This window comes from Lactuca virosa, chromosome 5 (assembly GCF_052849685.1).
Source record: "Lactuca virosa cultivar CGN04683 chromosome 5, Lactuca_virosa_CGN04683_v6, whole genome shotgun sequence".
Lineage (NCBI taxonomy): Eukaryota > Viridiplantae > Streptophyta > Magnoliopsida > Asterales > Asteraceae > Lactuca > Lactuca virosa.
Window position 1 is genome coordinate 129,249,406 of NC_136430.1, and position 72,089 is coordinate 129,321,494.

The 72,089-nt window shown below is 39.0% G+C and overlaps 3 protein-coding genes and 1 non-coding gene across 4 annotated transcripts; 1 reads left to right on the top strand and 3 right to left on the bottom strand.

Annotated features, from left to right (window-relative positions):
• Window positions 1-9,271: 9,271 nt before the first annotated feature.
• Window positions 9,272-10,738, bottom strand: LOC145111737 (uncharacterized). Its single transcript, XM_079047988.1, has one exon. The coding sequence runs from the start codon at window positions 10,736-10,738 to the stop codon at window positions 9,272-9,274; it is 1,467 nt and encodes a 488-aa protein (XP_078904114.1).
• Window positions 10,739-11,335: 597 nt separating this feature from the next.
• On the bottom strand, window positions 11,336-11,818 carry LOC145111739 (uncharacterized). Its single transcript, XM_079047990.1, has one exon. It carries the CDS (start codon window positions 11,816-11,818, stop codon window positions 11,336-11,338), a length of 483 nt encoding a protein of 160 aa, XP_078904116.1.
• Window positions 11,819-31,314: 19,496 nt separating this feature from the next.
• LOC145111740 (uncharacterized) lies at window positions 31,315-31,692 on the bottom strand. Its single transcript, XM_079047992.1, has one exon. The coding sequence runs from the start codon at window positions 31,690-31,692 to the stop codon at window positions 31,315-31,317; it is 378 nt and encodes a 125-aa protein (XP_078904118.1).
• A 17,125-nt stretch (window positions 31,693-48,817) lies between these two features.
• LOC145118348 (small nucleolar RNA R71) lies at window positions 48,818-48,924 on the top strand. The gene has a single exon (XR_013713303.1). It is a non-coding gene; the product is annotated as a small nucleolar RNA R71 (small nucleolar RNA).
• The last annotated feature ends 23,165 nt before the right edge of the window (window positions 48,925-72,089 follow it).

The following is a 72,089-nucleotide window of genomic DNA, read 5'->3' on the forward strand; positions in this document are numbered from 1 at the left end:
GCAGCTAGATGACCAGACGGGGGAGTTCATCTCATCTGAGATTACGCGCAATATCCTTGAGGAGACTCCTATGATCTTTGGCACGGTCAAGGAGGGTATTCTGTATATTCTGGATGAGCGGTTAATCGCATTTCGTGCAGAGATGGTGGCCTTGGTTGGGGCGTGTTCTTTGAATTTCAGGGAATTCCAGGCATGTGGAGCACCGGATTATCATGGGATGAAGGACCCGATAGCGGACAGGAGGTGGTTAGCAGATGTTGTTAACGCCTTCCGCACCAGCCGTTGCCCTGAGGGGGACAAGGTCAGACTAGCTTCCTGCCTTTTGAAGGACAGGGCACGAGATTGGTGGGAGGAGGTAGGACGTGCAGTGGATGATGATGTTGTTGATGTGACGACATGTGATGATTTCTCAACCAGGTTCCGAGATGAGTTTGCAACGGTGATTGAGGTGCACCAGCTGGCGCGAGTGTTTCAGGATCTCAGCCAGGCTACGGAGACGGTGGCTGAGATCTCTACGATGTTCCAGGAGAGGGCACTTCTGGTTCCGCAGTATGTGGCGGACGAGGAGATAAAGAAGGCCTGGTACCATGAGATGTTGAGGAATGACATTCGGTAGTCTGTGAGCCGATCCAGCTGCAAGATGCTGGAGGATATGATAGCAAGTGCTAGAGAGAGAGAGAGAGAGAGAGAGAGAGAGAGATTGATCTTGAGATGGAGAGGAAGAGGAAACCAAATAAGGTTCAGGTATCAGGGGGTTCGGGAAAGAGGCCCAAGGTTGTTTATTCGAGAGGGAAGGGCCAGCAGGGCCGAGGCCGCTGCGGCAAGTGCGGTAGGTCGCATGAGGGGAGATGTAGGGTGGGTAGTTCTAGTTGCTTCAATTGCGGCCGGACTGTTCACCACCATTACCACCCCGCTATCTGATCTGATTTGCTTTCATTGCAACTCTTCGGATTACTGACGGCCGCCAGGGTTGGTCAGACGCACCTATGGTGAAGAGCAGGGCTTTCGAGTTGACGACCGAGGAGGCGCATGCGACTCCTGATGTGGTGACATGTATGTATCTTCTCCTTATATCATTATTTATATTGAATTGCTTGCTTATGTTTCTGTGTTTTATGTTAGGATCGTTCCTTGTGAACAAATTTCTGCTTTGGTATTGTTTGATTCGGGGGCTACCCGATCGGTTGTATCATTTGCGCTGAGTAAGAGATTTGTTAGAGCTCCGGGGAGCAGGATTGTCCTCTAGATGTCGCGATTTGTGATGATAGATCCGTTCGGGTTGCGAGGGTTCATCAGTGTTATACTCTCAAGTTATTCAGCGAGCAGTATCTGGTTGACTTGGTTCTCATTCCTCTACGTGAGAACAAGGTTATCGTAGGCATGGATTGGTTGAGCCCTAATGGGGCACTGATCAACTGTGGGCAGCAGTTGGTTCGGGTTCGGACCCCTAGTGGGGGAGAGATGGTAGTTCATGGGGAGAGATCTCAGCGTGGGCCAATTTTATGTTCACCAATGAGGGCCAGACGCTATCTTCAGCAGGGTTGTTTCGGTTATGTCGCATATGTTATGGATACCCGGGATAAGGGTAAGGCGACCGTGGATGATGTGTCGATTGTGTGGGATTACCCGGATGTATTCCCGAAGGACTTGCCTGGGGTGCCTCCGGAGAGGAAGGTGAAGTTCAGGATTGATCTAGTTCCAGGTGCGGCTCCAATAGCCAAGGCGCCGTACCGATTGGCTCCTCCCGAGATGCAGAAGTTGTCTACACAGCTGTAGGAGCTGTTAGACAAAGGATTTATTCGGCCGAGCAGTTCTCCTTGGGGAGCACCGATTCTGTTTGTGAAGAAGAAGGATGGGTCTCACCATATGTGTATCAACTACCAGGATCTGAATAAGGTAACTGTGAAGAACCGTTATCCACTCCCGAGCATTGATGATCTTTTTGACCAACTTTAAGGTGAATCTTGGTTCTCCACGATTGATTTGCGATCGAGTTAGCATCAGATGCGGGTCAGGGATGATGATGTGCAGAAGACCGCTTTTCGGACTCGTTATGGTCATTACAAGTTCGTGGTGATGCCTTTTGGGCTCACCAATGGTCTAGCCGCATTCATGGACCTCATGAACCGTGTGTACAGACCGATGTTGGATCAGTCTGTGATAGTATTCATTGATGATATCTTGGTTTATTCCAAGATTCAGGAGCAGCACGATGAGCAGTTGAGGGAAGTGCTAGAGATGTTTAGGAGGGACATACTTTTTGCAAAGTTCTCCAAGCGTGAGTTCTGGTTGCGTGAGTGCAGTTTCTGGGACACCTTGTCAACCATAATGGTATTCTGGTCGATCCGGCCAAGGTTGAGGACGTGATGCAGTGGGAGGTTCTGAGATCTCCATCTAAGATTCATAGTTTCCTTGGTTTGGCGGGTAATTATTGGAGATTTATCCAGGATTTATCCAAGATAGTTGTTCCATTGACCCGATTGACAAAGAAGGCGATTACATTTCGTTGGGGGCTTTAGCAGCAGGAAATTTTTGAGACTTTGAGGCAGCGGTTGTGTAAGGCTCCGATTCTGACCCTGCAAGAGCATGTTGATGACTTCGTGGTTTTTTGTGATGCATCGATCTCAGGGTTGAGGGTAGTGTTGATGCATAGGGGTCGCGGGATCACTTACGATTCGAGGCAGCTGAAGCCTCATGAAGTGAATTATCTAACACACGATTTGGAGTTGGGGTCCATGGTTTTCGCCCATAAGATTTGGAGGCACTACCTATATGGGGTCCGTTGTACTATTTACATCCATCACAAGAGCCTGAGGTACTTGATGGATCATCCAAATCTGAATATGAGGCAGCGACGATGGTTAGATGTAGTGAAGGATAATGATTGCGAGATCCTTTATCACCCGGGGAAGCCCAATGTAGTGGCTGATGCTCTCAGCCGTAAGGCGTTCGCGGCTCTGATCATGGATATATGTTTGAGGATGACCGTGATTACTCCATTGTTGGAGCAGATTCGTGAGGCTCAGATTGAGGCTATGAAGGAAGAACACCAATAGAGCGAGCGTATTGTGGGTCAGGTGGCTTCCTTCGATTATGATAGTCGTGGGTTGTTGACTTTGCACCGCTGATATTGGGTTCCGTATTGAGGCGGTGTATGCATGATTCTGACGGAGGAGGCCCACAAGTCTAAGTTCTCGATTCATCCCGGGGAGATGAAGATGTGTAGGGATCTTCGTCCTGACTATTGGTGGCCCTGCATGAAGCGGGATGTGGCCTGGTATGTAGAGCGGTGCTTGACTTGTAGGAAAGTCAAGGCCGAGCATCAGCATCCTCATTGAAAGATGAATTCGTTGGAGATTCCCGTATGGAAATGGGAGGACATCACTATGGATTTTATCACGAAGCTTCCCCTGACTGCGCGCGGAGTGGATTCGATTTGGGTCATAGTGGATCGTTTGACCAATAACACACATTTCATTCCGATTTAGGAGAGTATTTCCGCAAAGAAGTTGGCTGGGATTTATATCTAGGAGGTTGTGGCACGTCATGGGGTGCCGGTATCAGTGGTTTCCGATAGAGATGTTCGGTTTACTTCTAGGTTTTGGAAGAGGTTCCATGACGAGTTAGGTACTCGTCTCCATTTTAGAATAACTTTTCATCCACAGACCGATAGTCAGAATGAGCGGACTATTCAGACCCTCGAGGATATGTTGCAGACGTGTGTTTTGGATTTAGGTGGGAGTTGGGTTACGTATATTCTGTTAATGGAATTTTTGTATAACAACAGTTATCACGTGAGCATCGATCGACCTCCTTTCGAGATGCTCTATGGAAGGAAGTGCAAAACCCAGATTTGTTAGGGCAAGGTTGGTCAGCGGGTTATGGGGATTACTGAGGTGGTACTTAAGGACACTGAGCTGATTCAGCAGGTTTGGAGCAGGCTTCAGACAGCTCAGATTCGGCAGAAAAGTTATGCCGACAGACGCCGGTCAGACTTAGAGTTTCAGGTGGGAGATATGTTTCTCCTGAACATGTCACCTTGGAAAGGTGTCATCCGATTCAGGAAGTGGAGCAAGTTGGGCCCCAGGTATATTGGTCCCTTCAGGGTTTTGGATCGAGTGGGCCGGGTTGCGTATCGTTTAGATCTTCCAGTCGAGCCCAGTCAGATTCATAGCACGTTTCACGTCTCTCAGCTGCGAAAATGCTTAATGGATGATTCCACAGTAGTACCTTTGGAGGATATTTAGGTGGATGACCACCTGAATTATATTGAGAGACCGGTGACGATTCTGGAGCGGAAGACAAAAACCTTGAGGAACAAGGTTGTCGAGTTGGTGAAGGTGCAGTGGCAGCACCGCAAGGGTTCAGAGTGCACTTGGGAGCCCGAGGATGAGATGAGGGAGCATTATCCGAAGTTATTCGGGGCAGCGAACTTCGAGGACGAAGTCTAATTCAAGTGGGGGAGAATTGTAACACTTTAATCCTGCTATGTTTCTTATTTTGCCCTTGTTATTAAAAAAATTCATTTTGGTCCTTGGACAGTACGCGGGGAGTACCACTTTGTACGCTTAGCGTACAAGCTGTAAAGCGAGTACGCGGGGCGTACCACTTGGTACGCTTGGCGTACTGATGCGAGGTTGGGACGGGACTCCGGACATGTACGCGGGGCATACATGAGTTATGTTGAAACCCTAATTTAGGGTGTTGTACCCTATATAAAGGCCTTAAGTCCACATGGCTGGCCTCCTTACTAGCCTGCATTGTCATAAAAACCCTAAAATCGACCCCTAATCCTCTTTGTGGTATTCTTGAGCTATTAAGAAGTCTTTGGTGCCCATTTTTGCCTTTGTGAAGGAAGTGGAGAAGCTTGAAGTTGTCTTGCTTGGTGGGAAGGATTTGGATCCAGAATCATCATCTTGTATGAAAGCCTTGGTGGGAAGGATTTGGATCCAGAATCATCATCTTGTATGAAAGCTTTCTGAGGTATCAAGTTTGCATCTTGGCTTGTAAATGTTTAGATCTCTTCATAATTTGTTTTGTTATTCTTTTGGTCCCTTTTTGGGTTGATGGAAGAGTTAAGTCGTTTTAAGGGCTTTTTCTTTTAGATCTAAGTTTGTATTGGACTCGTTGAGCATAAAGGTGCAAGCTTTATGAGATTTTTTAGTTCCATGCACTTATTAAGTCCCTTTTAAGCTTAAGAGCTTCATTTAGCCATGCATGAACATAAAGTTAGCAACTTTACGTGATATTCCAACTCAAGGAAGTCAGTTTTATGTTTTGGAGGCTATGTCTTAATGGATTAAGGACTTAAATCAAGTTTTGGTTGAATGGGTGAGTATGTTGGGCGTACAAGCAGGTACGCTTAGCGTACAAGTACTCAAGCGAGCATGCTATGCATACGTGCTGTGTACGCCCCGCGTACTCAGTCAAGTGGACTTTGTATGTTTGGGCTTTGGAATTGGGCTTAGTGCCTTGGGGCGTTGTTGGGCCACCTAAATGTAAGAGTTTGGATTAGGAAATTAGTGGGCCTTAGGGTAAGGTCCATGTTGGGATTTTGGCCCAATTTGGAAAATTGGGTCATATATGGGCCTTGGATGGTTAATTGGTTTTTGGGCTTTTTCGATTGAAAGTTTGGGTCTTAGTCTTGGACCAAACTAGGATTAGGGGTAAAACGCTCTTTTTACCCTAACTATGCAGTGAAGGATATAGATTTGACTCCAATTGTTAATTGGGTGTTATTTGATATTGATGGCTCGGGGATTTGCTGGACCAGCAACTTGCGATTATCAGTGTGATTCAGCAGTGCGAGGTGAGTTTCCTCACCATGTTTAGTGGGTCGAAGGCACCAATGCTGACCCATGATGTGTTATGTTAGAATACTCATTGTCTGTGGGACACTAGTATGTGTATGTGCTTGTATGTTTACTCAGCGGGGCCCGATGATTATTCTGTATGCTATTACTTGTTATATAGTATGAATTGTATGTGGGTGGGGCCCTTTATACGAGTTAGTATAGGGCCCGTTATACTAATTGGGCAGGGCCCGTTATGCGAGTTAGGGCGGGGCCCGTTATACTCATTGTGCGGGGCCCCTTATGCGAGTTAAGGTGGGGTTCGTTATACTCTTTGGGCGATGCCCGTTATGTGTTATATGTTTGGTATGTGGTATATTGGGGAACTCACTAAGCTTTGTGCTTACAGTTTTCAGTTTATGTTTCAGGTACTTCCAGTTCCAAGGGGAAGGGCTCGGGATGATTGCAGAGCACACACCACCTCATTCCACTTTTTGTGTTTTACTCTAATTGTTATGATGTTTGACACATTATTTGGTTGTGCTTGTATTCATGATGTTTTGGAAATACTAGTTTTACTAAATTAAAAATGTTATTTTCGGGTCTTATTTTTTGGATGTTACAAGTTGGTCTTATTTGCTGATTGTTGTTATGTGTTACTAAGCTGCTGATAGCTCCACATCGTGCTGTTAGCCCACATGAAGTGTTGTTAGCCCATTGGGACTGTTGATAGTCCCCATGGTTGCTGATAACGCACTGGGCGTGCTGTTAGCCCTCATGAAGTGCTGTTAGCCCACATGCCGTGTTGTTAGCCAATTGGGGCTGCTGATAGTCTTAGGATTGTTGTAACTGTTTATTTATGTTGTGTTATATGTGATATTTTGGGGGAACTCACTAAGTTGTGTGCTTATAGTTGTGGATTTAAATGTTTTCACGTACTTCGAAGGATCGTGGGAAAGCGAAGGCTTTGACTGTACACTCTCCTCGACAGTTTTTCATGATTTTGCATTTAGTGATACTCTGATTTTGGGATGATTGTATTTTGATACTTATGATTTTCTTGACTTGGCTTTCATGGAAACTATTCTTTTTATATAATTTAAAAATGAACATTGTGGTTGTGATTTTGAGACGATACTCATAATTAGCCCATGAAGGGGATGCCCTAATCGTCAGCCAATCATAGAATGCCATGCATCAACTTCTTCGTTCCTGACAGAGCTTTCAACCACCGAACATCGCTTTCTTTTAACCGCGCTTTCAACTGCCAATCAAAGCTTTTTCATACTAGCAAAGCTTTCAGCCTCCCAACATAGCTTTCTCCCACCAACAGAGCTTTCAGCCGCCAAATAGAGCTTTATCTCACATCAGATCTTTCCGCCACCAATAGAGCTTTCTCTGTTAATACTACACGCCCCAACAAAACCCTCAAACACGCTTTAAAATATTAAAGATAAACTACTATCTTACCCGGAGGAGGAAAATCGATAGTGGCACCCACACCAGGAATTACAGCACCATCTTCGTCAACAAGATGATACTTCTGAGAAACCTGAACCAGTCGAACATGAGTCAGTGTGGATGGAAGAGCATTCATGGCGAATCGAGACATTTTTTCATAAGAAAATAGAGCAACAATAGAGAGAAAACAATTGATGGGACAAACATTAATAAGGGAAAAGAGGCGGAAATACATATTCCTGACGCATCAACTATCGCAACGGTTATGTGAATGGAAAAATGTATGACGCACGTCTCGTTTCCCGGGTAACTAAATGCAATTTAAAGCCCAATTATCAAAGCATGTTGAGTACCAAACTTTAAAAATTAGGCTGAGGGCTTAATGATGTATGAGGGGTTAGCCCATACACAATAATCATACGCCAACACTAAGGCAGGCTTAGTCAAGCCGGTAAGCCCATTACTAACCATGACGGTTCCTGTAACAATCCATATCAACTGCATAGCCGACAAAGCAATATCTTATACTAATAAATTATTCAAGCAAGTACCGATGTTATATCCCAAGAAACATGGGAAAAAACACTAATATTATTAGGGGTGAGCATTTTTTTTAACTGAACCATAACCAAATTAACCAATATAACCGAACCATTAAGAAAAGATATAGTACGGTTTCTAATTTTAATTAACCGAATACATATGGTTCGATTATGGTTTTCATCTAAAACTGAACCATTATAAACCGAACTGAATCAATAATATTAATAATAATTTTAATATAATATAATATTAAATATATGGTATGTAATTATATTAAGAATTTAAAATTTTAAGGATAATTATTTGGAAGACTAAACTGCAAAATTGGTCCCTGTGGTTAGCAAAAAACTGTGGATGTAATCAAAAAAATTTCCAACTTGCACCATTGGTCCAAAATCGAATTCTTTTTGTGGTTTTGGTCCCTAGAAGAGTTGAAGGACTGCTTTACCCTTTTAATTTTCTTTTTTGATTATTTATATTTAATTTAATACATCTTTAATTAAAAAATAAAAAGAATTTTACCAACCCCCACCGTACCCTTGATTCACTGTCTCCATCACCCACTTAAACACACACATTATTCTTTATCTTCCTTTATTTTTTCACACCGTCGATCAAAGGGTTTGGTGACTAACTGTTGTGACATGTTTGCAGATGGTTTGAATGCTGAACAATGGATCTAACTTGGGTGCTTGCCTGAGAACACAGTCACAAAAAAATCGTTAAAGGACGACTGGGTGTTCTCCTGGGATGTCGCTCCGACGATCAAGTTAGTTTTTCTGAGAGAGATAGTAATTCTGAGGGTGATTTTTTTGAGAGAGAAGATGGATCTCTTCCTTGAGGCAGAAGAGATCCTTTTGTACCTGTTACTAACGGATCGTGGGGATCGTGCCTCGTGAGCATGAAACGTGGACTCCTCTTACTGGGAGATCTATTCACGCTAACTAACTCTCAGGTGACGTTAGTTCTGGGCGTCACCTGGGCTATTTGTTTCCTTCTCATTGGCTGTAAGCGAATGAGAAGATCACATGGAATGTTCTTACCACGTGATGAGAGATGAGTTGCTGCCCTGGCCTAGGCTCGCTTATACAGTGCTTGGTGCATCTGTGCTGCCTCACGTTTCTCGTCGAGCATATCCAGGTCTTGGCGTTGCCCTTCCTCGTTGGCTATTTCCTCGAAACTCTCTTTTCGCAAGGAGCCATCGATTATTTCCAATGGGAGGACCACTTCTCTCCCGTAGGTTAGACTGAAAGGCATTTCTCCCGTGCTTGACCTTGATGTGGTGCGATAGGACCATAACACTGTCGGGAGCTCATCTACCTAGGAGGACTTTGATCTGAGTAGCCGTTTGTTTAAACCATTGACTATCGAGTTGTTGGATATCTCCGTCTGTCCATTGACTATGGAGTTGTTGGATACACCATTCCTTAAAGGGACTTCCTTCAAACTGAGTGTCATTGTCACTTATGAGGACCCTAGGAGTTCCAAAGCGGGCCAAGATGTTCCTTGTCATGAAATTTATCATCTGCTTGCCAGTGACAGTGGCCAGTGGTTCCGCTTTTATCCACTTGGTGAAATAGTGCACGACTACCAGTAAAAACTTTACACCTCCCGTGCGCCAGTGGGAATGGTCCCACTATATCGATCCCCTGTTGGTGGAAGGGCCAGGGGCTGGTGATGCTTGTCAGCGGCATGGCTGGTTGATTTTGGAAAGGTGTGAAGGCTTGGCACTCTTTGCATTTCTTGATTAAGGCTGTGGCATCGTTGTTCACGTCCGACCAGTATACTCCTAGGCGGAATATCTTGCCTGTGAGTGCGCAAGTGCCTTCATGAGCCGCTGTGTCCTTGGAATGGCTTTTTTCGAGAAACGCATGCCCCTCTCTCTTAGAGATGCACCTGAGCCACGAGCTTAAATATCCTCTCCGGTACAACTGATTGCCCCTTATGGCAAAATGCGGTGCTTTAATTTTGACTTTTCTCGCCTCCTGTGGATCATCCGGGAGCACACCATGGAGTAGGTAATCGATGAATGCTTTTGTCCATTCTAGAGGGGCTGATATGGTATTGACCTTCTGATTATCAATACTTCTTTCCGGGAGCACTTCGACCATTATTTTCTTGGTGAGATGATTGTATGAGGTAGAGCCCAACTTGCTAAGGGCGTCTGCCCGTGCATTTTCCCCCCGAGATATTTGCTTTATTGAGAAACTTTTGAACGTGCTGGCTAAACTACGGACGGTTTCTAGGTATTTCTGCATCCTAGGTTCCTTTGCCTTGTACACTCCGTTGATTTGGTTATTGAAAATCAACGAGTCACTGAGGGTTGTTTGTTGTTTTGCGCCTACTTCCTTGGCCAGCCTTAGTCCTGCCAAGAGGGCCTCGTACTCTGCTTCGTTGTTGGATACTTGGAAGTCGAACCGCAGTGCATAGGTGATCTCTTCGCCTTTGGGGCTTTGGAGGATCAGGCCTGCGCCTAAGCCTTCTTTACTTGCTGCGCCATCGGTGTACAAATTCCAAAGTTTTTTGCCGGCCTCGGGTTCTAGTGGGTCGACGGAGATTGTCGTCGGCACTCCCTGGATAGTGTTTGGGATTTTAACCAGGAAGTCAGCAAGCACCTGGGCCTTGATGCTGGTTCTGGGGTGGTATTGGATGTCGTGTTCGCCCAGCTCTATGGCCCACTTGGCTAGGCGTCCGGACTTTTCCGGCCTTAGCATCACTTGTTTTATTGGGTAATTGGTTAGAACCTCCACTTTGTGGGATTGAAAATACCTCCTTAAACGTCTAACTGCGTAGACCAGGGTGAGGATCAGTTTTTCCAAGGCCGGGTAATTTGCTTCTAGCCCTTGCAGGGCCCTACTAATGAAGTGAATGGAGATTTGCTTGCCTTCCCTTTCTACAGCTAACACAGAGGAGATAGCCTCCTCAGACGCTGCTAAGTACATTTGTAGCGTCTCCCCCGGGAGCGGGGAGGCAAGAGTCGTGAGTTGTTGCAGTGCGTCTTTTAATTTTTTCAAGGCCGCGACCGCTTCCACTGTCCATTTGAATTGATTTTTGTCTAAACATCCTTTGAGTGTTTGGTACAGAGGGAGCGCCTTTTCTGCAGATTTGGCAATGAATCTTCCAAGCGCCGTTAACCTACCGTTGATCTCCTGTACTCCTTTAAGGTTGTGAGGAGTTTTCGACTAGAGGAACTCTTGTATTTTGGTGGGATTGGGTAGGATCCCTTCCCTAGACACCTGATAACTAAGGAATTGTCCCTCCTCGACTCCGAAAGTACACTTAGCCGGATTTAACTTCATCTGCGCTTTGACTAGCGTTTTGAAGGTTTCTTCCACTTCTTGGAGCAGCATTTCTTCATCGCGGCTTTGATTACCATATCGTCTACATAGAACTCGATATTCCAACCAATTTGGTCTGCGAATACCTTGTCCATCAGCCTCTGGTAAGTAGCACCAGTGTTTTTGAGTCGAAATTGCATTTTCTGATATCAGAAGGTGCCCTTTCGGTATGGAAGGCTGTTTTCGCTTCGTCTTCTCGCTTCATTTGCACCTGGTGATTGCCCTTATATGCGGCGAGAAAACATTTGAATGAGAAACCTTCAAGCGATTGGACTTTCTGATTGATCTCTGGTAGGGGTAGCAATCCTTTGGACAGGCGTTGTTGAGATCTGAATAATTTATGCACATTCTCCATGAACCATTGGCTTTCCTTACCATGACTGGGTTTGCTATCCATGTTGGGAACATTACTTCAATGAGTATGCCAACACTCACCAGGTCGGCTACTTCTGCGTTAATATCCTTATTGCAGTCGGCCACCCATCCTCGCTTGTTTTGCTTCACAGGGTTACTCCCAGGTGCGATATTGAGGCTGTGTTCGATAACCTGTCGGTCGACGCCTGTTAGATCTGTTGGCTTCCTGGCAAAGACGGCAGAATGTTGCCTCAAGAGCGCCACCAGTTGTGTCTTAGTTTCTTCTATTAAGTGAGCACCAATTCGTAGGAGCTGCTCTGGATACTCCATGTTTATCTGGTGTTGCTCGGTGGAACATTCCTCGTTCGACTTCTTTGGCGCGCGGACGAGTTGTGGGGCGGCTATGATTTGGAAGCAATGTTGTGCTCTACTGCTTGTGGCGAGGACAGTCGCCGATCCTCATGGTGTGCTGAATTTAATGATGACATGTACTGTCGATGGCACGAGATGCAGTAATACAATTGTTGATCACCCAAGCAGAATGTCGTGTTCTATTGGGTATTGGATCACAAAGAATTCGACTGTCCTTGTGATTCCGTCCCTTTCTTCGTGTCTGACCAATGTTAAGGGAAGCCGAACGATACCTAGTGGCCACAAGCTATGTTCGGTGAATCCAACTAATGGTCCACCGGTTGGGGGTTGAATCCCTTCCTTCCACGTATCAGGTAACTGCCGGAAACAGTGTTCGTAGAGTATATCGGAGCAACTACCATTGTCGATGTATATTCGGTGAACCTTCGTGTTACAAATGAACCCTGATATAAGGAGTGGGTCTCGTGGACCCCAATTTGATGGTCTGGGATCGTTGCTCGAGAAACTGATGTTGAGTAGGTTTCTTGAGAGTACCTCAGTCTCGCTTTATGCGTGGAGAGGTGCGTTCCTCTTACGGGCGTTAGAGATAGTGAATAGCTCAGTGCGGTTAAATGGATTCGCCTGCAACAGGTTGGGGTTTGATATCGTCATCTGATTTTGTGAGACATCCGATGACAATTGCCGGAAACTGCTCTGGAGGCCCGATTCTACTGTTCTGATTGATGGGATCAGCGTTATCAGCACCTAGGATGGTTCATGTGTTTCGAACAGATCTTCTACTGCCATTCCAGATACTGTTGGACTTAGATCCCTCTTACACAGAGAACCGACATCGTCTATTAGCTGTATCACTCAGAGGATACGTCTGGACGGTGCCAAATGTTGTGACATGTTCGCAGATGGTTTGAATGCTGAACAATGGATCTGACTTGGGTGCTTGCCTAAGAACACAATCACAAAATAATCGTTAAAGGACGACCGGGTGTTCTCCTGGGACATCGCTCTGACGATCAACTTAGTTTTTCTGAGAGAGATAGTAATTCTGAGGGTGATTTTTTTGAGAGAGAAGATGGATCTCTTCCTTGAGGCAGAAGAGATCCTTTTGTACTTGTTGCTAACGGATCGTGGGGATCGTGCCTTGTGAGCATGAAACGTGGCCTCCTCTAACTGGGAGAGCTATTCACGCTAACTAACTCTCAGGTGACGTCAGTTCTGGGCGTCACCTGGGCTATTTGTTGCCTTCTCATTGGCTGTGAGCGAATGAAAAGATCACATGGAATGTTCTTACCACGTGATGAGAGATGAGTTGCTGCCCTGTCCTAGGCTCGCTTAGACCAAGGCCAGGCCTTAGCTAAAGTAGTAACGTTTCTGTTAAATTTTCTGTTGGATTTTGTTTCTAAGGCCATAATTATAACTGGAACGTACTTGACCCGATTGTAGCATGGTCCCTTTTGGGTTGCCTTAACCAGTGCATTTTGAAAGGATGGATTTTGAGAATAAGGTTATTTATGGTTTATTAATATATTACAAGTATAATATATTAATATGAAATCATATTATTTAATTGGTATTGATCAAGAATTAATTTGGAATTAATTTTGTGGTCAAAAGAGACTAATTAAATATATGGGGATTGATTATGTAAATCAATGATTCTTGTAGTGTGGGCCAATGATCCATGATTATGTAAATGAGCTAAACTAATCCATGGATAGCCCATGGAGGTTAAATCCATGGAGCATGAGAATGTGGATAGTCATGGGTCATTAGGGTTTACAAAGTGTGACCCTAGCATGTGCAACACTATAAATAAGCCCCTCATAGAGCCAAAATCGGTTGCCACTTACTTTCCAAGAGGGTGAAGTTGATTTTGTGCTAGTAGCCTATTCTCTCAAGCCTCCTCTTGCATATTGGTGTTTGTGAAGCAATAGAGGCATCACACTTGAGGTGCTCAAGCTTTCAAAGGTCAAGAACTACAAGTCCTTCTAAGAGGTAAGTCATCTAACTAGTTGCATCATTCAATTATTCAAATGTATGCTAGTTAGGAAAATGCTTTGGAAAAAAAATTGAAAATTTGCATGTATAATTAGAGAAAACATAGATCCAAAGCATTTACGGTTGCATGTGCACCATAGGAGTGTTATAGTGCTTAAAACCCAACAGTGGTATCAAAGCCTATGATTGTTTTCTGTTATACTTGATGCTTGTTAGTTTTCCAAGTTGAAAATATCGAATTTTTTACATCTGACTGATGGACTCGCCAAGTCCACTAGCTAACTCGCCGAGTCCACTCAGAAACAGAGCAACTCGACGAGTCAGTTCATGCGCTAGACGAGTTGCAGGCTCTGGTTGCAGAAATTTGAGGTTTTTGGCCAAAATTGGATTAGGATCATTACTACAAACTGTTTTGAATCATAAAATATGTTTTTCCTGATATGGTAGTGATCATTCTCATCCAATTACAAGATAATTGTCAAAGATTTAAGATAATTGTTGATTTATATGATAAACAAAGTTGCTTGCAAATTGTTGACTTGATATTATCTTGCTTATAAGTTTAGCTAGATCAATCTAGAATCATGTGATAGTTTTAGTTGTTGAAAATTGATCTAAATGAATTTTAATGACCAGCATAACTTGTCCTCAAGTTATGGAAAATGAAAAGTCTCATACATTTAAATGACATTAAACTCATAAGTTATGGAAAATGAAAGGGCAATTGTCAAATATTAAGATAATAGGTTAATTATTTGTATTGTTTGATATGAATTTTCTAACTATATGAGTTAGATTAGATCAATAGAATATTATATGATAATTTTCCTTGTTAGAATTGATCTAATTGTTCTTTAATGAGTTCCATAACTTGTCCACAAGTTATGGAACACGAAAAGTCTTCTCATAAATGTTTTTATGAACTCCATAACTTGTACTCAAGTTATGGAAAATCAAGAGTCTTTTCATAAAACCAACATTAACTGATAAGTTATAGATATGAAGAGTTTTGACAAGTTTCAAAACTTTCCCTCAACTTTTGGAATTTGTAAAGTCTCACTAATGAAACTTTAATTCCAAGCCCTAGAGTTTTAAAAGTTAAAATTCAACCCTTATACTTTATAATATTATAAGTTTAATAATATATATATATATATATATATATATATATATATATATATATATATATATATATATATATATATATAAGACAAGTCGGCCTTACCGTTAGTAGGCTTCATTCACGAAGCCGGTCTATAAGGGGGGTATAAGGTTATTGCCTATAAAATGGTCGTTTAATGGGTGTCCACTCTCACCCACCGCTTCCTTGACTGGTGGAGGGTCGTTAGCCGAACGGGTAGGATAGGACATTAATTCTCCCTCATTAAAAGTATAATGATAAATATAAAGTAACTAAACCTTTATTAAATTCCCAATCTTAGTTACTTTAGGAAAATGTGAAATGGTGCTAATCCATGAAATTACACTTTACACCTTGTTAAGTCGTTAGTGGAGCGTGTGTGGTTAACAGACACACTAATTTGGGACATTCAATGTGTGGTAAAGGGTAGCTTGATGTTAATCATAAATCAAAGGAGCGTGTGTGATTAACCGACACATTGATTAGGTGATTTGTAACATTGGGTGTACCAAGCTAATTTTCATTGTTATTCACACCTTGTTTGTGATCCTCCGCATCCCAGTCACAAACTTGAAGGGCACAATCGAGATTTAAACATGCCATTGAAAAGTTCAATGATCTCAAAGGATCTAGGAATTTCAATCCAATTAAAACTTAATAATCTATTTCATTTTTCATGGCAGAAATTGGTAAACGTCATTTACCTACCTTCAAATATTTTACAATTGGATTACGACATCCCTCTTCGCAATTGTAAAATATTGTGTTGGGTCCTAGACTTAATATTTCGTTTTGGGTGTTGTATTAAGGACTTAAATCAACTAACTTGAATTTCTCCCTTGTAGATGTCTAGTTCAGACAACTATTGTCTTCGTGAATCTTTTGGAAAATGCTTTCCAAATGAAGATGATATTCCACAATATCATACTTCACTTCCTCCACCTCTTCCAATTATTCTATCTGACCCACAAGTTCGAAGACTTGAAAAGTTCAAGGTTACTCAAGCCCTATTGGCTAGCAAACACCAAGATAGAAGGTCTATGTGTGCACATGTCGTGGATATGAAGTCACACATTGACAAGCTGTGAATTTTGGGTGTCGATTTCCCGAGGAAGTTGGCTGTTGGCTTGGTTCTTCAGTAACTTCCCGAGTCGTATAGTCAGTTTGTTAAAGACTACTATATGACAGTCTGCGACGTGACCCTTATTGATCTTACCTATTTGCTTATTGTTGCTGAATCAGCAATGATTTGGCGTAATGGTAAAGCAAATTTGATAGGAAGATCTACTTCCCAAGATTCCATGGATATAGGCAATGACATAGATAATCCATAAAATATCCCTTCTCCTATGGGAAGGGAATTGGCTATGGTCAAAAGATTTGACCATAAGAGAAAAGTCAGTTCTGAGATAGTTCCATGTGCAAATGCCAAAGAGTCCACTTGTTTCTACTGCCATTTAAAGGGACATTGGAAGCGATGCTGCCCTGAATACCTGAAAGATCTAAGAGAATGTAAAGTAAAAAAGGTTTGACTCTACTTCAGGTAAATCCACTATCTAACTCTATTAAGTTCTTGTTTGTAGATTCTTAATACATGATGTGATAAGATTACATTTTGATGTTTTGTAGGATCAAAGGAAGCTTAAAGGAAAGGCATGCAGAGTCTGATCGTGAAGAGATGGATTTCGATCGCATGGTTTGATGATCGGATTTTTGAGCTGATGCTAGGAGTTATGATAAATTGCTTAGAAATTTATAATAACATAGTTTTCATTGGTAATTGCATTGTGAAGGAAAACTTTTTCCGCACCTTTTATAAATAAATAAAATTTTGGATTTTATCTTATCTTATATCTCCTTACAATGGCATTTGTGGAAAATTGATGTTTGTCTTTTTAGAAATATGGACTTGATTCTTTCGTTTGTGATAGTGTCTAAATTTACCAAATATGAAAGAAGACTGTCATGAGTTAGCTTGTAGATTGTCTAAGGCGTTAGACATAGCAAAAGTGTGCTACACCATTCATGAGTGCTCCTGAAATAAGATTTGAGTATTGGATTCAACCCGCGCTCACCTGAATTACTTCATGGAATTTATCACGAGTAATTGTGAGACGATAATATCATATAATCTTCAAACTAATATATATGAGTTGTTGAATACAAGTTGGTTGTGCATTGATGATACGAAAATGCATCAGTAAGTTGATGTTATAAAACGTATCGTTGTGCATGACTTAATGAGTAGTTAGTACAAGCATATAATGTCGAAGTTTATCTGTTCCTTTTATCCTAAGAGGATTAAAAGCGATATTTGGGCCCCTCGATGATTCTGTTTTGACTATGTGTCGGGACGGTCATAACTAAATTTATATGTTTAGTTATGTTCTATGTTAGACGAATCGGAAATCGAGAAACAAATTGAAGGACAATAAGGACAATAAGAATTACCAGCTATAGTAATTAGACTTATCCAAGCGGGAGACTGTTGGATTTGGTGTCTAAGCCCATAACTATAACCGGGATGCACTTGACCCAATTGTAGCATGGTCCTTTTTGGGTTGCCTTCACCAGTGCAATTTGATAGGATGGATTTTGAGAATAAGGTTATTTATGGCTTATTAATATATTACAAGTATAATATATTAATATGAAATCATATTATTTAATTGGTATTGATCAAGAATTAAATTGGAATTAATTTTGTGGTCAAAAGAGACTAATTAAATATATGGGGATTGATTATGTAAATCAATGATTCTTGTAGTGTGGGCCAATGATCCATGATTATGTAGATGGGCTAAACTAATCCATGGATAGTCCATGGAGGTTAAATCAATGGAGCATGAGAATGTGGAAAGTCATGGGTCATTAGGGTTTACAAAGTGTGACCCTAGCATGTGAAACACTATAAATAAGCCCCTCTTAGAGCCAAAATCGGTTGCCACTTACTTTCCAAGAGGGTGAAGTTGATTTTGTGCTAGTAGCCTATTCTCTCAAGCCTCCTCTTGCATATTGGTGTTTGTGAACCAATAGAGGCATCACACTTGAGGTTCTCAAGCTTTCAAAGGTCAAGAACTACAAGTCCTTCTAAGAGGTAAGTCATCTAACTAGTTGTATCATTCAATTGTTCAAATGTATGCTAGTTAGGACAATGCTTTGGAAAAAATTGAAAATATGCATGTATAATTAGAGAAAACATAGATCCAAAGCATTTAGGGTTGCATGTGCACCATAGGAGTGTTATAGTGCTCAAAACCCAACATTTTCCGTTACACTTAACGTGCCCGTTAGCTAACGTTAACACTAACCCTTTGTCCCTATCTAGATCTGACGCCTCTCATCAGCCATCATCTCCATCGTTTCTCCAACGTTAATCAGAGTCACTTCATCATCGTGCTACACTTAATCTCACATTAAGTCTGGATACCTCCATGGAAACGACGAAATGCCTACTAAAAACTCAACAATGCATCATCCGGTGATGATGATACTTCTATAGAAATCAAGCATCCTCCCCACTTCTAACCCCAAAGATATCGATGGATATTAAGAGGTCAATACATCAGCACAAAATCTTTAATTCTCGTTGCCTCCGCAAACTTAAACCCAAATCGTTGATTCAACGTTGGGTATCTACTCCAAAGCGGTTCTCACAGTCATCGAAATTTGAAGTTTCTTCATCAAGATTTCTATGAAATTAGGTAATCAAAGATGATTTTGGTGTCTGTTTCTGTTTCTTGTATTGATTTGAGGGTGGGTGGCTAAGATTCAAGGAAATGGATAAAATGGTGCCAATGTCAACTGGGCAGTTCCCGGGTTGATGGTGTTGTTCCCCGAGGCAGTTTGCAATGGATGTTGGAAAAGGGGGTGGTTCGAGTAATTAATAAGGTTATGGAGAGCACGGAATTTGCCAGTGGGATCCAAGGCGTTCGAAAGGCGTGTGAAGCCCTTGGGCTTGAAAAGGGGAAACAGTTAGGTGATTGTTCCACAATTTCTGGTGAACCTGAAGCCCTGGATCCTAGCCGTGTCTCGAGCAGAGCCGAAGAGGTGGATATTGATCTTTCATCCCTTGCTGAGACGGATTTTGCGAGCCACTTTCATCTGGGGGAGCTGGATTATGACACCTTCCACCAGTTTTTTCGTAGGCCGGGTCCAGGAAGCTCTTCCTCGGACTCTAGGGACTGACTTTTGTTTGTCCCTTCTGTAATATATTTGCATTCCCACGTACTATATGTGTAGTGAAAGACATTGGTTGTTAATGACCAGGGACTGTGTATCTTGCTTTGTACTTGGTATGGAAATGCTTTTTTTTATACATTTTGAATTGACCTGCAGCATCTAGGATTATTCGACATTTTTACTGTAATTCTTATTTGCACACTCCCTTGTTCTAGGGTTCGTGTTGATCGGTTAATGTGCGTTTCAGACGTCGGATAACCGCTACTATTGAGCTATATTTCACTGACTTGTATGTTTAATCAGGCTTTTTTATGCTAAGCCGCGAAATGTTAGCCAATGCTTTTGACTATACTTTGGGTTTTAGCTACATGTATGTTGGCCGGGATCGTCACCTCAAAGCCTTTTACTATCTAATTTTTAGGGGAAAGGTTATGAATCTTTTTAGAACCCCTTTCGTTATGCAATTAAATTAAGATTTATACATTCTCAGTTCTGAGATGTTATTGGCAAATTATAGGTAAAGATTATGATCCATTGAGACCTACGGTTGCATCCTTGCATAGATTTTGCTCAAGTAGCGTAGGTGATCATGTTCCTACTTGGAAAATATGCACAACCCCTTTACATTGTGTTTTTGCAATTGGTTAAACAGAATTCTAGAAAGCTCTTTCAAAATGAAAATTATATTAACTCTTAAAAAAGAAAGACATGAAACAATAGACTCGGAATGTCTAAGTATCAGGGCGTATGCCCGGTCTTTGTGTCGGCACCTATAGTATGGTTATCCTGTGCGGAGTTTGACCATACTCATTTTTTTCGGCCTCTTCTTTATTTTTGGTCGAGTGCTCTGCTATGACTACCTCATTGTGGTTGTGCATCTTTTCCTCATCACCTTCAAGTGTTTCTAGATAGGTTGGGGTTCCCTCTTGTTTCCACTACCTCATTGTGGAAGAGCTGAATTTCGCCCTTCATGCTCATCAGGCGCTCTCACGTTCCCTTCTTTTTGGCCCAACGTGTGCTGCGACCGTGGGAAGCACCCCCCTTTGGCCGAGTGAGAATGCCACCCCGCGCTTTTCTGTGCGCCTATCAATCTTGCTTTTTACAAGATTATTTGGGGTGTCACTTTGTTCATCAGAGGCCCTGGTTGGTTTTCCTCTATAGGAAAGCTTGCGTGCTAGATTGAGTGACACTCTGCCACTCCCTTTGTTGTTCCTGGCACTTAGCTCCTTTGTACCAAGGGGGTTTGGTTCATCTTTGACACTGGCGAAAGTCTGGTTTGAGTCCCGAATCGCTCTTTGTCTGGGCATGGCTTGGCCATCGATTGTGGGCCAGACTGGTGCCCTTGCCCGAAGGTAGGCATTTCCTTGCTTCACGATTTTTGCTCTATGCTCTGGCTAGGCCATCTTTGGGTCAACGCTTGTTTCTTTCCGTGGAAGAGATGTTGTGAGCCATCTGAACACGTCTCTTTGACTTTTCCTAGACTCGTGGAACAACACTTGTGCCATTGCTGACCTCCGCTGCGTATTCTCCACCTTCTGGCGATTGTCGCTTAGACACGATTTGGTTTCTTGCTTTGTCTCTTGTTGGGCACTGTGTTGATTATCTGGTCTGGTTGCTACGACCGTTGCCGACCCGTCACTTGTGCAAAATTTGAGAATACCGTGGAGAGTGGACGGAATCGCTTGTAGCTGAAAGAGTGCAGGCCGTCCCATTAGAATATTGTGTTCGGCTAGACAATCAACAACCGAGAACTCAAGTAACCTTGTTATTTGTGCTGCCCCATCATGACTGATTAGCATAAATGGGAGCATGATTGTGCCTGCTAGCCAGATGCCATGACCAGTAAACCCAATGAGCGGGCCCTGGTGTGGTGGCTAGAGGTATTTTTTCCATTCGATTGGTAACCGTCGGAGGCAGTGTTCAAAAATCACATTGACCCTACTTCCGTTATCAATGTATACATGCTTAACACAGTTTTGGCTAATGAAACCGATGATGTGAAATGGGTCATTTGGATCCCAATTTTCTAGCCTAAGATCACTCATTGAAAAGGCTACGTTAAGCATGTTTTGATGGTATACCGTCGCACTTACGTGTTGGCTCTGGCGATCACTGCATGGGCGGGGCCCGATGATGGTAAGTATCTCTTCCCTCCTTTCGTGGTCCTTTCCCCCATCCTTTTGATTTTTAGGCTGTTGTTTATCCTCATCAAATTTTTCTCTGAGCTCTTTTGCAATGTCAACTATGCTCCCAACTAGTTGTTTCTTGTCTATCTCCCTTTTCAATACCGTGCATTCGGTTGTATCATGAGTTTTTGTAACAACCCGATTCTCAGGTATGAATTTAAAGCTTAATATATGTTCTTTTTCAGGGAAACTCGACGATTTGGGAGTCTCCAACTCGTCGTGTAGGGTATTGAATGGCCGTGTATCTTTAAGGTCTACTCGACGAGTTGGGAGGCCCCAACTCGACGAGTTGAGGGATGAACATGAAACCCTAATTTTTAGGTTTTTGCACCCTATTTAAAGACATTATGACCCATTGTTAGCCGCCCATATTGTCCCCTTAGTCCAGAGAAAACTCTAATCATGCCTCTGTCCCCATTTTGAGTGTGTGTGTGTCAGCTTAAAGAGTGTTCTTTGGTGCTTTTCTTGAAGGAGTGTGAAGTTGGTGCAACCATTTGGAGGTATAAAGTCGTTATCTTGATCATCCTTTTTGTTAGATCTCTTCTTTGTAAGTTTATGGCCATTATTAGCTTATTTTAGGACCATTCTTGGATTTGAGCATGTTATGAAGCCTTGGTTTCAGATCTGGACATCTCATGACCTTTGTGGAATTAAAGTTGCCAACTTTATAAATTCTTGTCCCTCCTTCATGCTCTAAGTCCCTTGATAAGCCTTGTTTGAGTGATTTAGCCCTCTTAATGCCATTAATGGACGTAAATCCAAAAACTTTACATGGTATTTCAGTCCTAAAGGACCAGATCTATAGTTTGGGGCTTGGGTTTAGCTTGGAAGTGTCTGAATGCATTAAGGCTAGGAAAACTCGACGCGTTACCCTGCCAACTCGATGAGTTGGATCGGGTTTTCCTGCTTTCTGGATGTTGTAGGAACTCGACGAGTTGTCCTGTCGACTCAGCGAGTTGATTAGGGTTTCCCAGTATATTGAACACTGAAGGAACTCGACGAGTTGATAACTGCACTCGACGAGTTGGGTCAACATGGACTGTTGACCTTGACTATTGACCTTGACCGTTGACTTTGACTTTGACCATGGTTGACCAAGTTTGACCTTGAGGCTATTTCGGATTTTGATGAGGTTAGTTACTTGGTGATTGTAGGCAGTTGAGTTAAAGCTGTGAGTTGGGGTTGATATTATCGGTTCAGCACTACTTGTGAGGTGAGTTCTTCTCACTATGCTAACAGGGTCTAAGGCACCAAGGCCGACCCTTTTTGGATTGTATCTTGGTTTATCGTATGATGATATGTTTAAGTGATCTGTTAGATCTGTATCCTGGTATATAGGATGATGCTATGTTTAGTGATCTGTTAGATCTGTATCCTGGTATATATGATGATGATGTGATTAGTGATCTGTTAGATTCGTATGACTGTCTGTACATGCTAGCTAGCGTTTGATATTTATGTCTTGATTGTGTAATTGCGGGTGGGTTAAGGCGGTCCTGCTTTGTACTCAAGGACAACAGACCCAGGGTAGCCCAGATAGACTGAAGGCCCATCGGGGCGTACCTGTCAGGCCGAAGGCCTGGAGAACGGTCCAGACAGGCTGAAGGCCCGGTGACGCGGTTCAGACATGCTGAAGGTTCTAAGAATGGGCCAGATAGACTGAAGGCCCAGTAAGGCGATTCATTCATACTGAAGACTCTATATGCATATTGTTTGATTATGATATTGTTCTGTTATATGGCGTTGGTATTTCGGGGGAACTCACTAAGCTTCGGGCTTACATTTATAGATTTTTTTAGGTACTACGGATGATCGTGGGAAGGTGAAGGCTTGATCGTGCACCTCCTCACATTTTATGATTTTGATTTCTGGGATTTATCTGATGTGAAACTATTTGAAAACAATTTGTAATGAATGATGGTTTTTGGGATGTTTAAAAAGTTTAAATTTTTCATGAATTTTATGGATGTTACAAGTTGGTATCAAAGCCAGGTTTGAGTGAATTGGAGGAAGACTCGTGTGAATCCAGTTTCAAACTAAGGATAGGTGTTAAAAAAATGATTTTCAAATGGTTTTCAAAATACTAAAGGAGGAAGCGAAGTGTACGATCTGTTGGATTAATGTCTAAGTCCATAACTATATTTGGTATGTACTTGACCCGATCCGGCATGGTCCATTTGGGTTGCACTTCACCGGCACAATTTATATGGATAGTCTTTTGAGAATAGTATATTTATGATTTATATTAATATATTATAAGTTCTAATATATTAATACGGAATCATATTATTTAATTAGTATTGATCAAGAATTAATTTAGAATTAATTAAGTGATCAAAAAGAACTAATTAAATATGGACTCTTATATATATGGAATGGGCCAAGTTCATTTAGGTTGGGCTAAGCTTTCATGGATGGTCCATGGAGCTTTTAACCCATGGATCCTATGTAAATGAAAGGTCATGGGTATTAGGGTTTACATGGATGTAACCCTAATCCTCCATAATATATAAAGGGGTCCTTGGCTCACAAAATTGACACAAGTGTGTGAAAATAAGAGTGGGCCGATTTTAGTGTGCATACATATTCTCTCAAGTTCTTCCAAGGTGTTTTGGTGATTTGTGATTCCATTTGAGGCTTCCACACTATTGGGGCTAAGCTCTTAAAGCTTGAAGACATCAAGCTACATCAAAAGGTATGTCATCTAACTAGAACTTTGTAGTATAGGTGCTTCATAATATGCTAGTTAGGATGAAACCTTGGAATAGTTAATATTTGCATGTATAATAGAGAAAACATAGATCCAAAGGTTTATAGGGTTGCATGTACACCATAGGAGTGTTAGAATGCTCAAAACCCAACACGATCAGCCGGAGCCAGTAAGTAGACCCCAAAATACCATGTTATTATTTGATATTATGATACGTTAGAACAGTATGCTAGTGAGAGGCTAGGGATCTTCAGGAATTGCATGATAGAATTGTCTGATTATATGATGCCTGATAGCCTTGGGTTTTCCTTATATGAAATTGACATCATTACTATAGTTGCTTAGTGTAGGCATCACAGTTGTATATAACTAAGATCTTATAGCCTGAGAATGTTTGGTTTGACCTTATTTCCTGTTCTTTTATGATGAAGGGCTTAGGGTAGGATCTAATATTCGACTGTCTATAGGGTCCAGTGTTATGTATGGCTAGCATACATGAGTGTTGCAGGTTGGTGCAAGTTTCATGGATGATTTGTGCGGGGTCAGTCGGCTAGTTGTGAGATGTTTAGCCTTCCTCTAAGAGTGAGTATTGAGCGCTTGCCTATGCTTATGTATATTGTTAGGGTGTTGTGATAATCCTGGAAACAAATATGGGTAGGTGTGGAAGGTAGTATGGGCCCGTACTACTGAAAGCACAGGACCCATACGCGTAGCAAGGAGGTCACAACCCATAGGGCGCGTTGGGAGTTGGTTCCGAGACAATTCGAGACCGGATCCGGGTCAAGATCAGGTACTGGCGGTCAAGGTGGACCAGCATTGTCAGGGACCATTGGTCAGATGAGATCAGATGAGTTGGTGATGCATGCAATTAGCTACACCTAATTTTTAATTTATAACCTAACTAACTTAACTAACTAAAATGCACCTAGGAAGTGTACCTAGTCGAATTATAGGATAGTTTAGGTTAGTCGGGTGTCAATTACAAGGAACGGTTTTAATTAATTAATTTACCTACTATTAAATTAACCTAAGTTCTAACTAAGTAATGGTTTTTATCTAATTTTGCAAGTTTAGATGAACTTAACTTCTTGAAGCAATTCAATCAAATAACATAAACACTTCTGTTAGTTTGAATCCACTTTCCCTCAATGGTTTAACTATTAATTATGAAAATTTCTGTTGGTTACCAATTAATGTATTATTAGTAATTCACTTCCAAATTAACTAATGTTGAATTAATTCATGTAGATCTATGCATAGTCACACATATTTTAACACAAAATCAATTATTAAATAGAATTGGAGCTATGTAAGATTGAGTTGACAAACACAATTATGTTCATAATATGAGTTTTCTAGCACAGCCAAATTCAATAGTTCAGTTACTTTTCTAATATTGGTTCTCTCTTAGCTCTAATAATATAATGTTTAATAAATTACTAGGTAATCGAATTCATGCAGATTAATGGTCACTAACTACACAGAATAAGAATCTAAAGCAATCTAGTACCAAATTAAGCATGCTAGGTATAATCAGTCAAACACAAGACATTAACCAACAAGAAAAGTCTAAGGCCCCGTTTGATATGCGTCTGACCGAGTCAAGTCAGACGTTTTTGGCTGACTCGGTCAGCAAAATGTGTTTGATAATCCAACTTTGGCCATCTGACTCGGTAAGAAATGTTTGACCCAGAAAGGAGTTGGCAGAAGGCTGACTGAGAAAGAAAGCAAGGCTTTCCAATAATACCCTTGGGCCTTTGAATAAAAATTGCAGCTCAACAAGTGAAATGGGAGGTTACGGGAATTGAACTCGGGTCTCCCCTGTACACACAATGGCGTTTACCTGCAAGCTAAAGGGTTTTTTGTGTTTTAATCTCTAAAATAGTATATTTAATGTCATTTATGCTGAAAGTTTTGTATACATTATTATTATTATTATTATTATTATTATTATTATTATTATTATTATTATTATTACTAATTTTACTATTATTATTATTATTATTATTATTATTATTATTATTATTATTATTATTATTATTATAAAGAGCACCAGGGTAAAATTGTCATTTTGCATCAGTCAGCACATTCAGTCAGGTGTATAATCAAACAACATGATTTCTTAGTCAGTCAGAATTTATTACTCAGACAGACCTTTCTCAATCAGCACTTTCTCAGTCAGCAACTATCAAACGACCCCTAAGTTATTATAATCAAACCATGAGTTCCAGCTTCATCTAGCTAACAGAAGCAGCCAGATTTAGCTACTCATACTAACAAATAAACTCAAACAAGTCATAGTTGAAAGCATTGTAAAAGTACCAAACTAGAAATTAAATTATGTAGCTCTCCTTCTTCCTTGGTATTAAAACCAGATTCCTAGCCTTCTAAACCTCTGAATTCGACTTCTGGAAACCTTTTTTCAACTAGCCAACCTCCCAAAGTCGTAGGGATCAAGGATTTATATAGTTTTCGAAATATCCCTACTCACGTTGTGAGAATAGATGTCTCACATCGTGAGTCCAGTAATAATCCGTATCCAACGCGGATTCTTGCTTCGCGATGTTTATCTTCTAGAAAGTCCACACTCACGTCGTGAGCCTTTACTTCTCATGACGTGAATACGTGTTTTGTTGCATTTTTTATCTTTTAAGCCATAATCGTCCAAAGTTTCGATCTTTAACGCTTTCAGTCCCTTTTCTTACAAATGTCTTCTTTTGGCTGCAAAATATAATTTAACTTTATAAGGATCATTTATCTAAGCAAATAACCAAAATATTAATCAAAATGTAATTAAATATTGCCTAAAATATGTATAAATATGGCAATATCCAAATACCCCACACTTATCATTTCCTTGCCCTCAATCAAATCTAATTATTTTTAATTTCAAACCTTCATCACTAGCGTCACATAGAACAATCCATTTTGAACTCAGCCATTATACCAAGACCTCAATGCACATATTTATGTTTGAAATCCTAACAACCTCCCAATCCTAAATACTCATAATACTTATGAACCTTCACCCCTTAGCTTATACGACACTCATTTCTGCAACCCTCCGAATCAATCCTCATAAATCTTTCTTAACCTCAAGGTATTTTTGGTTAAGCTACCCAAGCATACATAATCTAGAAAAATTACAACTTTTGATACCACATTGGAGCTCTTTGAATTCTTCACTTCTTTGAATAATTGGTCTTTGATTTCTTTGAATTCACCACCTTTTTGTTTGATTTTTGGTATCTTCAATTTTTTGATTCTTCAGAATTTTTGATCTTTTGATCTTCATACTTGATAGCTCCAAAAATTCTTCCACTTTTCGGTAATTTCTCTCTCTTTTTTTTCACATGTATCTCATTTTTTTTCTTTTCACTCGAATCCTACATGCTTAAGCAATGGTGCTTAACTTCAACCTTTATTGGCTAAACGTATTAGTCTATGTGCAATGACTACATAAGCTTTCCTGGATAGATTTCAGGTTTTGACTGCAAAACATATTATGTCATATAAACTACCAGATTACCTTTCATATCTCATAGTTTTTCACTAGGAATGGGAAGCCACAAATATACTATAACATGTATTGGCTCAATTAAACATTTGAGCTCTCATTGGATCATCCCACGCAACACTAGCAACTCAAGTTCAAATTATTACTAGATTCAATTTTAAGATTATTATTGCAAATCTATTAAAAATTTTCTAATTTTCTAATTTTTCTAGCAATTTACTTTTTCTACCCCCTACCCCACACTTATTACATACAATGCCCTCATTGTATGCATAAAATAAAGTAAAAGCAATAAAAGGGAGAAAAAGGAACAGACTCCCCTGGGATAGTCGTGGCGTGATCGATCTCCAAATGTGTGGATAAGTTGTGCATCTTGATTACGGACTTCTTGCAATATGGAACTTGGATCTTCAATACTTGAGATATGTAAATGTGCCAACAAAAATTTGGAATCGAACCTTCAATCTTCAACAAATGTGGTGCAGAAAAATCTCCAAAGCATAAAGAACAATGTAGGAAAGCATACGCCACATTCCATGGTTGAAAAAATAAGTCATAAAAAGCTTCATAATATGTCCAAGAAGGATGGTGGTGACCCATGTAATAAATATTGAACAATGGTCTTCATATTTTGTGGAAATTAGAGATTCACGACGTGAGGTATGAAAATTCACAACGTGAAGTCGCATAAATGCGCATTTTGGAAAACAATCGATTTATGATTCACTACGTGAGTATTAAGCATTCACGTCGTGAGGACTGGATACACAAAAATAATAATTTCCTCCAATTCTTCTTTCAATATGTGCACTCCAACCAATTGTCTTAATGAATTAAGACACTTCTAAAACTCTATTTTTTCATGACTCTCTTCTCGAACTCTCTCCTCTCTCGAGTAACCCCACACTTATTTTTGATTGTGGGTCTCGATTCTCGACTCTAAACACCCGGCTAAATGTGTATACTCTCATATCTCTATCATCTCTCTCCCGCGTTTTCTCTAATGAAATATGAAAATAACAACCAAAGGAAGTTAAAAAAAAAGAACATAACAACTTCAAAGTTCTACAATCCCAAATAAACTTTAATCAAACAAACAAACTAAAAATAAACTAAAAAGAAACTAAATAAACTAAAAAGACTAAAAAGTATAAGCTAATCATCTTCTTTAGCTTCATTCGCTCCACTCGTCCCGGTTCCATTGCCTCTCGTCATCCACAGTTCCACCCAAGTCGGAATGTAAGGGCCTTGGGAAAGCATCGTAGGAGGTCTCATCACATTCATGTGGGAAAACATAGGATCGAGAAGTTGGGTGTTATAAGTCACACCCCCGCGAAGATTATCCAAGTATGTACCGACCCGACTTTGAAACGGGTCGGTAGGTATTCCACCCTCAAATTGTTGAGGTTGTTGTTGTACTCGACCCATGTGTCCTCGAGCTCTAACATTTCTTATCCGAGGCCGAGGTTGTTGTTCGGGTTCCCCGGGTGGTTGTTCAATGCCCTCATCATCACTGTTCGGGATTCCCCAATGCGACCCATAATTGACCACCACCCGCATGGTCTCAAGATAGCCTAAAGAAAATTCATTCCCCTCCTTACAAGTAAGTGTCCTTGTAATTTCGGGAATGATAATGTCGTATGATCGTGCTAGGCGGGTGACAAAGTGGCCACCACAAATCGGGCTCCCGGTTCAGGAACTCACCGCATACTCCACTAAATAACGGGCCAAGAAATAAGGGATATTGCAACAAACCCCCGACTGTAAAATATTCCACTAGAAAAATAAGTTGATCTTTGTGACCTTATCTCCATGTTTTTTGTGATGGATGGAGAAAGTGACGATTCTATGGATCAACTGGTGGATTGGTGACTTGATGTTACTTTCCGAAGACACGCCCGAGTTGAAGATTCTCGAAGCAATATGGCTCAAAAACTCGTGTCCCGAGTTGAAGATTCTCGAAGCAGAAAACACGGGAGACATGGCTTCATGGGCCTCATATAAGCCCATCCTCCAAGCAAACTCCACCAAGCTACACTCCCGGTACTTTCCTCCCAACCGGAAAACCAATGCATGCGGGAAGTTTGGGTCTTGAATATTCTCTTGAAACAACAGTTTGGAAAAGAATTCAACACAAAGCTCCTTATACACTTTTTCTTGAATCGCTAATAAGTTACTCCACCCCTTACATGTGAATGAAATCCCGTTTTCCGCAAAAGTTTTAATAAGAAATGGGTTTAACCGGTCAAGGAGTCCGACTTCCCTAAGCTTGTGCCAGTTGACTGTTGGTGCTACTGCAAACTCCCGGCTATGAAGCCAACCCAATCTGTTGTTATATATAGTAAGCACATCTCGAGATATGTTGGTTGGAAACGTATAAAACAGGTGTAAATTAGCAACCCCCCTTGAGCATCTTGAACATCTCGCCTTGGTGCCATTTTTCTGCAAGAGAATAACCAAAGAAACAAAACCAAAAACATACAGCCATTAAATACATAACAGAATCGAAATTATGCTGGAAACCAGAATTCACATCGTGAGCCTTGCGAACTCACGTCGTGAACTGGGTGCGAAGGCAGGCTGCGTCAATACTCAAAATCGAACCCTATTTAAACAAATCAAGGGAAGTAATTGCTAAGGGTTTTGTCTAACAAAAATTGCAAGCACATTACAGGGGCATGCATGATAAAATGCATGAGAAATCATAGGTAATTTGTAATTTTCAACTTATAACACAAACCCTAGCCCCTAAATGCAATATACTAGAAAAAATAGAGAATTAGCACATGAATGTTACCTTAAACAATTATTAAATAAGCAAGTAATGTAGAAAATTGGAAGAAGTAGCCAAAATCAGTAGTAGGGGGACCAAGAGTTTGGATTCACTTCGTGAGTTTTGGTAAAATGGTGGTCAAAGGGTTTCTGATTTGTTTAATCAGTGGTCCCGTGAATTTAATGTTCACGTCGTGAGATATTATGGCTCACGTCGTGAGTTCGTCTGGGCTTAATAGTTGGGCTTATTCAATTTGAACACAAGTTGGGCCATAAAAATAATGAGATCACATAAATCAGGCCCGCCCCCATAAAAATAAGTCTAATTAACAATTCTATTTTATATTAAAAACCCTTATTTGTTTTACCACTTAAATTTAAAATAACCCACATTTGATTTTTTACCATTCATAAAATTTTTAGATGATTAGATGACTAGTTATCCTAAAAACCAACTAAAATGCAAAAACTAATCGAAATGCAAAAACGAAAAGAAATTCAAACTGAGCTCAGGTTGCCTCCCGATAAGCGCTTCTTTTTCTTGAAGTTATGAGCCAGACTCCGTTCCGCCTCACGTTGAATTGGTCGGAGTGTCCATCACCAACTGTATCTTTTGCTCCTTCCATCTCCTTTTGTACGCTTGAACTCGTCGGATATACGCCTTTTTAGAGTTCTCTTTTTTAGCTTTCACCTTGTTTACTTCAAGCTTGTGTTTAATCCCCTTATTCTCCAATTTTTCTTCAGTTTTTAGCTCTACGAGAACCATCTTTTCTTCCACAGCTGAACTCGTTTCCTTAGAAGTAACCTCGCCCTCGTCACTTGATAAGTCGTCACTTTCCTCACTTACCCAAGAAGTTGGATTTTTATAAGTAATTACTTCAAAAACAAGTGGAACAGATGCTATTGGTTTGGTGTCTTTAACTTGTTGAATCATCTTAATTTATTCTTCCATTAGTTTCTCCATTCCTCAAGGTCATCCTCTTCATCAATGTTGAAGACTTCATCTTGAACATCATTTCCTTGAAAACCATCTTCTACTCCAAATGTAGCTTCTTCATCTCCAACTCTCAAAGTAAGCTTGGACTCGTGTATGCCAACCAAGGATCGAGCAGTATTTAGTAAAGGGCGACCAAGAATAATTGGAACATTGTTATCTTCTTTCATGTCCATAACCACAAAGTCAATTGGAAAAACGAATTTCCCAATTTTTACCAAGATGTCTTCCACAATTCCTTTAGGATGTGTCACTGAACGGTTAGCCATGTGATTGGTCATTCTTGTAGCCTTCAACTTTGGAATATTGAGCTTCTGATAAAATGAATAAGGCATTAAGTTTATGCTAGCCTAGAATCAACTAAAGCATAAGTCTTCAAATTATTCCCAAATTCACACGGAAGAGTGAGGCGTCTAGGATCTCCCATCTTCTTTGGCTACTCTCCCAATACAACCTTAGAACTTTGCTCACTAAGAATCACCTTGGAATTCTTCTTTAATTGATGGCGAGTATCTACTAAATCTTGTAAGAACTTCGCGTATTCAGGAACCTTAGATAACGACTCAATAAAAGGAGTATTTATTGGGATACCCTTTACTTGCTTCATAAATTCCAAATGCTCCTATTCCAGTGGATGAATATCAACTCGGGACGGAAACGGTAACGGAGGACGATAAGCCGGAACATTTGCTGAATTTTTCTGTTCAGACCCGGCCCACGTCGTGATCTTTGAAGGCTCACGTCGTGAGTTCGGTGTTTTAGCAGAATTTTTTCTTCAAGCTTCGACTTTTTCGGCCTTGCTTCGGACTGCTTTGGCTCCACTTCTAATGCTTCTAAGAACTTAGAAATAGCATCATCTTCAGTTTCAATCACCATTACATGTGATTGAGTATTCTTTTCGGGAAATTGTGGAGATAATTTTTCGTTCACCAACGTCGTTAGTTGACCAAGTTAGGATTTGAGGTTGTGGATCGATGCTTGATGATTTCTTAATAATGTCTGCTGGTCAATCATCATAGTGTTGGATTAGTGTCTAAGTCCATAACTATAATTGGTATATACTTGACCCGACCCGGCATGGTCCATTTGGGTTGCATGGCATCGTGCATTTGGATAGACTAAAATGAGAGAAATAACACTTAAGGTTTATTAGTATATTATAAGTTCTAATATATTAATAAGATTATTTAATTAGTATTGATCAAGAATTAATTTAGAATTAATTAAGTGATCAAAAGAAGACTAATTAAATATATGGGTTGATTGTGTAAATCATCCATCCTTGTATAGTGGGCTAATGCTCCATGGATTATCAAGTTGGGCTAAAACCAATTAGGATGCTCCATGGATGCTCCATGGTGTATTTGAACCCATGGATCCAAGGAAATGGAAAGTCATGACAATTAGGGTTTACCCTAATTGTAACAACTATATAAGCATCTTATTTTGTGCAAAATCGGCCACTAGAGAAAACAAGTGAGGGCAAGCCGATTTCATGAAGTGATGATTTCTCTCTTAAGTTATTCCAAGTGCATATGATGTTGTGTGAACCATTTGAGGTGTCATATTTGGGGCACTAGGCTCTTGAGCTCCATGGAATCAAGCACCAACAAAGAGGTATGTATTTCTACTAGTTTCTATATTACTTGTACTTCATAATATGCAAGTTAGAACATAACCTTTGAAATTGATATTTGCATGTATAATAGAGAAAACATAGATCCAAGGTATCTAGGGTTGCATGTACACCATAAGAGTGTTAGAATGCTCAAAACCCAACAGTGGTATCAAAGCCTAGGCTTGTTTTCACTTATACTTGATGCAAACTGCTTAAAATCAAAGTTTTTTTTGCTGCTGGGACAGTGGACTCGCCGAGTTCACTGATGGACTCGACGAGTCCAAGGCAAAATGCATCCAACTCGCCGAGTTGGTTCGTGCACTCGACGAGTTGGACCCCCAAACAGCATATCTTCGAGTTTTGGTGCTGGAATTGGTCTAGAATCATTACCTTTGACTGTTTTGGACTTATAAAACCTGTTTTTGATGTGGTAATGATTGTGTTTAACCAATTTCAATGCTATAATCGAAGTTTCAAGTTTATATATGTTTATGTAATTCTTGAAAATTGTTGATTGTGAATGTTCATGGTTATGAGTTTTGGTAGATCATAGGAATTATGTGCAAATTGTTTGTTATTATAATTCTTGATCTCAATGAAATTGTAAGGAGTCCATAACTTGTCCTCAAATTATGGATTACCAAAAGTTTTTATGTTTCCTTGATTTATGAGTTAGTTTAGATTAATGAAAAAAAATTGTGTTTTAGTTGTTTTTGATCCAAATTAATCTAAAAGGAGTTCATAAAATATGTTTTTGTAACTTGTCTTCAAGTCACATGAAAAGTCATATTTATGAATCTTAAAACTCATAAAAGTGTCATAGGTTACATAAAAGTGAAGAGTCTTTTTCATTAAGTAGTATTATGACTCCATAACTTGTCCTCAAGTTATGGATGTTAAAGAGTCACTTCTTTAAAAGATGTCATTAAAAGATAAGGAGTTACATAAAAATGAAGAGTCTTCATTTTAATGTACATTAAACTCATAAGTTATGAAATGAAAAGTCTTGAATAGTTTCAAAACTTTCCCTCAAGTTTTGGAATTTGTAAAGTTACTCTTCATGTATACTTTAATTCCAAATTGAACCCTTAGAATTTTAAAAGCTAAAATTCAAACTTTATGGACTTCATTAAATTAATTAAAATGTTTAATTAAAAGAGTTAATAATTCATAAAGACATGGTTTAAGTTTAATTAAATTAAGAGTATAGTTTAATTAATAGATTAAACCACCAAGTATTTTAAATGTTTAAAATACACCCTTATACTATTATTATAATTTTAATTATATAGATATGTATAAGATAATGTCAATCTTACCATTAGTAGGTCTCATTCACGAAGCCGGTCTATAAGGGGGGTATAAGGTTACTGCCTATAAAATGGCAGTTTAATGGGTGTCCACTCTCACCCACCGCTTCCTTGACTGGTGGAGGGTCGTTAGCCGAACGGGTAGGAAAGGACTATAATTCTCCCTTCATTAAAAGTATAATGATAAATACTAAGTAACTAAACACTTATAAATTCCCAATCTTAGTTACTTAGGAAAATGTGAAATAGGTGCTAACCCATGAAATTACACTTTATACCTTACCAAGTCGTTAGTGGAGCGTGTGTGGTTAACCGGCACACTAATAAGGACTAGTAAGAGTGGCAAAGGGTAACTTGACTTTATTATAGATCGGTGGAGCGTGTGTGGTTAACCGACACATCGATTAGGTGATAAAATTAAGGGTACCAAGTCAATTTACATGGTTATTCACACCTTGTTTGTGATCCTCGGCATCCCAGTCACAAACTTGAGAGGGCACAATCGAGATTCAAACATGCCATTGAAAGTTCAATGTATCTCAAAAGATCTAGGAGTTTCAAATCCAATTAAAACTTAATTATATTTCGTTTTTCATGGTGGAAATTGGTAAATCGTCATTTACCTACCTTCAACTATTTTATAACTCGGATTACGGCATCCCTCTTCCAGTTATAAATAGGTTGTTGGATCCTAGCCTTAATATTTCATATTGGGTGTTATATTAAGGACTTTAAATCAACTAACTTGAATTTCTCCCTTAGAGATGTCTAGTTTAGACAACTATGGTCTTCCCAAATCTTTAGGAACGAGCTTCCTAATGAAGATGATATCCCAAAAGGCGATCAAGGTGAAAGACTAATCCCTTTATTGAGCACTAATGGGACTGGAAATCATACTTCATTTCCTCCACCTCCTCCAATAAATCTCCCTATCCCACAAGTTTCAAGACTTGATAAGTTCTAAGTCACTCAATCCCTATTGGCAAACAAAGTCTATATGTGCTTAGGTCTTGGAGATTAAGTCACATATTGACAAGCTGGGAGAGTCGGGTGTCGAAGTCTCGAGGTAGCTGGCTGTTGACTTGGTTCTTCAGTCACTCCCTGATGACAGATCGCGACATGACCCTTTAATGATCTTATTTATTTGCTTGGTGCTACTGAATCAGAAATGATTTGGAACACTGGTAAAGCAAATTTGATTAGAAGATTGACTTCCCAAAACTTCATGGACATTGACAACGGTCAACTCAGTTGACCAAATGGTAAAGAGAAAGGCTAAGTCTGAGATAGTCCCATGTACCATTCGCAAAGAGTCCATATGTGCCTATTGCTAAAGGAAAGGGGCATTGGTTGTGAAGCTGTCGAATTTACCTGAAACCTCATAAAGGATGGTAAAGTCAAAAGTTTGACTCTACTTCAGGTAAAGTCCGTTATCTAACTCTGTTAAGTCTCTTTTGGAGATTCTTAATACATGATGTAATGTAATTACATTTTGATGTTTTTGAAGAATCAAAGGAAGCTTAAAGAAAAGGTGTGCTGATTCTGATCGCATGGTTCGATGACCAGAATTTTGAGCCACTGCATAAGAGTAATGAGATATTGCTTCGGAATAGATAACAACAAAGTTTTCATATGAATTTGCATTGTAAGGATAAGTTTTTCCGCTCGTTTTAAAATAAAAGAAAAGTTTTGATTTTATTTATTTTAAGTATCCTTACAAAGGCATTTGTGATAAACTGTTGTTTATATGTTTCCATTGATAAGCAATATTGGAAAATGAATTTGATTCTTTCGTTTGTGGTAGTGTCATAATTTATCAAATAAGGAAAGATTCTCATCACCTAAGTTTCAGTTGGATAGAAACTTGGAATCATGCAAGTTGTATTGTGTGATGAATGAGATTTTTTCATCTTTGGTAAATTAAGACTAATTCGTTGTTCACATTCGCATGTGAGTCAAGCGAAGGACTAAAGGATCGGGTACATTAGGTTGTGCACTAGTCAGGTCCACCACAAAGGTTGATAAGATTATTCGTTATGATTTACCAAAGTTTAGTAAATATGATTATGCTTACAAGTTTAAGTGTAATGCTGAAACATTGGAAAATTTTCAATATATGGCAGAATGAATAAGAAGAATCAAATAAGGCATAAAGATAGAAGTTTCTCCAATCTGAAGATATGGGAGAGTACTTGTGTATCTTGTTTTATGATTATCTTAGTGATTATGGAACCATATCACAATTGATCCTCTAAGGACACCTTAGTGCATTTGTTGGCTAAGGAGAGGAATCATGAATTGTTGAAATGGTTAAATCAAAATATAAATCATACTTCGTTCCAAAATCAAATCTTGGAGTTATACTCCAAGATTGTAACTTGAGTGACATAGTCTTTAGAAGGTTTAAAACACTTGTCAAATGTAGAGTAAAATGTTTTCTTACTCTTGTACATTTGAAAATGGTAAGTTGTGATGTTTTGGTTAAAACAAAGACCAACTAAGGCCAATTGTGTGAAGTTTTTGTAAAAGAATCCGCACTATCTCTTGAATATTTGGCAAGAGAGTCTTATATGTCAAGAGGATAGTGGGAGTCTAAAAGATCTTAAGATAGGTTCAAGAACTAATCAAGATATTTGTTAATCACTAGCCCACGGCTTGAGGTTTGTAACCTATCGTGTTGACATATTCTTATTTCTGTGTCTATTCCAGTTAAAAGTTGACTATGCTTGTGAGTTCTATGAGTTCTCAATTGTTTGCATAACAACCTGGAAGCAATGGTAGGCCCTTGTGCTGTCGAGTGGCAAGAAATTAAGATTGAACAAGTTTAGTCCATATGTGTTTGGATTTGCCACTAACCTTGTCTTGTGATTATGGTTATGACAAATTCACATGGATAGGAACACTTACACCATAAAATCTAAGTGTCATAAGGTTTCTCTCCGATTCATGAAAATGATGGTGAGGAAACTCTTTCACTAAGTAGATTTTAAGTAGATAGCAATAGTGAGAATGACAAAAGGTCTAAACATTATGATTACGGCATCCCTCTTCATAATTGTTTAGACACACAAGTGAGCTATCTAAGGAAAGGTGTATGATTTTGATAAAGTCTTATCAAAACATCTCGTATCAGAAATCTGAACTTTGGTAAGAAAGTCAATAAAGTATTGTTTTTCTAGAAGTCCAGCTGATTTCTGAGTACATGTCAAAGCTAGTGGGAGCATAAGTGTTATGCTAGTAAGATAATAATCATTATGCTAGTGGGAGCATGATGATTATGTTGCAAGTTAGCAATGTTAATTATAGAAAACAAAAGTTTCAATTCGCTTTGAAAAGTTGTTTCCCTATAATTAAGGGAGAGGATTTTATACTTCATTCCAATTCTACAAGCTTAAATTGAGATTTTAATCAACTTTAGTCAAGGATATATATGAATGTTATGTTGGAATGGTTCAACATAAGGAAATTCTGTATATGTTGCGTTCTCAAAATTTCGATTATGATTACGGCATACCTCTTCATAGTTCGAATTGTGAGAATACGGCAAATAAAATTTTTATAGCATGAATCATGTCCCATATGCTTAAGATATAGGATCGATTGCATGTGCTATAATATTCATCTATTCTAAATTTTCCTAATACTTAGGGCATTAAGAAGGGAAAAGGGATTAGAACTGGACATGACTAAAATGATTAAGCAATTGTCGAGAACAATTTGAGGTTTGCCAAAGATTGGTTACTCATGGACAATTGGAAGTATAGAGTAAGGACCATATTGACATATTTTGAAAAGAGGCAACTCTTGTTCAAAAGTGATGGTCAAAATGGGAATGTGGAATTGTTTCCATAGGTGGAAGTTATTCTTTGAATATGTGTAAGATTAGAAAACTTAATGCAAAGAAGGATGTTCAAAGGAATGTACTTTGAATTTGAGATTTCATTTCCATGGGATTGCTTTCCATTGGAATGCTTTGTAATGTCTGTTGCCAAGTCTTTGTGACTTGTGTGCATATTCATTACAAGAGGATCATTGCATATAAGTTTAGAATCTAACAACATTATGGTAAATGAAAAGAATTTGGTGTTCTTACATTTACTGTAAAGAATTTGGGATTGTGAAATGAGCATCATTGAAATGTTGTCAATCGATCTGTTTCACAAAGAGAGGACTACATGTAAACATAGTGTGCATGCTTGGAGCATGGCATGACTATTGTTTTAATTCAAGTATTAAGTTGATATATCGAAACATTGGATAATGAGTAATCAATATGGTGCTTAGATAAAAGATGTTTTTTTTATTTACACTCAAAGTGTTGGGGCCATATAGGATTAGTATTATTCTTGTGTTTCACTTTGCATGTTTTGACTTCCATGATAACTAGGTCATTCTTCCCGAATGACTAAGTTATTCAAACCGTCCACAGTCGGTCATATGTTGGAAGTAGATATGAATCAAGACTGTCATGAATTTGCCTTGTATGATTTGTCTAATGTGCATTAGACATAGCAGTGGTTGCTACAACATTCATGAGTGCTCATAAGTTCTGAGTATTGGATTCAACCCACACTCATTTGGATTCACTTCATGGATTCTATCACGAGTGAATCGTGAGACGATAATATCTTATATTCTTCAAACCTAGAGATATGAGTTGTTGACTATGAGTTGGTTATACATTGATTGCACGAAAACGCATTGGTAACTCGATGTTATAAAATGTGCCTTTGTGTATGATTCAACAAGTAGTCCGTACAAGCATATGAGTCGAAGTTTATCCATTCCTTTTACCCTTAAAGGGATAAAAGCGATATCTGTGGGCCCCTCGATGATTTAGTGATGACAAAATGTAAGTGCTCGGCCGGGCCTGGACTGATTTGATTTGTTCAATTAGTCAGTCGTCATAAATCGGAAATCGGGAAACAACAGATGGACAGAGAGAATGATTATAATCCATGTCTCAGTCCATATGATATCTAGAATGGAGGAATATATGATCACTTATCTAATGGACGCATTATTGATTTGTTCAGAGTTCGACAGCAGCTTTTAATAGCTACGATCGCTGGTTGGGTTGTGAAGGCATACTTGCAATAATAGTTATTAGACTTATCCAAGTGGGAGACTGTTGGATTAGTGTCTAAGTCCATAACTATAATTGGTATATACTTGACCCGACCTGGCATGGTCCATTTGGGTTGCATGGCATCGTGCATTTGGATAGATTAAAATGAGAGAAATAACACTTAAGGTTTATTAGTATATTATAAGTTCTAATATATTAATAAGATTATTTAATTAGTATTGATCAAGAATTAATTTAGAATTAATTAAGTGATCAAAAGAAGACTAATTAAATATATGGGTTGATTGTGTAAATCATTCATACTTGTATAGTGGGCTAATGCTCCATGGATTATCAAGTTGGGCTAAAACCCATTAGGATGCTCCATGGATGCTCCATGGTGTATTTGAACCCATGGATCCAAGGAAATGGAAAGTCATGACAATTAGGGTTTACCCTAATTGTAACAACTATATAAGCATCTTATTTTGTGCAAAATCGGCCACTAGAGAAAACAAGTGAGGGCAAGCCGATTTCATGAAGTGATGATTTCTCTCTAAGTTATTCCAAGTGCATATGATGTTGTGTGAACCATTTGAGGTGTCATATTTGGGGCACTAGGCTCTTGAGCTCCATGGAATCAAGCACCAACAAAGAGGTATGTATTTCTACTAGTTTCTATATTACTTGTACTTCATAATATGCTAGTTAGAACAATACCTTGGAAATTGATATTTGCATGTATAATAGAGAAAACATAGATCCAAGGTATCTAGGGTTGCATGTACACCATAAGAGTGTTAGAATGCTCAAAAACCAACACATAGCCTGTTGATCTTTAATCATGGCTTGTTGATCCTTCATCATCAATATTTAATCTTTTATAGTTGCATCTGTCTCATCATGGCGTTTTTCTGAAGCCTCCATAAAACGAGTAAGCATGGTGTCTAAGTCAACTTTCTTTTCAGCTGGTGGTTGCTCTTTTTGGTAGAAGCCTCGGCCATTCTGCCTATATTTTTCTTCTTTTTGCCTCTTGTATTCATCATATGGAAACCACTCCTTCTTGGATTTTCTCTAATCTTCATCATATTTATCCCCACTAGAATAGAAAACTTGAGCCTTTTTATTTCCATGTTCATCCAAGTGGCATTCTTTTGTTAAGTGTGGACCATTGCATCTTTCACATCCAACTCTAATAGCATGAATTGATTAGTCCATCTTTGTCATTCTTTTGTCCATGGTGTCAAGCATTTCTAGCACAGCAGCCATGTATTCTGAATTTCCACTACCAAATTCCTTTGTTCCATAATGCCTCGGATTATGATATTCACGAGAATGCTTTGAGAATTCTTCAATTAACTCCTTTACTTCACCCAGATTTTTCTTAGTTAGTGGTCCTTGAGAATCAAGAAGTTGCCTCTTCATGACATTTACCCCATCATAAAATATAGACACTTCTTGTTGTATGTTGAGGTCATTTTGAGGGCAATTTCTGATGGGTTTTGAGCATTCTAACACTCCTATGGTGTACATGCAACCCTAGAAACCTTGGATCTATGTTTTCTGTAATATACATACAAATAAGAATTTTTCCAAGGTTCTCATCCTAACTAGCATAGCATGGGGTACTTGTAATATAAAAACTAGTAGAATGACATACCTTTGTTGTTGCTTGGATTCCTTAAGACCTTATGAGCCTAGCAACCCAAATATGATGCCTGAAATGTTTCACACAACACCACAACACTTGGAATAACTTGAGAATAGAACACTTTGATCACAAAATCGGCTAGCCCTCCTTGTCTTGTAATAGTGGCCGATTTTTCTCCATATGAGGTTCCTTTTATAGTGTGCCACATATAGGGTTACACCATGTAAACCCTAATGTGCATGGCTTTTCATTTCCCCCATGATCCATGGGTTTTAACCTCCATGGAGTATCCATGGAGCACCCAATGGGTCCTAGCCCAATCTAGTGAAACATGAACCATAAGCCCACTACATAAGAATGAATGATTTACACAATTAATCCTCATATATTTAATTAGTCTCTTTTTTATCACAAAATTAATTCCAAATTAATTCTTGATCAACACTACTTAAATAATATAATTTCATATTAATATATTAGTACTTATTGTCTATCCAAATTTTGAGATGTCGAGCAACCCAAATGGACCATGCCAAGCCGGGTCAAGTACATACCAAATATAGTTATGGACTTAGACACCTTATCCAACAGTCTCCAACTTGGATAAGTCTAATAACTATAGTTGCAAGTATGACTTCAGGAACCGACCAGCAATCTTAGCTCTTTCAAAGTCTCGCGAAACTGAGATGATGATGTGTCATTTAAGATAAGTGATCATATAATCCTCTGTTCTAGATATCAGCCAGACAAATACATGGAACAATGTCGTACTTATTGTCTAGCAGTTTGTTTCCTAATTTCCGATTTGTTTGACATAGAACTAAACTGAACACATCAATTTGGTTCTGACCGGGCCCTGTACATAGGTCAAAACAAAATCATCGAGGGGCCCATATATTGCTTTTAATCCTCCAAGGACTAAAAGGAACAGATAAACTTCGACTCATATGCTTGTACTAACTACTTGTTGAATCATACACAAAAGCACGTTTTATAACATCGAGTTACCGATGCGTTTTCGTACAATCAATGCACAACCAACTCATAATCAATAACTCATATCTCTAGGTTTGAAGACTTATATGATATTACCGTCTCACGATCACTCGAGATAAATTCCGTGAAGTAATACAAGTGAGCGTGGGTTGAATCCAATACTCAGAACTTCTGAGCACTCATGAATTTTTTAGCAACTTTTGCTATGTCTAACATCCTAGACATCCACAAACCTAATTCATGACAGTCTTGATTCATATCTACTTCCAACATATGACTGACTGTGGAGAGTTTGAATAAAGTAATTATTCTGGAAGTCAAAACATGCAAAATTGAAACAATAGTAAACAATTGACACAAGATAGCAACACTTTACTTATAAATAAACAACAACTTTTATTTAATCATCAAATGTCAATTACATTTTACAAGTTTCAGAAATAGGTATCTAATCTGTAAAACTAATATCATCCTTCAGCCCGATGCCCCTCGCATGCTGCAAATGCTTATCCCTACACAGTCCCTTCGTGAGGGGATCTGCTGGGTTCTCATCCGATTATACCCTCTTAACTACGAGAGTCCTTCTTCTATCCGATGTCTAATGAAATAGTATTTTCTATCGATGTGCCTGGATCTACCATGATCCCTTGGTTCCTTAGTTAAGGCAATTGCACCCTCGTTATCACAGAAAATCTCCATAGGCTCCTTAATAGCTGGTACAACTCCAAGGTTTCCAATGAAGTTCTTTAGCCATATTGCCTCCTTTGTTGCCTCGCTTGCTGCTATGTACTCTGATTCGCAAGTTGAATCAGCTACTGTTTTCTGCTTGGAACTTTTCCAAGTAATTGCTCCTCCATTTAGGGTAAAGACCCAGCCCGACTGAGAGCAGAAATTATCCCTATCAGTCTGGAAATCAACATCACTATACCCTACTACTCTCAAGTCATCACTCCCACCAAGGGTAAGGACCCAGTCCCTAGTCCTTCGTAGGTACTTGACAATATTCTTCACCGCAGTCCAGTGAGCCTTGCCTGGATTCCCTTGATATCTGCTGACCATGCTCAAAGCAAAGGCCACATCAGGGCGAGTACAAGTCATAGCATACATGATTGAGCCCACAGCGGAAACATATGGTACATGACTCATCTCAGCTATCTCAGCCTCTGTACTCGGACTCTGAGTCTTACTCAGTTTGGCGTTGCTCTGGATTGGTAAATCACCTTTCTTGGAATCCTGCATGTTGAACCTTTTCAGCACCTTATCCAAGTAGGTACTTTGACTAAGTCCAATTAGTTTCTTACTCCTTTCTCTTAATATCCTTATCCCTAGGATATAGGCAGCTTCTCCAAGGTCCTTCATAGCGAAACACTTCCCAAGCCAGGATTTAACTTCCTGCAGGGTTGGGATGTCATTTCCTATGAGTAGTATGTCATCCACATACAATACCAAAAAGCTAACTATACTCCCACTAGCCTTAACATATACACAGGACTCATCTTCACTCCTCGAAAAGCGAAACTCTTTCACTTTCTCATCGAAACAAAGATTCCATCTACGAGACGCTTGTTTCAATCCATAGATGGATTTTTCAAGCTTACACACTCTATTAGGGTGTTTTGCATCGACAAAACCCTCTGGCTGACTCATGTAAACATCCTCAGCCAACTTTCCATTAACGAAAGCGGTTTTGACATCCATTTGCCATATTTCATAATCATGAAATGCATCTATGGCTAGCAATACCCTAATAGACTTAATCTTCACTACTGGTGAGAAGGTCTCATCATAGTCAACTCCCGGAGTTTGAGTAAAGCCCTTTACAACCAGTCGCGCTTTATAAGGGTGCACATTCCCATCCATGTCGGTCTTCTTCTTGAAGATCCATTTGCACCCGACCGTCTTACGACCCGGTACATTGTCAACCAAGTTCGAAACTTGATTGTCATACATGGACTGAATCTCGCTATCCATGGCCTCTTTCCATTTGGCTGATTCAGGGCCTGCCATGGCTTCCTTAAAGTTGTTAGGTTCATCCAGATTTACCAGTGTCCTATCATTGATAAAGTCATCACCTTCCTCAGTAATATGAAAACCATAGTAATGCTCAGGTGGATTCCTAACTCTTGTGGAACGCCTTAGAGGTACAGATTCATCAACAGGAGTTTCCTCCTCAGGTTGATTGCTAGGGTTTGAGGTTCCTTCACCGCTTGACTCTTGAAGTTCTTCATGGTCAATTTGCCTCCTACTGTTTCCTTGGCTTATAAACTCTCTCTCTCTCTCTCTCGAAAGACCCCTCTCCTTGCCATAAATACCGCATTCTCACTGGGTCTGTAGAAGAGGTAACAAAAAGAATTTTGTGGGTAGCCAATGAAAATACACCGCTCACTACGAGGTTCGAGCTTGTCCTGAGTCTCACGTCTCACAAAAGCCTCGCAACCCCAAATCTTGATGTGGTCTAAATTGGGAACTTTCCCTGTCCACATCTTGTGAGGTGTTTTGGCAACCTTCTTGGTAGGGACTAGATTAACGATATGGGCGGCAGTCTCTAAGGCATACCCCCAGAATGAGATTGGTAACGAAGCTCGACTCATCATGGAACGACCCATGTCTAACAAGGTTCGATTGCGCCTCTCAGCCACACCACTAAGTTGTGGTGTTCTGGGAGGTGACAATCGTGAAACAATTCCACATTCTTTAAGATAGTCAAGGAACTCCGTACGAAGATACTCTCCTTCTCGATCGGATCGGAGCATCTTAATGTTCCTGCCCAACTAATTCTCCACTTCTTGTTTAAACTCTTTGAACTTGTCAAAAGTTTCTGACTTATGCTTGATTAAGTAGACATAAGCATATCTACTGTAATCATCAGTAAAATTCACATAGAAGCGGTTAGCATCCCTTGTGGCGGTTCTGAAGGGTCCACACACATCTGTATGTATGAGATCCAACAAACCTTCACCCCTAGCACAAGTACCAGTGAAGGATGACTTTGTCATTTTTCCAAGCAAACAAGATTCGCAACTATCATCCGACTTTAAGTCAAATGACTCCAAGACTCCAGCCTTCTGGAGTTGGCCTATGCGCATCTTGTTAACATGTCCAAGACAACAATGCCACAAGGATGCTTTATCAAAACTAGTGGAAGAATCGATATGTAATACATTATTTCCTAAGTTATCTACAACCGACATAGTTTCATATACACCATCACAAGGTAACGCTTTAAAATAAAGAACATTATTATAAAAAGCATTAATACCACCACATTCATTATCAAATGAAAAAGTAAACCCTTGCTTGTACAAACTGTGAAAAGAAATAATATTTCTTACCAATTCATACGAGTAACAACACTTATTCAAATCTAACACTAACCCACTACTTAGCAACAAAGAATAAACTCCAATCTTGGTGACATGTGAAACTTTCCTATTCCCCATGATCAAGTTTATCTTTCCGTGCTCCACATCCTCACTTCTTCTTAGGCCCTGCAAATCAGAACATATATGAATACCGCAACCTGTATCAAGAACCCAAGAAGTAGTATGTGGTGAGTTATTAGACAATATAGTGTAAATACCTGCATGGGTAGGCTTGACCTTCCCATTCTTAACATCTTGCAGGTACTTGGGGCAGTTTCGTTTCTAGTGCCCCTTTTCCTGACAATAGAAGCATTGAGCTTCTTTTGGGTTGGAAGAAGGAGTGATAGAACCACCTTTGGTTCCACTTGAAGAGGAGCCATCAAGAGACTTTCCCTTGGTACACTTCGATGGGGGTTTTCCTCTTCTTCCCTCTAGTTTGCTCGATTTCCAGAACAGGGGCAGCGGTAGGAGTAGGAGTAGTAACAACCGATTTTCCCTTAAGACTAGATTTAGCGGTCTTCAAGAGCCCTTGAAGCTTGCTAAGTGTGACCTCCTCCTTGTTCGTGTGATATGTCATTCAGAATTGATCATAACAAGTAGGTATGGAGTGTAGTATGATATCAATAGCCAACTCCTCCGGGAAGTTCACATTCAACTTGAGCAAACGGTCCACATAGCTTTTCATTTTCTGCATGTGGCCCGTGATGGGTTCACCATCCTTCATTCGGGTTGTTATCATGGAAGAGATGATTTTTACCTCTCTTGACGAGCACTTTGATGGTAGCGGTCCATCAGGTCCATGTACATCTCAAAAGGGTAAAAGTCCTCATTGGACTTCTGGATTTCAACTTTCATTGTGGCCAACACGATACATGCCACCTTGGTAGCATCTCTCTCATGTGCCCTAAAGTCAGCGATCTCCTCTAGAATAGCAGTAGACTCATCAATTTCCTTCAGCTCCTTATCGAGGACATATTCCTTGTCCTCATAACGTGTGACCATCCTGGTGTTCCTGATCCAATCATTAAAGTTTGAACCATCAAAGATGACTCTCCCACAAAGGTTCATGAGAGAGAAGGAGCCGGTAGGGTTTGAGCCAGAAGCAGCATTGTTGGAAGACATCTGAAAAGAAGAAAGACAAGTTTAGATTAGATATTGAATCCTTAATAAGACACCCAAATGTAATATTAAGTCTAGGACCCAACATTATACTTTATAACTTTGAAGAGGGATGTCGTAATCCAAGCTATAAAATATTTGAAGGTAGGCGAATGACGATTCACCAATTTCCACCATGAAAAATGAAATAAATTATTAGGTTTTAATTGGATTGAAACTCCTAGATCTTTTGAGATTCATTGAACTTTTCAATGGCATGTTTAAATCTCGATTGTGCCCTCTCAAGTTTGTGACTGGGATGCCGAGGATCACAAACAAGGTGTGAATAACCATGCAAATTAACTTGGTACCCTTAATCTTTATCACCTAATCGATGTGACGGTTACCCACACGCGCTCCATCGATCTATGATAAATATTAAGTCACCCTTTGCCATTCTTACTAGTCTATGTTAGTGTGCCGGTTACCCACACACGCTCCACCAATGACTTGGTAAGGTATAAAGTGTAATTTCATGGGTTAGCACCAATTTCACATTTTCCTAAAGTAACTAAGATTGGGAATTTATAAAAGGTTTAGTTACTTTATATTTATCATTATACTTTTAATGAGAATTATAGTCATCGTCCTACCCGTTCGGCTAACGACCCTCCACCAGTCAAGGAAGCAGTGGGTGAGAGTGAACACTCATTAAGCTGCCATTTTATAGGCAACAACCTTATACCCCCCTTATAGACCGGCTTCGTGAATGAGGCCTACTAACGATAAGACTGACTTGATCTTATATATATATATATATATATATATATATATATATATATATATATATATATATATATATATATATATATATATATATATATATATATATATATATATATATATATATATATAAACTTATAATACTATGAAGTATAAGGGTTGAACTTTAACTTTTAAAACTCTAGGGTTTGGAATTAAAGTTTTCTAAAGTGACTTTGTAAATTCCAAAACTTGAGGGCAAGTTTTGAAACTATTCAAAACCTTTCATATTCATAACTTATGAGTTTAATGGTTTATTAAAAATGAAGACTCTTCAGTTTATGTGACCTATGGTTCTTTAATGACAGTTTAAAGAAGTAAATTTTGGTAATTCATAACTTGAGGACAAATTATGGACTCCATCAATAACATTTAGATCAAGAATTATATCATCAAACAATTTGCAAATAATTCCTATGATCTTACTAAAACTCATAAGCATGAACATTCATATCAACAATTTCAAGAATCATATAAACACATATAAAACTTAAAATTTTGATAATAACCATTGTAAACGGATTAACATAATCATTACACCATCAAAAACAGGTTGTATAAGTCCAAAACAGTTTAGGGTAATGATCCTAGTCCATTTCCAGCAGCAAAACTCGAAATTCTGCACACAGGTGCATCACCATGTCGTGGTAAATACTGCCACATCGTGGTGAGTAGTTAGAAGCAAAAATGGCAGAATTTCTACTTTAGAAAAACATGTAGCATCAAGTATAATTGAAAACAAGCCTAGGCTCTGATACCACTGATGGGTTTTGAGCATTCTAACACTCCTATGGTGTACATGCAACCCTAGAAACCTTGGATCTATGTTTTATCTAATATACATGCAAATAAGAATTTTTTCAAGGTTCTCATCCTAACTAGCATAGCATGGGGTACTTGTAATATAAAAAACTAGTAGAATGACATACCTTTGTTGTTGCTTGGATTCCTTAAGACCTTGTGAGCCTAGCACCCCAAATGTGATGCCTCGGATGTTTCACACAACACCACAACACTTGGAATAACTTGAGAATAGAAAACTTTGATCACAAAAATAGCTAGCCCTCCTTGTCTTGTAATAGTGGCCGATTTTGCTCCATATCAGGTTCCTTTTATAGTGTGCCACATGTAGGGTTTCACCATGTAAACCCTAATGTGCATGGCTTTTCATTTCCCCCGTGATCCATGGGTTTTAACCTCCATGGAGTATCCATGAAGCACCTAATGGGTCCTAGCCCAATCTAGTGAATCATGAACCATAAGCCCACTACATAAGAATGAATGATTTACATAATCAATCCTCATATATTTAATTAGTCTCTTTTTGATCACAAAATTAATTCTAAATTAATTCTTGATCAACACTAATTAAATAATATGATTTCATATTAATACATTAAAACTTATAATATATTAATAAATCAAAATTGTCCTTTTTCTTATTTTGTGTATCCAAATGTTGAGATGTCGAGCAACCCAAATGGACCATGACATTTACCCCATCATAAAATATAGACACTTCTTGTTGTATGTTGAGGTCATTTTGAGGGCAATTTCTTAGTAATCCTTTATAGCGCTCCCATGCCTCATAAAGCGACTCACCCAGTTGTTGCTCAAAATTGGCTATTGCCTTCTTGAGTTTAGCTATCTTGGATGGTGGGTAGAATTGTTCTAGAAATTGCTCGCGCATATTTGCCCAAGTAGTGATTGCACCAGGTGGTAGTGCCTTCAGCCAGTCTTTTGCAGCTCCTTAAAAAGTGACCGACATCATCCTTAGCAAGACTGTCTCTCTAGGAACATTTGGGACATTGAAATAGTCTGCAATGTCATTGACCTCATCTAGATGCTTGTAAGCATCCTCGTGATCCTTTCTAGAAAATGGTACATCCTTAAGTGCAGTAAGGATGTGTGCTTTCAGCTCAAATGTGGCAGTTGCAGGAATTGTATGTTGTACTAAACTAGGACCAGCATCGTCTCTTATCCGCTTTTTGTATGCTCCCATGGACATATCCGCAATGTTTTCCATCTCGTTTTTTGGCTCATCTTCAGGTTCACTCTTTTCTATTTCGAATTCAGGCTCGGATTCGTATTCAGATTCTTGTGGGTTAGATATTTGATCAAAGCTTTCAACCTTGCTTTTTTCCTTCAATGATGTACTTGACTCTCCCACTTTCTTTCCTGTATTCTTTCCAAAAACTGATTTGAGGTCCTTGAAAGGTGACTTCTTTGGTGTTTAGTTCACTCCTACGTTCTTATCCGCCTTTTTGTGAAGGGCCGACTCTGGATCTTCAAGTGGTGGAACCAAAGTCATGTTGGAACCTCTGGTCATAAACTACTACAATAAAACAAAAATAAAAACGTAAAACTGAACAAAAACTAACTAGAAATAGCCTACTGACTGGTCACCACGACGTGGTCAAAGTCACCACCTCGTGTTGTCGCAGAAAGTTCAAACAAAAAAGAAAAACAAAGTAAAATGAAAAATTACTGAACTCACGTCGTGAGTTTCGTACTGAAACAAAAACTAGGCTGAAAAATTAACTTTTTGCAGGTTTTACCCCACAAAAAGGATCGATTAACCTACTAGCAAAGAAATTAACAACTAAAATAGTTGTTCCCCGGCAACGGCGCCAAAAACTTGATGCGTGCAATTAGCTACACCTAATTTTTAATTTATAACCTAACTAACTTAACTAACTAAAATGCACCTAGGCAGTGTACCTAGTCGAATTATAGGATAGTTTAGGTAAGTCGGGTGTCGATCACAGGGAACGTTTTTAATTAATTAATTTAACTACTATTAAATTAACCTATGTTCTAACTAAGTAATGGTTTTTATCTAATTTTGTAAGTTTAGATGAACTTAACTTCTTCATGCAATTCAATCAAAAAACAAAATCACTTCTGTTAGTTTGAATCCACTTTCTCTCAATGGTCTAACTATTGATTATGATAATTTCTGTTGGTTACCAATTAATGTATTATTAGTAATTCACTTCCAGATTAACTAATGTTGAATTAATTCATGTAGATCTATGCATAGTCACACATATTTTAACACAGAATCAATGATTAAATAAAATTGGAGCTATGTAAGATTGAGTTGACAAACACAATTATGTTCATAATATGAGTTTTCTAGCACAACCAAATTCAATAGTTCAGTTACTTTTCTAAGATTGGTTCTATCTTAGCTCTAATAATCTAATGTTTACTAAATTACTAGGTAATCGAATTCATGCAGATTAATGGTCACTAACTACACTGAATAAGAATCTAAAGCAATCTAGTACCAAATTAAGCATGCTAGGTATAATCAATCAAACACAAGACATTAACCAACAAGAAAAGTCGAAGTTATTATAATCAAACCATGAGTTCCAGCTTCAACTAGCTAACAGAAGCAGCCAGATTTAGCTACTCATACTAACAAATAAACATCAAACAAGTCATAGTTGAAAGCATTGTAAAAGTACCAAACTAGAAAGTAAATTATGTAGCTCTCCTTCTTCCTTGGTATTAAAACCATATTCCTAGCCTTCTAAACCTCTAAATTCGACTTCTGGAAACCTTTTTTCAGCTAGCCAACCTCCCAAAGTCGTAGGGATCAAGGATTTATATAGTTTTCGAAATATCCCTACTCACGTCGTGAGAATAGATGTCTCACATCGTGAGTCTAGTAATAATCTGTATCCAACGCGGATTCTTGCTTTGCGATGTTTATCTTCTAGAAAGTCCACACTCTCGTCGTGAGCCTTTACTTCTCATGACGTGAATACCTTTTTTGTTGGATTTTTTATCTTTTAAGCCATAATCGTCCAAAGTTTCGATCTTTAACGCTTTCAATCCCTTTTCTTACAAATGTCTTCTTTTGGCTGGAAAATATAATTTAACCTTATAAGTATCATTTTTCTATGCAAATAACCAAAATATTAATCAAATTGTAATTAAATATTGCCTAAAAATATGTATAAATATGGCAATATCAGTAGGATACCTGGATTCGGGAGATCTTGCACAATGAGGTTGCTGCATTTTTTCGGGCTGAGTTGCCAGATATGTTTGGGTCTATTAAGACCGCTATGGTTGAGTACTTTGATGAGTGTTATGCAGCCATTGCTGAGATGGCTGCCGCTGCAGCCTCCGCAACCATAGCAGCTGCGGGTATGGGGAAAGGTCGAGCTTTTCAGTATCGGGACTTCGATAATACGAAGCCCCTGAGCTATAATGGAGCTCAGGATCCAATCATAGCCATGAGGTGGCTATCAGACGTGGAGGGATGCTTTTTCACTTGTTCATGCCCTACTGACCAGAAGGTCAGATGCGCTCTGAACCTCCTGAGGTCCGGAGCAAAGGACTGGTGGAGACTTGTTACAGTATCATGATGGGTTTTGAGCATTCTAACACTCCTATGGTGAACATGCAACCCTAGAAACCTTGGATCTATGTTTTCTCTAATATACATGCAAATAAGAATTTTCCAAGGTTCTCATCCTAACTAGCATGGCATGGGGTACTTGTAATATAAAAAACTAGTATAATGGCATACCTTTTCTTGTAGCTTGGATTACTTAAGACCTTGTGAGCCTATCACCCCAAATGTGATGCCTCAAATGTTTGACACAACACCAGAACTCTTGGAATAACTTGAGAGAAGAACATATTCACTCAAAATCCGCTAGCCCAACTTGTTCTTGTCTTAGTGGCCGATTTTGCTTACCATGAGGTTCTTTATATAGTGTGTCACATGTAGGCCTACACCATGCAAACCCTACTGTGCATGACTTTTTATTTCCTCCACGATCCATGGGTTTTAACCTCCATGGAGCATCCATGGAGCACCCTATGAGTTTTAGCCCAATCCAATGAACCATGGATCTGTTGGGTTTTGAGCATTCTAACACTCCTAAGGTGTTCATGCAACCCTAAATACCTTGGATCTATGTTTTCACTAATTATACATGCAATGGTGTTTCCAAGGTATAATCTTGAGGACAAGTTACAAAAACACATTTTATGAACTACTTCTAGATCAATTTAGATTGAAAAAAACTAACACATTACTTTTTCATTAATCTAAATTAACTCATAAAACAAGGTAACACAAAAACTTTTGGTGTTCCATAACTTGAGGACAAGTTATGGAGTCCATTCAATGTCACTGAGATCAGAAATTACACTAACAAACAATTTGCACATAATTCCTATGATCTACCAAAACTCATAAGCATGACCAATCCATAACAACAATTTTCAAGAATCATATAAACATATATAACTTTGAAATTGGTTTACCATAATCATTACCACATCAAAAACAGGTTTTATAAGTCCAAAACAGTTTAAGGTAATGATTCTAGACCAATTCCAGCCTTAAAAGTCGAAAATATGCTGTCAGGGGCTTCTACTCGTCGAGTGTATGAACCTACTCGACGAGTATGATGAATTTCTTCATGGACACGGCGAGTCCATCAGTGGACTCGGCGAGTCCAGTGCCCAGGAAGCCAAAATTTTCGATTTTTAAGCTATTTCAGCATGTATAACTTGAAAACAAGCCTAGGCTCTGATACCACTGTTGGGTTTTGAGCATTCTAACACTCCTAAGGTGTTCATGAAACCCTAAATACCTTGGATCTATGTTTTCACTAATTATACATGCAATGTTGTTTCCAAGGTATTAAACCTATAACTAGCATACACTTGTCATATAACACACAAGAAGCTAGTTAAGATAACACACCTTATGGTGGAGATTGAAGTATTGATGTATCTAGACTTAAGAGCTTAGCCCCAATAGTGTGGAAGCCTCAAGTGGAATCATAACACATCATGGACAAAGGAGGAACTTGAGAGAAAATCTCCAAGCACCCAAAACCACCATGAACTCCAAGAATACACTTGTATCGCTTTTGGGCAATGAAGTATGTATTTATATGTGGGATTTATAGGGTCATGGATATAACCCAAATCCATACCCATGGGTCTTATGATCCATGGTTCATGTGGCCCAACTCTTTATGTATCCATACATAAACTTGGTCTAACATGGATCATAAGCCCAACACACATAAATATAACTAATTAACATAATTAGTCCCCATAGATTTAATTAGTCTCCTTTTGATCACTAAATAAATTCTAAATTAATTCTTGATCAATACTAATCAAAACCATATGATTTCGTATTAATATATTAGTACTTATAATATATTAATAAATCATATATAACCTTCTCTCAAGACTCCATCCTAACAAATTGTCCTGATGATATGCAACCCAAATGGACCATGCTACTCTTGGGTCAAGTACATACCAATAAATAGTTATGGGCTTAGACATCTAATCCAACAGTCTCCCACTTGGATAAGTCTAAAACTATTATTGCAAGTACGACTTCATAACCCGACTAGCAATCGTAGCTCTTAAAGTTGTTGTCGAACTCTGAACAAATCGATGACGCGTCCATTAGACAAGTGATCATATATTCCTCCATTCTAGATATCATATGGACTGAGACATGGATTATAATCATTCTCTATGTCTATTTGTTGTTTCCCGATTTTCGATTTATGACAATTGACTAATTGAACAAATCAAATTAGTCCAGGCTTGGCCAAACACTTAGGGGTGTCATCAGTAAACCATCGAGGGGCCCATAGATATCGCTTTTATCCTTATGAGGTGAAAGGAATGGATAAACTTCGACTCATATGCTTGTACTAACTACTTGTTGAATCATACACAAAGACACGTTTTATAACATCAAGTTAATGATGCGTTTTCATACAATCAATGTATAACCAACTCATAGTCAACAACTCATATCTCTAGGTTTGAAGAATATAAGATATTATCGTCTCATGATTCACTCGTGATAAAATCCATGAAGTGATTCAAATGAGCGTGGATTTAATCCAATACTCGAATATTATTCCAGGAGCACTCATGAATACTACAACTAAGTCTAGCCACCTAGACAGACTACAGACCCATTCATGACAGTTTTGTCTCAGTACCTACTTCCAAAGTATGATTGAATGTGGACGGTTTGAATAACCTAGTTATTCGGGAAGTCAAAACATGCAAAGTGAAACACAAGAATAATACTAATCCTATATGGCCCCAACACTTTGAGAGTAAATAAAAAACACCTTTTATCTAAGCACCATATTGATTACTCATTATTCATGTAATGTTTCGAATTATCAACTTAATACTTGTATTAAAACAATAGTCATGCCATGCTCCAAGAATGCACACTATGTTTACCTATGGTCCTTTCTTTTGTGAAATAGATCAATTGAACACGACTCCAATGATGCTCATTTCACAATCCCAATCCCTTTTGTAAATGTAAGAATACCAAACTCTTGCCATTTACTGTAATCTGTTAGATTCTAAACTTATATGCAATGATTCTCTTGTAATGACTATGCACAAAAGTCACAAAGACTTGGCAATAGACATTACAAAGTATTCCAATGGAGATCAATTCCATGGAAACGAAGTCTCATATTAAAAGTACAGTACTTTGAACATCCTTCTTTGCATTAAGTTTTCTAATCTTACACAGATTCAGAGAATAACTTCCACCTATGGAAACAATTCCATATTACCATTTTGACTATCACTTCTGAACAAGATTTGCCTCTTTTCAGAATATGTCAATATGGTCCTTTCCAAAGTTTACACTATACTTCCAATTGTCCACGAGCAACCAATCTTTGGTAAACCTCAGATTGTCCTCGACAATTGCTTAATCATTTTAGTCATATCCGGTTCTATTCCTTTTTCCCTTCTTAATGCCCTAAGCGTTTGGAAATTTTAGAATGGATGTAATCGATCCTATACCCGAAGCATATGGGACACGATTCATGCTATAAAAAATTTATTTGCCATGTTCTCGCAATTCGAACTATGAAGAGGGATGTCGTAATCATAATCGAATTTTGAGAACGCCACATATATAGAATTTCCTTATGTTGAACCATTCCAACATAACATTCATATATATCCTTGACTAAAGTTGATTAAAATCTCAATCTAAGCTTGTAGAATTGGAATGAAGTATAAAATCCTCTCCCTTAATTATAGCATAACAACTTTTCAAAGCGAATTGAAACTTTTGTTTTCTATAATTAACATTGCTAACTCGCAACACTTATCATAATTATCATGCTCCCACTAACATGATGATTATTAGCATAAAACTTATGCTCCCACTAGCTTTGACATGTACTTAGAAATCAGCTGGACTTCTAGAAATCAATACTTTATTGACTTTCTTACTAAAGTTCAGTTTTCTGATACGAGATGCTTTGATAAGTCTTTATCAAAATCATACACCTTTTCTTAGACAGCTCACATGTGTGTCTAAACAATTTTAGAACTATGAAAAGGGATGTCGTAATCATAGTCTCAATTGTTTAGACCTTTGCCATTTCTCACAAGTCTATGTTAGTGTGTCGGTTACCCACACGCGCTCCACTAATGACTTTGAGAATGCAAATATCACAATTGCTATCTACTTAAAATCTACTTAGTGAAAGAGTTTCCTCACCATCATTTTCATGAATCGGAGAGAAACCTTATGACACTTAGATTTTTTATGGTGTAAGTGTTCCTATCCATGCAAATTTGTCAAAACCATAATCATAAGACAAGGTTAGTGACAAATCCAAATTCATATGGACTGAACTTTCCCGATCTCATTTTCTTGCCACTTAGTAGCGTAGGGCCTACCATTGCTTCCAGGTTGTTATGCAAACAATTGAGAACTCATAGAACTCACAAGCATAGTCAACTTTTAACTGGAATAGACACAAAAATAAGAATATGTCAACACGATAGGTTACAAATCTCAAGTCGTGGGCTAGTGATTAACAATACTCTTGATTAGTTCTTGAAACTATCTCAAGATCTTTTAAGACTCCCACTGACCTCTTGACATATACGATTCTCTTGTCAAGAACCATTCCTTGACAAAACAAATATTCAAGAGTTAGTGTGGATTCTTTTCAAGATAAACACTTCTCACAATTGGTCTTAGATGGTCTCAGTTTTATCCAAAACATCACAACTTACCAATTTCAAATGTACAGGAGTAAGAAACACGTTACTCTACATTTGATAAGTGTTATAAAAATTTCTTAGAATTATGTAACTCAAGTTACAATCTTAGAGTATGACTCTCAGACTTGATTTTTTTTTTGGAACGAAGTATGATTTATCTTTTGATTTAACCATTTCAATAGTTCATGATTCCTCTCCTTAGCCATACAAATGCACTAAGGTGTCTTTAGAGGATCAATTGTTATATGGTTTTATAATCACTAAGATAATCATAAAACAAGACTCAAGTACGCTCCCATCTCTTCAGATTGGAGAAACTTTTATCTTTCTGCCTTATTTGATTCTTCTTATCCGTCCTGCCATATATTGAAACTTTTCCAATGTTTCAGAATTACACTTAAACTTGTAAATATAACCATATTTACTAAACTTTAGTAAAACATAACGAATAATCTTATCGATCTTTGTGGTGGACCTGACCAGCGTACAACCAAGTGTACCCAATCCTTTAGTCCCTCACTTGACTCACACTTGCATGTGAGCAAGGAGTTAGTCTTAATTTCCCAAAGATGAAAAAAAAAATTCTTATTCATCATACAACACAAGTTGCATGAATCCAAGTTTCTATACAACTGAAACTTGGGTGATGAGAATCTTTCCTTATTTGGAAAATTGTAACACTACCACAAACGAAAGAATCAAATCCATTTTACAATATTTCTATCAATGAAATCATATAAACAACAAATTTTTCACAAATGTCATCGTAAGGATACTTAAAATAAATAAAATCAAAACTTTTCTTTTATTTTAAAACTTGCGGAAAAACTTATCCTTACAATGAAAATACATATGAAAACTTGTTGTTATCTATTCCTAAGCAATATATCATAACTCTTAAGTAGCAGCTCAAAATTCTGATCACCGAACCATGCGATTGAAATCCATCTTCGCGATCAAAATCAGCATACCCTTTTTTTTAGGTTTCCTTTGATTCTTCTAAAACATCAAAAATGTAATTACATTACATCATGTATTTAGAATCTCCAAAAGAGACTTCATATAGTTAGATAATGGATTTTACCTGAAGTACAGTCAAGCTTTTTGACTTTACCATCCTTATGATCTTTCAGGTAAATTGGGCAGCTGCGCAACCAATGTCCCTTCTCTTGGCAATGGAAACATATGGACTCTTTGGAAATGGTGCATGAGACTATCTCAGAATTAGCCTTTCTCTTTACCATTATGTCAAATGACTTGACCATGGCCGATCCCTTTCCATTGGGAAGAGAAACCTTTTCTCGACTTTCAATGTTACCATTACCAATGTCCATGGAAGCATGGGAAGTAGATCTTCCAATAAAATTTGCTTTACCATTGCTACAAATCATTGCCGATTCAGTAGCATCGAGCAAATATGTAAGATCATTAAGGGTCATGTCATGGTCTGTCACATAACAGTCCTTAAAGAACTCACTATATGACTTGGGAAGTAACTGAAGAACCCAGTCAACAGTCAACTTCCTAAAGACTTTGACACCCAACTCTCCCGGCTTCCCAAAAGGATGAGGAAGACCATAGTTGTCTGAACTTAGACATCTATGAGGGAGAAATTCAAGTTTTAGTTGATTTAAGTCCTTAACATAACACCCAATATGAAATATTAAGGCTAGGACCCAACAAACTATTTTATAACTTGGAAGAGGGATGCCGTAATCCAAGCTACAAAATATTTGAAGGTAGGTAAATGAAGATTTCCCAATTTCCACCATGAAAAACAAAAATAAATTATTAACTTTTAATTGTATTGAAACTCCTAGATCTTTTGAGATTCATTGAACTTTCAATGGCATGTTTAAATCTCGATTGTGCCCTCTCAAGTTTGTGACTGGGATGCCGAGGATCACAAACAAGGTGTGAATAACCATGCAAATTGACTTGGTACCCTTAATTTTATCACCTAATCGATGTGTCGGTTAACCACACGCGCTCCACTGATCTATGATAAAACTTAATTCACCCTTTGCCACACATTTTCAGTCCCATGTTAGTGTGCCGGTTAACCACACACGCTCCACTAACGACTTAACAAGGGTGCAAAGTGTAATTTCATGGGTTAGCACCATTTCACATTTTACTAAGTAACTAAGATTGAGAATTTATAAGTGTTTAGTTACTTAGTATTTATCATTATACTTTTAGTGAAAGGAGAATTAGAGTCCTATCCTACCCGTTCGGCTAACGACCCTCCACCAGTCAAGGAAGCGGTGGGTGAGAGTGGACACCCATTAAACTGCCATTTTATAGGCAGTAACCTTATACCCCCTTAGAGATCGGCTTCGTGAATGAGGCCTACTAACGGTAAGATTGACTTTATCTTATACATATATATAACCATTAACTTTTAATATTAAAATAGTATAAGGTTGAATTTTAAACTTTTAAAATTCTAAGGTTTAATTTGGAATTAAAGTATACATGGGGAGGTAACTTTGCAAATTCTAAAAACTTGAGGGCAAGTTTTGAAACTTTTCAAAACTCTTAGATTTTCATAACTTATGAGTTTAATTAAGGTTTTGAAAATATTTTAATGAAGAGACTCTTGAACATCCATAACTTGAGGACAAGTTATGGAGTTCATAAAACTATTTATGACAAAAAGACTCTTCATTTTGTAACCTATGGAAATTTTATGAGTTTTAAGAGTCATAAATGTGACTTTTCATATAATCTTGAGGACAAGTTACAAAAACACATTTTATGAACTACTTCTAGATCAATTTAGATTGAAAACAACTAACACATTACTTTTTCATTAATCTAAATTAACTCATAAAACAAGGTAACACAAAAACTTTTGGTATTCCATAACTTGAGGACAAGTTATGGAGTCCATTCAATGTCATTCAGATCAGAAATTACACTAACAAACAATTTTCACATAATTCCTATGATCTACCAAAACTCATAAGCATGACCAATCCATGACAACAATTTTCAAGAATCATATAAACATATATAAAACTTGAGACTTTGATAATAACTTTGAAATTGGTTTACCATAATCATTACCACATCAAAAACAGGTTTTATAAGTCCAAAATAGTTTAAGGTAATGATTCTAGACCAATTCCAGCCTTAAAAGTCGAAAATATGTTGTCAGGGGCTTCTACTCGTCGAGTGTATGAACCTACTCGACGAGTATGATGAATTTCTTCATGGACTCGGCGAGTCCAGTGCCCAGGAAGCCAGAATTTTCGATTTTTAAGCTATTTCAGCATGTATAACTTGAAAACAATCCTAGGCTCTGATACCACTGTTGGGTTTTGAGCATTCTAACACTCCTAAGGTGTTCATGAAACCCTAAATACCTTGGATCTATGTTTTCACTAATTATACATGCAATGTTGTTTCCAAGGTATTAAACCTATAACTAGTATACACTTGTCATATAACACACAAGAAGCTAGTTAAGATAACATACCTTATGGTGGAGATTGAAGTCTTGATGTATCTAGCCTTAAGAGCTTAGCCCCAATAGTGTGGAAGCCTCAAGTGGAATCACAACACATCATGGACAAAGGAGGAACTTGAGAGAGAGAATCTCCAAGCACCCAAAACCACCATGAACTCCAAGAATACACTTGTGTCGATTTTGGGCAATGAAGTATGTATTTATATATGGGATTTCTTGGGTCATGGATATAACCCAAATCCATACCCATGGGTCTTATGATCCATGGTTCATGTGGCCCAACTCTTTATGTATCCATACATAAACTTGGTCCAACATGGAACATAAGCCCAACACACATAAATATAACTAATTAACATAATTAGTCCCCATAGATTTAATTAGTCTCCTTTTGTTCACTAAATAAATTCTAAAATAATTCTTGATCAATACTAATCAAAACCATATGATTTCGTATTAATATATTAGTACTTATAATATATTAATAAATCATATATAACCTTCTCTCAAGACTCAATCCTAACAAATTGTCCTGATGATATGCAACCCAAATGGACCATGCTACTCTCGGGTCAAGTACAACTCCAAGGTCTCCAATGAAGTTCTTCAGCCATATCGCCTCCTTCGCTGCCTCGCTTGTTGCTATGTACTCTGATTTGCACGTTGAATCAGCTACTGTCTCATGCTTGGTACTTTTCCAAGTAATTGCTCCTCCATTCAGGGTAAAGACCTAGCCTGACTGAGAGTGGAAATTATCCCTATCAGTCTGAAAGCTAGCATCGATGTACCCCACTACTCTCAAGTCATCACTCCCACCGAGGGTAAGAACCCAGTCCTTAGTCCTCCGCGGGTACTTGAGAATGTTCTTTACCGCAGTCCAGTGAGCCTTGCCAGGGTTCCCCTGATATCTGCTGACCATGCTCAAAGCAAAAGCCACATCAGGTCAAGTACAAGTCATATCATACATGATCGAGCCTACAGCGGAAGCATACGATACTCGACTCATCTCAGCTATCTCAGCCTCTGTACTCGGGCTCTGAGTCTTACTCACTTTGGAATTACTCTAGATTGGTAAATCCCCTTTCTTGGAATCCTGCATGCTGAACCTATTCAGCACCTTATCCGAGTAGGTACTTTGACTAAGTCCAATTAGTCTCTAACTCTAGTTTCTCAATATCCTTATCCCTAGGATATAGGCAGCTTCTCCAAGGTCCTTCATAGCGAAACACTTCCCAAGCCAGGACTTAACCTCCTACAGGGTTAGGATGTCATTTCCTATGAGTAGTATGTCATCCACATACAATACCAAAAAGCTAACTACACTCCCACTAGCCTTAACATACACACAAGACTCATCTTTACTCCTCGAAAAACCAAACTCTTTGACTTTCTCATCGAAACAAAGATTCCACCTGCGAGATGCTTGTTTTAGCCCATAGATGGATTTCTCAAGCTTACACACCCTATTAGGGTACTTTGCATCGACAAAACCCTGTGGTTGACTCATGTAGACATCCTCAGCCAACTTTCCATTAAGGAAAGCGATTTTGACATCTATTTGCCATATTTCATAATCATGAAATGCAGCAATGGCTAACATAACCCTACTAGACTTAATCTTCGCTACTGGTGAGAAGGTCTCATCATAGTCAACTCCCGGAGTTTGAGTAAAGCCCTTCGCAACCAGTCGCTCCTTATAAGTGTGTACCTTCCCATCCATGTCGGTCTTCTTCTTGAAGATCAATTTTCACCCGAATGTCTTACGACCTGGTACATTGTCAACCAAGTTCCAAACTTGATTGCCATACATGGACTGAATCTCGTTGTCCATAGCCTATTTCCATTTGGCTGACTCAGGGCCTGCCATGGCTTCCTTGAAGTTGTTAGGCTCATCCAAATTTACCAGTGTACTATCACTGATAAACGCATCACCTTCTGTAGTAATATGGAAACCATAATAAAACTCAGGTGTGCTCCTAACTCTTGTGGAACGACTCAGAGGTATAGACTCATCTATCGGCTCAACAGGAGTTTCCTCCTCATGTTGATTGCTAATGTTTGAGGTTCCTTCACCGCTTGTGTCACACCCCCGAAACCAGACGGCGGAAACGTTCGGGGGCTCGCGTGACTTAAATTGAATACCATCACAATGAATATACATGAATCATAACATAAACATCACCATGCATCAATACATTACAACTGATATTGTTTACATCCCGTACATTGTTTCAAATATTACACATTCATAACACAAATTGTTTCAGAGTTTTCAAAACAAAACATTCTAACATACTTGGTATTACCCTTCCGCTTATCTGTTACCTGAGAATACAAGTTATTTTGGAAAAACGTCAACATATGAAATGTTGGTGAGTTCATAAGCAAGGTTGTGAATAAAATGATTTGTATAGTTTGTAAAACCCAGAAAATCTGATATTTTCTGAAAAGACAATAGTTTAACAAAGTGTGAAGATCCATAAGTTGATGCATGAATGATTTCAAAACATATATATATATATATATATATATATAAAGGATGTTTTGTATTATAGTTATAGAAATCCCGAGCGAGTAGTATTGATTTCCCCGGAAAACCCGATGTTTTCCGATGTCGAAAAATAAACGTGATTACAAATTGTTATACCGCCACAACGAATGGCTTTTGATTACTCATCCTTGAATACTCGGATGGTGTCGGATAAACCAAGTGAGTCGTCGTAACGATGTCCGGTGAAGACAAGTTATAACAGCCAACTGCGAACGTCCCATAGAGGTGTCGTCCGTTGTTACTCACTTAATCCAAACCACCTTGATTACTGTGAATAACGTCCTAATTCCGTCTACTTTGATTACTCATGAGCCTTAGCGAACGAAGAGAAGAGGAGTACGAAGTCCTGCTACTATCGTAAGTACCTTAGGCTGTCGGGGATGCGAAAGACACGTTGGCCCAACTCGCATTTGATTACTCTGACCTTACTAGCAATACTAATGGACCACTAGGGCCCAATAGCACATAAAAGCCATTGAAAGTCCTTTTATATGGAATTGAGTTATAGGAGGCCCAATAACATATAAGCGTTATCCCTTTGGGCCCAAAGATCATGTTATTGGACTTGCAAGGTCCAACAAGCATGATTTGAAACTTTCAAGCCCAAAGTTTGAATATTTACTCGTCTTAGGTATCGCGTATCTATTGAAGGGTTCGATTGAATGATCATTGTTTTTATATCGATTCGAGACCGATCGATTCATTTATAACGATATTTGGAGTTAAACGTGTATTCATCTTTCGATTTTTCATAAGTCGTGGTTTTGTATTTTGACTCAATGAAATGATTTGCTTAAAAATAGTGGTTTGACCTTTTCAACACCTTTCTTTTTATAAAAATAACAGTTTTAGTCCTTTATATAAAAGAAAAGACATTTTTAGTCCTTAAAACATTTTCTTGGCATTTTTGCATCATAAATTTGTTGAAATGATAGTTTTAACTCAAAACTTATTTTGTTAACAGTTTCAGCCCTTTTATAATAGTATTTTCCGGTTGGAACCCAATTTTTCGCAATTTTTACAGTTTTGGCCCAAAATCCAAAAACTTTACATTTTTTATCCTTTTTGGAAACGAAAAGCATTATTAACCCTTGAAATAGTTTTGTTACACTTTTTATCCCCTGTTTTGAAGAAAGTATCATTTTAGCCCCTTTAAATGTCATTTTTCGCAATTTCGGGCTTATTGGGCCGAAAAGCCCAAAATTAGCCCATTAAGCTAAAAATTTACATTTCAAGTCCTTTGAAAATTTTAATATTCAGAAAAACAATTATTGTAACTGTTTTGACTCTTTTGACCATTAAGAAACCGTGAATTGGCAACCTTTAACCCAAATTTTGTATATTTGACAATTTAAGCCCAAAAATGGGTTTTATGTAGAAATATGTTTATCATAATCTTATAAGTTATTATTCTTGACTTGTTTAGTGTAAAATAACTTAGATCATGTTTGTTTCCTTCTCATGCCATAGATCTCGAGTTATCATCCCTTTTTGGTTACATGTTCATCACAAAAACACATAAAATCATACATAAATGCATAAAATTACACATAGCATACACATACACATAGATCTACACATTTTTCTTGTATTCTCCCCCATAAAACATATAAAAACCGAAAAGAGAGGGGTATGAAGCTCACCTTGAGTTGTGGGTTCGGTTTTTGAAGAGAGAAATAAAGAAGATTCGATCCTAGCAAGTCTTCTTGGGGAATCTCGAACTTAGATGTTTCTAAGAGGATGATCATGATTTTGAATAGATTAGGAAGAGATTTTTGATAAAACAAAGAATCTAGATCATAGATCCAAGCATGAACTTACCTTAGATGATGAATTTGTGGAATAATCTCCTTGAAAAGCCTCCTAAATCTCGAAAATTTGATGAAGGATGAAGAGAGTTTCTTTGAGAGAGTTTGAGTGAAATGTGTGTGTGTTTGTGTTGTTTCGGCCGAGAGAAAAAGAGAGAGGAGAAGAGAGAGACTTAGGAGTTGACATGCATGGAAACATGGGAAATTTGCATGGAGAACCAAGAGGTATTAGTGAGGTGGCAACTTAAAGTCAACTCCTTCTCTTTTGGGTTGTTGGGCCGAGAAAAGGAGAGGGGAAAGAAAGAATATTGGGCTTTTTGCTCTTAAGCCCATCTTATGATTCACTTAGATGATTTTCGGCCCAATTAAATCAAAGAATGATTTTTATGACCCATTAGGGCTATTTAAATTTGTTGTGATCCAATAAGGCCCATTAAGGTTAACCTAGTTTATTTTGGGCTTATAAGGCCAAAAATATTAAGTTTCATGTATATGGGTCCAATTAGGGCCCATTTGAGAGTTCTATGTTCAAGATAGTTAAATTGGAAGCTTATTGGTTCATTAGGCCCAATAAGGAAATCCTAGTCCAAAATGGACTTAAACCGGGATTTCTAGGGCTTCCAACCCTTTGTTGACTATTTGTAGTGCTTGAATGAAGCGTTTGATGAAAGTTTTGTTGTTATTGAATAAGCATCATACTTGCTTTCACATTGTTGACTCATAATTGATATAATTGTTGTAGTTACAAAGCATTAAAATTCCTAGTTGTGACAGCTTGACTCTGGAATTTCTTCAAGGTCAATTTGCCTCCCACTGTTTCCTTGGCTTATGAATTCTCTCTCACTAAAGACTCCTCTTCTTGCCACAAAGACCACATTTTCACTGGGTCTGTAAAAGAGGTAACCAAAGGATTTATGTGGGTAGCCGATGAAAATACACCACTCACTTCGAGGTCCGAGCTTATCGTGAGTCTCGTGCCTCACGAAAGCCTCGCAACCCCAAACGTTGATGTGGTCTATATTGGGAACTTTCCCAGTCCACATCTCGTGAGGTGTTTTGGAAACCTTCTTGGTAGGGACTAGATTAAGGATATGGGCGGAAGTCTCTAAGGCATACCCCTAGAATGAGATTGGTAACGAAGCTCGACTCATCATGGAACGAACAATGTCCAACAAGGTTCGATTACGCCTCTCAGCCACACCATTCAGCTGTGGTGTCCTAGGAGGTGTCAACTATGAAACAATTCCACATTCCTTAAGATAGTCAAGGAACTCTGTACTAAGATACTCTCCTCCTCGATCAGAACGAAGCATCTTAATGTTCCTGCCCAGCTGATTCTCCACTTCCTGTTTAAACTCTTTGAATTTCTCAAAGGTTTCTGACTTATGCTTGATTAAGTAGAGATAACCATATCTACTGTAATCATCAGTAAAAGTCACATAGATGTGGTTAGCATCCCTTGTGGCAGTTCTGAAGGGTCCACACACATTTGTGTGTACGAGGTCCAACAAACCTTCACCCCTAGCACAAGTACCAGTGAAGGGTGACTTTGTCATTTTTCCAAGTAAACAAGATTCGCAACTATCATCTGATTTTAACTTAAATGACTCTAAGACTCCAGCCTTTTGGAGTTGGCCTATGCGCTTCTTGTTGACATGTCCAAGACGACAATGCCACAAGGATGCTTTATCCAAAATAGTGGAAGAATCGATATGAAAAACATTATTTCCTAAGTTGTCTACAACCGACACAATTTCATATACACCATCACAAGGTAATGCTTTAAAATAAAAATACCATTATGAAAAGCATTAATACCACCACATTCATTATCAAATGAAAAAGTAAATCCTTGTTTGTACAAACCATGAAAGGAAATAATATTTCTCGCCATTTCAGACAAGTAATAACATTTATTCAAATCTAACATTAACCCACTACTAAGAAACAAAGAATAAACTCCAATCTTGGTGACAGGTGAAGCTTTCCTATTCCCCATGACTAAGTTTATCTTCCCATGCTCCACGTCCTCACTTCTTTTTAGGCCCTGCAAATCATAACAAATGTCAATTCCACACCATGTATCAAGGACCCAAGAATTAGTATGTGGTGAGTTATTAGACAATATAGTGTAAATACCTGCATGGGTGGGTTTCACTTTCCCATCTTTAACATCCTGCAAGTACTTGGGGCAGCTTCGCTTCCAGAGCCCCTTTTCCTGACAGTAGAAGCATTGTGCATCCTTTGGGTTGGAAGAGGGAGTGGCAGAACCACCTTTGGTTCCACTCGATGAGGAGCCTTCAAGAGACTTTCCCTTGGTACCCTTCGAAGGGGTCTTCCTCTTTTTCCCTTTACCATGCCCGATTGCCAAAACAGGGGCGGCGGTAGGAGTAGGAGTGGTAACAACCGATATGCATTTAAGACCAGATTCAACGGTCTTCAAAAGCCCTTGAAGTTTGCTAAGTGTGACCTCCTCCTTGTACATATGATAGGTCATGTGGAACTGATCATAACAGGGAGGTAAGGAGTGCAGTATGATATCAATAGCCAGCTCCTCAGGGAAGTTCACATTTAACTTCAGCAAACGGTCCACAAACCTTTGTATTTTCTACATGTGGCCCGTGATGGGTTCACCATCCTTCATTCGGGTTGTTATCATGGAAGAGATGATTTCATACTGCTCTTGACGAGCACTCTGATGGTATCTTTCCATCAGGTCCTGGTGCATCTCAAAAGGGTAAAAGTCCTCATAGGACTTTTGGAGTTCAGCTGTTATTGTGGCCATCATGATGCATGCCACCTTGGTGACATCTCTCTCATGAGTCCTAAAGTCAGTGATCTCCTGTGGAGTAGCAGAAGACTCATCAAGTTCCTTCAGCTCCTTGTCGAGGACATATTCTTTGTCCTCATAGCGAGTGACCATCCTTATGTTCCTAATCCAATCATTGAAATCAGTCCCATCAAAGATGACTCTCCCACAAAGGTTCATGAGAGAGAAGGAGTCGGTAGGGTTCGAGCCAGAAGCATTGTTGGAAGACATCAGAAAAGGAAGAAAAACAAGTTTAGATTAGATAAAGAGTCCTTAATAAGACACTTAAATGTAATATTAAGGCTAGAACCCAACACAATATTTTATTACTTAGAAGAGGGATGTCGTAATCCAAGCCATAAACTATTTGAAGGTAGGGGAATGACGATTCACCAATTTCCACCACGAAAAACGAAATAAGTATTAGGTTTTAATTGGAATGAAACTCCTAGATCTTTTGAGATTCATTGAACAATTCAATGGCATGTTTAAATCTCGATTGTGCCCTTCAAGTTTGTGACTGGGATGCCGAGGATCACAAAACAAAGTGTGAATAACCACGCAAATTAACTTGGTACTCTTAATTTTATCACCTAATCGATGTGCCAGTTAACCACACGCGCTCCACCGATCTATAATAAACCTTAAGCCACCCTTTGCCAACCTTGTCAAGTCCAAGTTAGTATGCCGGTTAACCACATACGGTCCACTAACGACTTAAGGAAGGTGCAAAGTGTAATTTCATGGGTTAGCACCAAAATCACATTTTCCTAAAGTAACTAAGATTGGGAATTTCTAAAACATTTAGGTACTTTATATTTATCATTATACTTTTAATGAGAATTATAGTCTTTGTCCTACCCGTTCGGCTAACGACCCTCCACCAGTCAAGGAAGCAGTGGGTGAGAGTGGACACCTATTAGGCTGTCATTTTATAAGCAACAACCTACTACCCCCGTTATAGACCGGCTTCGTGAATGAGGCCTACTAACGGTAAGACTGACTTGATCTTATACATATATATATATATATATATATATATATATATATATATATATATATATATATATATCATTAACTTATAATACTATAAAGTATCAGGGTTGAATTTTAACTTTTAAAATTCTAGGGGTTGGAACTAAAGTTTTCTAAAGTGACTTTACAAGTTCCTAAACTTGAGGGCAAGTTTTGAAACTCATCAAAACTTTTCAACTTCATAACTTATGATTTTAATGGTATATTAAAAATGAAGACTCTTCATTTTATGTAACCTATGAGTTCTTTAATGACTCTTTTAGAGAAATGACTTTTGGTAATCCATAACTTGAGGACAAATTATGGACTCCATTAATAGCATTTAGATCAAGAATTACATCATGAAACAATTTGCAAATAATTTCTATGATCTACCAAAACTCATAAGCATGAACATTCATATCAACAATTTTCAAGAATCATATAAACATATATAAAACTTGAAACTTTGATAATAACCTTTGAAAATGGATTAGCATAATATTACCACATCAAAAACAGATTTTATAAGTCTAAAACAGTTCAGGGTAATGATTCTAGTCCATTTCCAGCAACAAAACTCGAAATTCTGCACACAGGGCCTCCTACTCAACGAGTGCAAGAACCTAGTCGACGAGTAGGATGAATTAACACATGGACTCGTCGAGTCCCCCCATGGACTCGGCGAGTTCACTGAACAGTGAGCAGATTTTCGACTTTTTTCAGCAATTTGCATCAAGTATAATGAAAACAATCCTAGGCTTTGATACCACTGATGGGTTTGGAGCATTCTAACACTCCTATGGTGTACATGCAACCCTAGAAACCTTGGATCTATGTTTTCTCTAATATACATGCAAATAAGAATTTTCCAAGGTTCTCATCCTAACTAGCATGGCATGGGGTACTTGTAATATAAAAAACTAGTAGAATGACATACCTTTTCTTGTAGCTTGGATTCCTTAAGACCTTGTGAGCCTAGCACCCCAAATGTGAAGCCTCAAATGTTTCACACAACACCAGAACTCTTGGAATAACTTGAGAGAAGAACATTTTCACTCAAAATTGGCTAGCCCTCCTTGCTCTTGTCTTAGTGGCCGATTTTGCTTACCATGAGGTTCTTTATATAGTGTGTCACATGTAGGGTTACACCATGCAAACCCTAATGTGCATGACTTTTCATTTTCTCCATGATCCATGGTTTTTAACCTCCATGGAGCATCCATGGAGCACCCTATGGGTTTTAGCCCAATCCAATGAACCATGGATCATAAGCCCACTATATAAGAATGAATTATTTAAAAATCAATCCCCATATATTTAATTAGTCCCTTTTGATCACAAAATTAATTCCAAATTAATTCTTGATCAATACTAATTAAATAATATGATTTCATATTAATATATTAGAACTTATAATATTTTAACAAACCATAAGTGTCCTTCTCTCATTTTGTCTATCCAATTGTTATGATACCGTGCAACCCAAATGGACCATGCCAAATCGGGTCAAGTACATACCAGATATAGTTATGGACTTCGACACTTTATCCAACAGATCATACTCGAATGAGCAGAGGGCTACAGTATCTTGGGATCAGTTCAGGGATATGTTTCGCACTCGCTACATTCCACGGGTCGAGCGGGAGAGGTTATATGAGCAGTTTCTGGATTTGAGACAGGGATCGGAGATGGTGACGGAGATCACTCGGATGTTTACCGAGAGGGCGATGTTTTTCCCGGAGTTTGCTTCGGAGCAGGCTCAAATGACTCGTTATCTGAGCATGCTCAAGACTGACATCAGACAGTTTGTTGCTATCCAGCGTTGTGATACTTTACTGGAGTTACAGGAGGCCGATACGCGGTGTGAGCTTGAGATTAAGTTACAGTTGAGAGAGCAGAGGCCGGCCCTGGCGCAGTAGCAGCTGGCGCCGAAGTGGCTCAAGGACGCTGGTTCTAGGTCTGGAGGTCAGTGTGGCCGCACTTGTGGAAAGTGCAGGAAGGCTCATACCGGAGCCTGTCAATCCAGTGGTGTGTGACGCAAGTGTGGCAGGGAGGGGCACTTTGCGAGGGATTGCCGCTAGTTAGCCCCGGTTCAGGATATGAGGATTTGTTACCACTGTGATCAGATCGATCATGTGAAGACCAAATGTCCATTGGTCACCGCTAAGCTGGCGCAGGCTCCAGCGCCGGCTACCTTGAGGATTACTGGCGGGAGGCAGGGTAGAGCAGAGCCCCCGAGGCCTCGGGGACGTGCGTTCCAGCTCACTGCCGAGGAGGCCAAGACAGCACCAAATGTGGTAGCTGGTATGTTTCTATTCCTTATCTCATTGATTATGTTTATTGTATATTCATATGTGTGTACCTATGTTAGGTACGTTTTTAGTGAACTCCTTGCCTGCTCTTGTATTGTTTGACTCGGGAGCGAGTCGTTCTTTTGTCTCTCGATCTTTTAGTAGGGAGTTTGGTTTTCCCTTAGGAGAGCTAGAGTGTCCATTGCGAGTTTCCATCGCCAATGAACACGGGGTTTCTACTTCACGAGTTTATCGAGGTTGCGTTCTAGAGATATTCGGGGTGTCATTTCCGATTGACTTGATTCCGATTGCCATGGGGGATGTTTGTGTTATAGTGGGTATGGATTGGCTGAGTCGTTTCGGTGCCATGATCGACTGTGAGGGACAGCATGTAGTAGTTCGAACCCCAAGTGGGGGAGAGTTGGTTATCTATGGTGAGGGCACCAGGTTGGGTTCAGGGTTTTGCTCAGCCGCTAGGGCTCAGCAGTATATTCAGCACGGGTGTGCGGGTTATTTGGTGTATGTGGTGGATACGCGGGTTGGAGGTCAGGTCTCGGTTTCAGAGGTTTCAGTCGTCAGAGAGTTCGATGATGTATTCCCAGAGGAGTTACCCGGAGTGCTTCCTGAGAGGCAGGTCGAGTTTAGGATCGACCTTGTGCCAGGTGTTGCCCCTATTGCTAAGGCGCCGTACCGATTGGCACCGCCAGAGATGCATGAGCTGTCATCTCAGGTGCAGGAGCTGCTAGGCAAGCAGTTCATCTGTCCGAGCAGTTCTCTGTGGGGAGCGGCAATTCTCTTCGTCAAGAAGAATGATAGTTCACACCGGACGTGCATTGATTACCGGGATTTGAACAAGTTAACGGTGAATAACCGTTACCCACTTCCACGGATTGATGATCTTTTCGATCAGTTGTAGGGAGCATCTTGGTTTTCCAAGATAGATCAGAGGTCCGTGTAGCATCAGGTCGGAGTTAGGGAGGAGGATGTGGAGAAGACCATGTTCAGGACTCGTTATGGACATTACGAGTTGATGGTGATGCCGTTTGGGCTCACCAATGTGCCATTAGTATTCATGGACCTGATGAATCGGGTATGCAGACCGATGCTCGGTCGCTTGGTTATTGTGTTAATAGATGACATCTTGGTGTATTCCAAGACTATAGAGCAGCATGAGGAGCATCTCCGTGAGCTACTGGGAGTTTTGAGGTGAGAACAACTTTATGCCAAGTTCTCGAAATGCGAGTTTTGGTTGCGAGAGGTTCAGTTCCTTGGACATCTCGTTAACCAGGAGGGGATTTTGGTCGATTTGGCCAAGATCGAGGCGGTGATGCAGTGGGAGGTTCCAAAATCTCCCTCGGATATCAGGAGTTTTCCGGGATTGGCAGGGTACTACCGGAGATTTATACAGGATTTCTCCAAGATTGCAGTACCCCTAACTCGTCTGACGAGGAAGGGGGTAGATTTGCGGTGGGGCCCTGAATAGCAGGAGGCATTTGAGACCCTTCGACAGCGACTATGCGAGGCTCCATTCTTCACTCTCCCTGAGGGAGTGGAGGATTTTATGGTTTTTTGTGATGCGTCCATCACTGGGTTAGGGGCAGTCCTCATGCAGAGAGGACGAGTGATAGCTTATGCCTCACGGCAGCTAAAGCCGCATGAGGCGAGATATCCCTCACATGATCTTGAGCTGGGTGTGGTAGTATTCGCCCTCAAGATCCGGAGACATTATATATATGGGGTCCGCTGTACCATCAACACGAACCACAAGAGCTTGAGACATATGA

What these genes read in the sequence shown, in the direction of transcription:
- LOC145111737 (XM_079047988.1), bottom strand. Translation starts at nt 10,738, where the DNA reads ATGTACTTAGCAGCGTCTGAGGAGGCTATCTCCTCTGTGTTAGCTGTA.
- LOC145111739 (XM_079047990.1), bottom strand. Translation starts at nt 11,818, where the DNA reads ATGGAGTATCCAGAGCAGCTCCTACGAATTGGTGCTCACTTAATAGAA.
- LOC145111740 (XM_079047992.1), bottom strand. Translation starts at nt 31,692, where the DNA reads ATGCCTTATTCATTTTATCAGAAGCTCAATATTCCAAAGTTGAAGGCT.